The sequence below is a fragment of the Tupaia chinensis genome, unplaced genomic scaffold (genome assembly GCF_000334495.1).
Source record: "Tupaia chinensis unplaced genomic scaffold, TupChi_1.0 Scaffold000085_1, whole genome shotgun sequence".
In the NCBI taxonomy this organism is placed as follows: domain Eukaryota; kingdom Metazoa; phylum Chordata; class Mammalia; order Scandentia; family Tupaiidae; genus Tupaia; species Tupaia belangeri.
The window spans coordinates 864642-936730 of NW_006159547.1; the positions used below are offsets into that span (position 1 = coordinate 864642).

At 35.7% G+C, this 72089-nt stretch overlaps 1 long non-coding RNA gene across 2 annotated transcripts; it reads left to right on the forward strand.

Annotated features, from left to right (window-relative positions):
• Positions 1-1405: 1405 nt before the first annotated feature.
• On the forward strand, positions 1406-48362 carry LOC106734277 (uncharacterized). Of its 2 annotated transcripts, none has more exons than XR_001369957.2 (3): positions 1406-2327; positions 46780-46845; positions 48225-48362. It is a non-coding gene; the product is annotated as an uncharacterized LOC106734277 (long non-coding RNA). The 2 variants fall into 2 exon arrangements; XR_001369958.2 differs by lacking the exon at positions 1406-2327 and adding an exon at positions 15887-16316.
• The last annotated feature ends 23727 nt before the right edge of the window (positions 48363-72089 follow it).

The following is a 72089-nucleotide window of genomic DNA, read 5'->3' on the forward strand; positions in this document are numbered from 1 at the left end:
ACACGACTTACAAGTGAAAACAGAAAATGAGACTGCACTGGAAAAAAGTAGATACCATATGGTGGGTCTGGCAGGTGGTATGGTAGTTAAGGGCACTGGGCTCCTGCAAAGCCAATCATGGTTCAAGTTCCGGATCTGGCAGGTTGCGTGCGCGTGCGCTCGCTCTCTCTCCCCCCTCCACCTGCCCCCCACCCCGTCAAATTAAATAAAGTTAAATAAAATAATTATTTTTAAAAAATATACTATATGGGAATGAGAGGCCTTAATTATCACAAATTAAAATTATAATAAAAAGGGCTGGCAGGTGGCGTAGTGGCTAGGGTCACTGGACTCCCCCATGGCTACCATGATTCAAGTTCCAGACCTGGTGGCTTGCTTTCTCACTCCCAGCCCCCCACCCCCACCCCGCCTCCATCTCTCTCTGGTCAAATTTAAATAAATAAATAAAGGAAGTTAAATTTTTTAAAAATTAAAAGACACTGAAATAGTGTCTGCATCATTGGTGAAAAGATGGGCAGAGTGAAACTAAATTATAGTTAGATAGATAGATAATTGATAAATGAAAGTAAACACAAATAAAAAGGCGGCTTCCTTCAGAGAAAACAGATGAGAAAGTGGGTAAAACTTTGCCAAGGCTTGAGGTGAAATAAATTAGTTAAAATGATAATGTCATCATCACTAACATTTCCTTTGGGAATTTGCTTGCATACATTTGTTTTCACATAGTTTCCTTACCCTATCAGTCAAGAGAAACTTCTGCCTGAGAAATAATGTATTAAAAATACCCTGGGCTACCTAACAGAATTTTAGCCCCTCAATATTTTCACAGAATTTAAGCATGCAATGAAATGTCCATTTCTATAAAGATTATAGTCATCAGACTCAGCAACTAATAATTCTGTTTATTAGAAAGGTATTCTAATTCTGTAGTTTATTCTGCTGACTCTGCAGAATTAGAACACTTCTTGAAAGTAGAATTATTAGATACAGAGTATGAAATCTTTAATAGATGTAATTCTAACCATGAACAAAGAACAGGAAAGAATGATGATGCATTTTTAAAAACTAAAGTAATAGAATTTCTAAAAATGAAAAGTTATGCCAATCAAACTAGAAACTCAGGGTAAAATTTATGTTGAATCAAACTGAAAAAAGTAAAAAGAATCAGAATGAAGTTTGTGTTGCCTCCTTGTCTTCAAAAGGTGAACCTTTTTAAAAATAATAATCTGGACCAGTCGGTGGCATGGTAATTAAGGCAGTTGGATCCCACATGGCCAACAGCATGGTTTGAGTTCCAGACCTGGCAGCTTGAAAAACATGCCATGCATGTATATGTGCGTGCCTAAAATCTTGAAAAGATAAATAGATAAGAGATTGCAGCATGACCATGCCCCATGAGGGGTGTATTCTCTCTTCCCTCTATCTCCAGTGAGCACGCACGTCCTGTAGCAAGATTTAAGAAACAATAATCAAAAAGTGAAAGTACAGCAGAGGAAAAAAAAAAAACGGGTAACACTGGAAGGGCAATTAAATATTAGAAGATGGCAGATCATGGGATAGGGTCACTGTTAACATTCTAGAGGCCTAAGATGTGTAGCATGAGAAACTCAGTCAAAAAGAAATGATCAACCTTAATGAGGAAATTGGCTATTCTGAAAAAAAGGATGAAAATATTTTAGAAAGAATAAAGATGACAATAAATTCGACATTAACAGATATGTCACCGATACTTTAAAATATTGAAAATGTTAATAGTGACAAGTTGTATGTTGGACAGAATTCTAAATATGGTCTCTCAAGAATTGGGTGCTGTGGTTATCCAACTGCATAGTAATCTAAGTACTGCTGGAAAGGAATTTTTCACCTGTAATTGAAGTCTCAATTCATTGATTTTAAGAATTGGAGAATATTTGGCTACTTTTGGAGAAATGTGAGCAGTTATAAAAGAGAGTTTTCTCCTCGTGGTCACAGTAGAAGACATCAGAGTGATTTGAAAGGTGGAAGATTCAATGTGCCATCTCTGGCTTTGAAGATGAAGAGGGCTACATGAGAAAGGATGTAGGTGTATTTAGTACTTGACAGTGACCTTTAGCTGACAGCTCTCAAGGAAATGGAAACTCAGACGTATTGCAATAAATTGAGGACTTAATTCTACAACCTTAATAAGCTTGGAAACAGATTCCTCCCCAGAGTTACCTAATTAAGAGCTTGACCTAACATTTTATTTTCAGCATTGTGGGACCCTGAGCACAAACCTCAGCTAAACATACACTGACTTGTGACCTAGAAAGCTGTGACAAATGGGGTCATTGAAGTAGCAATGTGCGGTAAGTTTTTATACAGCAATAAAAAAATTAATACAATTGTAGCTGATCCAAATTTAGGCATATGACAGTTTAAGACATAGAAAATATGTGTCCTGTGTCATGATTTATATATGAAAATAAGATAAGCATTCTTTAAACTACTTTTGTAAGTTTTGTACATATAAAACATCTATTTGCAATGTTTCTAAGTTTAAAATTACAGTGGATTTAATAAATACTGTTTTTACAACTTAATATTTTTCATTTTTCCTTACGCTGCCTACTAACAATAAGAGAATTTTTTAAGTTTTGGGTTTTTTTTTTTCAGTTGTGCCAGAGGGCGTTGTGTGTGTCTATCAGACAGAGGCAGAGGGGAAGAAGGAGAAAGCATACTCTGATGGGGTGTGGTCATACTGCCATTCCTTCTCCATCTCTCCATCCTGTTGGTATGTTCTTCAAGCTGCTAAGGCAGAATTTGAAACACATAGTCCCATGTGGGACCCAGGTTTTTAACTACCAGCCCACTGGGCCCAAGTTTTGGTCTTGGTTTGCTATAGGGCACATTTTCTAACCAACGGAAGGGGTGAGAAAGCGAGAAACCACCCCTTGGGAAGATGGCCTTGCCACAATTCCTTCACCTCCATTCTCCTCTCAGGACTTTTGGCATGCATACACAGTGCCTCACGTGATTTTCAAGCCACTGTGTAGTTGACCATGTGCAATCAGCCACCTTAAACACCACACCATCTACTAGCCTGCCAAGTTTTTTCATTATTGCTATTTGTTTATTTATTTATTTTAATTTTTACAAAGTAAAAAGTATAGAACATATTTTTTAATAGAAAACTTTACATTTTTTTAAAGAATTGTTTGTTTATTTATTTATTTTCACATGAGTTTTGCCAGAGAAAGACAGAATGAGAGAGAGAGCAAGCCACCAGGTCCAGGACTCAAACTGGTCCGCTGTGTGGGAATTCCAGCACATTAACCACCATGCCACCTGTTGGCCCAGAGAACTTAACATTTTTTGTCTGTTAAATGTTTCTTCCCTTTGCTCCTCCCTGCCGCCCTCTGCCACCCGCTTTCCCTTAAAGTCTTTGGTGTCTACACTTAATTCTCTCTATTATCACATCTTTGGCTGTTTGTTTTGTTTTCTTTTCTTTTTAAGGTTTTGCCATAGGATGGGTGCACTCACCAGAGAGACAAAGACATTGATAGAGAAAGTGAGAAATCATCCCCCCGGGGGGAGTAGCCATGGGCATTTCTTTTTTCTCCATTCTCTTGGGATTTGGAGCATGCTTGCACTCAGGCCCACTGTGAGTTTCAAGCCACTGGATCTGGGATTCAAACCATGATCGGCCATGTGGAAGTCCAGTGCTTTAACCACTATGTCACTGTTGGCCCTTATTTAATATTTTAACAATTTTTTTAAGCAAATAAAAATATTCAGTTACTGAATGGTCCAGCCCGCTGTTATAGTTCATAGCAAACTAAACTGGACTACGGAAAGCCACATAGTTGACTGCAGATTCAAATTCTGGGGTAGGCTGGAAAACACACGGACAGTATATTGATGTATCCAAGATCCTGAGAAGAAGGAGGGCCTGGCAAAGGGGAATCACAGAACAATGACCCTGTTGAAGGTTCTCTGACTCTGTCTGTCTCTCTCAGCACACATGTACTATCATGAATCATATAAATTTTGAACAGTCACTGAATGATCTTAATTCCTTCCATTTATTGTTAAGATTACTTTGCACAATTTCCATTTGTATGGTTATTTTTACATTCCTACAATATACTCCTAGTTCAGAGTTAAATTTAGCTAGCCTGCTTTTGCTCTCACAGCTATATAAATGACTACAGTTCAAGGACTTGCTTGCAGACCAGGACTTTAACAATTCAAAGGAGGATTAGTGTTGCCTTCCTACTAAAGTACTTCCCTTACAGCTAATTTTTCTTTTTGAATTAAACTACTTGCATTACTTCTGCCTGGTATTGGATTCAACAATTGATTTAGACTTTGTGTAATAGGTTGGTAATAACATTAAACTTGGTCTTGATTCTACAACAAATTGTGTGATCTCAGTCAGATTTTCTGCCTCTTTGGGGCACATTTCTTTATTGATAAATTGATAGGTTTGAATGAAATAATTTCTTGGTTCTATTCTATCTGTATTCTTCTGTAATTCTATAAACTAAAAAGATGGAAAATCACCACCAAACCTATTTTATTCCCCACATTAGCTTACAATCTATTATGAAGGATTTGGCACAGTAGATTATGTTGCCACATCAATCTGATTTTCTGTTTTGTAAATTGCTCCAATTCTATAATACGTAAAAAGAATGAAGTTCGACCCTCAATAACCCCACATACAAAAAATTAATTCAAATTGGATCAACAACCTAATTATAAAAACATAAAACTCAGAAGAAAATATAGGGGTAAATCTTCACCTCTGATTAGCAATGGATTTTAGACTTGACTAAAAGTATAAGTAACAAAACAGAAAATAGATTAATTGCACTTAACTAAAATTTAAAACATATACATCAAACGATATTATTAAGAATGTGAAAAGACAATGTTTTAGTCCACTTTCCTGTTGCTAACAACTGAATACATGCTGAGTAATTTATAAAGAATAGAAGTTTATTAGTTCACTGCTTTGGAGGTCCAAGGTAAAGTGGCTACATCTGGAGAAGGTCATTTTCCTGGTATGGATTCTCTGTAGCAGCTGTGTCCATGAATCTGTCTCATTCTCTCTCCTTGTAAATTCACCATATTTCAGTCATGGCCACCCTGATGACTGTAATCAAACCCTAATTACCTCCCAAAGTCTCCACTGTTCAACAGTTTAGTCAGATTAAGCTTTCACCCTCCTAATTCATCCCATCACAATTAAATTCCAATACATTATTTTTTTGGGGTGCATTCAAGCCATAACAAGCAACCCAGTGAATGGGAAAAAATATTTACAAATCTTATATCTGATAAAGGTTTAATATCAAGAACATAAAAAGAACTCTGACAACTGGACAACAAAACAAATATCAAATTAAAATATGGCTAAGGACTTGAAGTCATTTCTCAAAAAGAAAATACAAAAAAAAAAAAAAAGAAAAGCCAATAGCACAAAAAAAAAAAATTTCAACTTTATTGGTTATTAAGGAAATGCAAATTCAAACCCCAATGAGAAACCACTTCATACCCAATAGGATAGTGTTAAGAACAAACCAGTAAACTGGAAAATGACAAATATCGGCAAACTTGTGGTAAATAAAGTTTGTAATACATTGCTGATGGGAAGGTAAAATAATTCAGGCACAATGGAAAATAGTTTTGTAGTTGTTTAGTAAGTTAAATATAGAATTACCCATATGGCCTAGCAATTCTACTTCTAGGTATATATACGAGAGAAATGAAAATATGTCCACACAGAAACTTGTATATAAATGTTCATAGCAACATTACTTACAATATCCAGAAGGTGGAAATAACACAGATGTTCATCACATGGATGAATGGATAAACAAACTGTGATAATCATACAATGGAATATTATTCAGTCACATAAACAATGAAGAGTTGACATATGCTACAACATAGATAAACCATAGGAAAATATGTGAAAGAAACCAGACACAAAAGCCCACATATACTATGATGCTTTTGCTGTGATCTGTCCAGAATAGGCAACTTCATGGAGACAGAAAAAAAAGTAGTTGAGAAGTTCCAGGGGATAGGAAGATGTAAGATGGGAAATGATTAACTAATAGTCTAAAGGCTGAGCACAGTGACATATGTCTGTTGCCCCAGCAACTCAAAAAACTGAAGCAGAGAATTACAACACAGTGAGATGCTGTAAAAATTAGAAATAATTTTTTTAAAGTCCAATATATATACTTGACATTTTCAATGACTATAAAAATCTTACATTAGACTTAACCTCTGTGTCTCAGTAGGTAGCATGCTGGACTGCCAAACTGAAGCCACATGCTGACTATGGTTTGAATCCCCAGACTGTCAGCCTGGAAACACATGGGGCATGTGTATAACCAGGATCCTGCCAGACTGGAGGTCTGGAGAAAGAGGATTGTGGCATAAATGAGCCCCCCGTGGATGGTGCTTTACTCATTCTTTTTTTGTGTACATAAACTCTATCATGAATTAAAAACAAATAAACAAAAACAACTCTTAAATTTCTTTCATGTTTACAGATGTTATATAAATTATAAATAATAAAATCCTGGTGATATTTTCAGTAACATATATGTCTATGTAATGAATAGTTGAAGATTCAATACATTTATTACTTTAATTGAATAAATGTCTTCTATAGGGTGAGTAACTCATTTACTTTTCTCCATTTTTAGGTTTTTATCATAGGACATGTGTACTCACTGGAGAGAGACAGAGATAAAGAGAAGAAAAGTGAGCAATTACCTCCCAGTGATATGGCCATACTATAATCCCTTCCCCTCCATTCTCTTAGGATCCTGGGCATCCACACACATGTGCCCTGAATCAATTTTAAGCAACCTGTTCCTAGACTCAAACAGTGGTTGGCCTTGTAGCAATCCAATGCCTTAATCGCCATGCCACCTGCTGGCCCAACTAGTTTGCTTTTTTTTTTTTTTTTAATATTTTGGTTTAATAAAAATTAGGAAGATAGGGCCAGCCAGTAGTGTTGTGGCTAAGGCAGCTAGATCCCACATGGTCAACTGTGCACTTGTAGTCCTGAACATACTGGATATGTGTGCCCAAAATCCCAGAGGGAATGGAGAAGTGATTGTGGCATGGCGATCCTCTCCAAGAGAATCTCACTAAACCTCTCTCTCTGGGGAGAGGACATGCCTTATTGAAAAAAAAAAAAACATTAGGAAGACCCTAATTAATGGAGCATTAAAATACTAGTTTATTTTGGTGGAAACTTTAAAATCCACAGATAGTCTTGTAATACTACACATTTTTCCATGAACTTTTTGAAAAACCTTTGTATTTCTAGATTTTCCTACAAGATTCCATGTATGCCATGCATTTCTGACATGAAAACTAATGAGTCATTGTTTGTGATTTTCCCTTTTTTTGAAGAATTCTAGCAAAGCAATGGTTTGCCTAAATTAAGAATTTATTGCTTATTCATAATTTATGTGAATATTGTATAGTTTAAAGTTGTTAGGCTTTGGAAATAATTGTGAGGCATTTTAGATTCAGATAATTATTTATATAATAATTCTTTATTTAATTGATAATTAATGATAATTTTAAAATTTAATTCTTAATATAGTGTAAAAACCTGATACATTCTATTAGTTATTTTCCTCATCAATATCATAGATAGTTTACAGAATAAAGATTTCTAGGCCCAGCCATGGTGGTACAGGTGGTAGAGTGCCATTATGTGATGCTGGAGCATATAAAAAAGCTGTGATGGTTAAAGTCTGGACACCCAATCACATTGCTGACTGCAGTTTTAGTCCTGGACCTGGCAGCTTGCTTTCTTACTTTCACTCTCTCTCTCTGTCTTTCTCTGGTCAAATTAAAAAAAAATAATTACAAATAAAGTTTAATAAAATACTTCTTAAAATAAAGAAAGAAAAGCCTTGGTTTCAGTTCCTGGGTTGACCTGCACGCATGGATCTAGCTAACTGAAGGGCTTGGGGCAGGAATGTGGTGAAGGAGAATGCAACATGCCAAGTCCCCCCGTGGGTGTCCCTCTCTCTCTCTCTTTTTGCCTCCCTCTATATATATTGTCAAAAGACTTTTAGGGTTGGCCTGTGGTACAGTGGTTGAGGCAGCTGAACTCCACATGACCAACTGTATTGTTCAAGTCCTGGTCCCTGCAGCTTGGAAAGCAAGCAGGGCTTCAGCAAGTGTGTGCCCAAGGTACTGAGAGTGATGGAGAAAGGACTGAGGTGTGGCCATCCCCTGTGGGGAGTGCTTTGTCACATTCTCTTCTGTCTCTAGATAGCACAATTACCTAATAACAAATTTAAAAACAAAACAAAACAAACAAACAAACAAAACAATCTTTTAAAGATCAAGACACACTAAGCAGCCTAATTTTATCTTTTATCAATTTTAGCTTTGTAGTTTGATTTTATAATAGGTATTTTCTCCATTTAATTATTTGGCACTTTTATGACTATGACTTGTTGCTCAAATCATAGCAAAATTGCAATGTAAACTTGGGTCAGAAATAAGTAGAGTATTTTATCAAATAGTCTTTTTTCTTAATTCAAGTATTCATTGACTAAAATGATAACACAATTTTAAAGAATTTTTTAATTTTTTTATTTATTCATCCATTTATTATTTTAATTTGACCAAAGAGAAACAGAGAGAGAGAGAGAGAGAGAGAGAGAGAGGAAGTGAAAAAGCAAGCCACCAGATCCAGGACTTGAACCATGGTCGGCCATGTGGGAATGTCCAGTGCCTTAACCACCACGCCCCCTGCTGGTCCCTGATAACATGTTTTTAAAATGAGAGTATTTCTTAATCTTGTTATGCTAGTATACCATCTGAACATTTTCAAGATACTTAGAAAAAATAGTAAGCACATAAGTTGACTGTAAACACTTCTCAAACCTATTTTGTATTACAAAATAAGATGCTTAAAATTAAAGTCAATTTTATACAAGAAAACTGAAAGACATAACATATAAGGCACATTGTAATATCTTTACAAACACTGAAATTTTATAATTTTTACTCTCAAAAATTATGATCCAAGCTTTTTCACCTTGGAAGAGAAGATGGCTATGCCACAATCACTTCTCCATTCTCTCTTAGAATTTTGGACAAACATACACATACACCCCAAATGGTTTTTTTTTTGTTGTTTTTTTTTTAAGAAATAATATGACAAATACATGATTACATTACCCAAATATTTAACATTTAACTCCAATTGATATTGGCACCAGTCTCTCTCTGCATTTTGTATGTGTGTGTATGTGTGTGTTTGGCATGTGTGATTGAGAGCATAAGCATGGGCATGGAAGAAAGGAGGAGAAAGCACCCACAACACAGTCTTATTACACCAGGATCCCTCGTTCCCAGCCTTCCAGTTCCTCAGGATCCTAGGTGCCCACGCTTGAACCCAGCATGTTCCCAGGCCTACTCAAGGATCTGAATTTGGGTTAGTGTTGTGGCTTCCCACATCATAGTCCAGCATACTCTGAGCTACACTACTAGGCTGGGCCAACACTAGCTTCTTTTTGTTTGCATATTTTTTAATCAGTGTAAAGGAACCTTTCCTTTGCATTAGAAGTTTAGTGTTCATTTGAAAGGGCTGTATAGCATGAGCAAAAATGCCAATCTGAAATAATATACAGTAGACTCTGCTTATCTGCAAGAATATATTCCAAGGCCCCCAGATGATGCTTAAAATCACAGATGGTACTAAAAACCACAAATACTGTATTTTTTTATACATACATACTTATGATAAAGTTTATTTTGTAAGAGGTGCGGTAAGAGATTAACACAAATAACTGCGATGATATTAGCAACCTCAGCATACTTTTTTTTTCTTTCCTTATTAAGTCAAGACATTACACCTTTTAATTTAAAAGAAATACTTTATGGCCTCTCTTTGGCATTTACAAAATGCCAACATTACTGCTCTTGTGTTTTGATGCCATTAATAAGGAAATCTAAGAGTTCCATGAACATAAGTACTATAATACCACAACAATCAATCTAATAGCCTAGAGGGCTAGTAAGTGACTAATGGGCAGGTGGCATGTACAGCATGGATATTCTGAAAGGAATGACTCATGTCCCAGGAGGAGCAGAGTGGAATGGCTTGAGACTTCATCACACTACTCGGAAAGACACGCAATTTAAAATGTATTACTTCTGTAAATATATTAATTAATTTTTTTCTTCAATATGTTTATATGGCTATTGATTATGGGTAACTGAAAATGCAGAAAGTGAAATCATGGATGGGGGGCTGCTACAGTATGGAAAATATGAAGTAATTCAATTTGTCACATTACCATTTTCAAATTAATGCTCATAATTAATTGTTCAGGTATATTCATAGTTTAGCAATTAATGCATATTTTAACATCTCTCAGATACTCTTTCCTAGTTTGTTTCTGTCTCCTAATACCAATAGTTTTCCCAGTTCCATTCAGCTAAATTTTGGATTCAAGAACTTCACACTTTTGCAACAGACATGATGATTCACTTGCAAGAGACATATTGAATATTCATACATTTTTTTAAAAAATCTTAATTTTTCTCATCATCAACATTAGCAGTGATAATCTTTCTTTTGGGTTATAGCAGCTGGGTACAAGAAAAATAGATTTATAAAATCATCCGTTATGATTTATTTCTAAGTTGGTTTTGAGATCTCTCTCAAAAGAAACTTTAATCCATTCTCTAAAAGATAGCCATTCTCTAGAAGAGTCGTGAAGGGAAAAAAGATTTGTCACGTGTTTTGGGTGAGACACATGAAGAAAAAAAAAAATGAAAGTGCATGACACAGAAGAAATTGATTGTTCACAGGTTTCAGAAGGTCAGGAGGCACTGAAGAGAGGCCAACAGGAAGTCTGGACGTGGCAGGGAGCTCAACCTGTGGAGGGGTAGCAAAAGTGACACAGAAAGAGAGAGAGACAGAAGAAGAAAGAAAATGAACCTGTAGGATCATGCCTTTATTCAGGTCCATAGATATTGCAACTTAGGCTTTCCCAGTTGTAGACTGACTTGCTTAATGAAAACATGCAAGACTTTGGTGTTGACTATTAGGTGTTATCACAGACAGCAGCTGTGGAGTGGGTTGGATTTTCAGTTAAATTAAGAACAAGCAGGCTATATTGCAAATGACCACACTAGAAAGGGAAGTTAACTAGACTAGAGTGACAGGATATGACTGGATTTCAAATAACTCATGTCAGAAAAATGAATGCTGAAGCAGCGACTGCATTTAACAAATTTATGACATCATTTTTATCAGGATAATACTCTATTAGTGAAGAATAAATAAAAGAGTAAACTTTCTGAATGGTTTACCAGTATTACTTATAGACTGTTAATTATTAACAGGAGGGAAAATAATCTATAGTATAATCTAAACTTTTCCCATGAAAGTAATGCTAACTGGTCTGTAACAGGTATTTGTTTCTACTATTGAGAAAGCTACGAAATAGTCCTAATGGACACTAGAGACCTAAAAAATGGTATATTGGGCACATTTATTAGGTTCAGATGGAAAAAGATAATTAAGCTGCTCTATCTTGTGGATGTATGCAAGTATTTATCAGACCTCCTGCCTCAATAAGGCCCAAATGGTTACAACTAGAGCAATCATACATCCTAGTTTTCCTGGAACAGTCTTGGTATACAATTTTTGTGCAGGTATACAATTAGTAGTGCCTTCATTTTCTTATTTTCAGAAAGAAATTTTTTGTTATAGGATGTATGACTAGCCAGAGAGACACAGAGATACAAAAAGCAAGAAATCATCTCCCTGACAAGGAGGATGGCCACATCCATTCTCCGTTCTCCTCTCAGGATTTTGGACATGCACGTACATGCCTGGCATGAGCTTCAAGCTACTGAGGACTCAAACCGCTGTCAGCCATGTGGGAGACCAGTGTTTTAACCACTATGCTGCCTCTTGGCCGCAGTGGTGCTTTCTTGTCTTTATTTTTTTATATGAATTATTTATTCAATTTTATTATTATTATTTTTTCAACTTGCTATAGTATGTGTGCTCACCAGAGAAAGACAGACACAAAGGGAGGGAGAGAGAGAGAGAAAACAAGAAAGCAAGCAGCTATGTTCGGGACTTGAACTGTGGTCAACCATATGTGAGTCCAGCACCTCAACCACCATGCCATCCGCTCACCCCTTTTCTTGTCTTTTTAAAATGTTGTTTTGGATAATAAATCATGAGGTTACTCTAGTCAAAACTCATAGAAAAACTAAGATTTTCTTTTTTAAGGACAGCAAAGACCAAACTATAATGGAAGATATGAAAATCTTCAAAGAAAGTGTTAAATTTACATAAAATATGATCTTTTGTTGATAGTATGTAATTAGTTAGAAGTTAGAAATCAAAGTATGATTTGCACCAGCATACAGTCAAAATGTGTAATAGATTAGCTGATGGAGTAAGTCAAAGTACTTGGGGAAATAGAAACGATGAAGATATTTGAAACTAGAGCTGGCCCCCTAGACCATTCACAACTGGGAGGCCAGATCCCACACAACTGGCCATGGTTCGAATCCCAGCCCCATGGCTTGAAAACATGCTGTGCATGTGTGCATACATGCCCCAAATCCTGAAAGGATAAATAAAGGTGGGAAGATAAGGGGTCTTCTAAAGGCAATAGGAAGTATATATTATGAAAAATTGTGCATGTTTTCAAGTTTTTTGACATAAAAATAAACTTGTATTTTTCGGGGGGAGAGGTTTTCACTATAGGGCATGTGTGCTTGCCAGACAGACAGAGACATTAGAGACAGAAAGCGAGAAGTCACCCCCCAGGGGGGATGGTCACGCCACAATCCCTTCTCCTCCATTCTCCTCTCGGGATCTTGGGCACACGTGCACATGCGCCCGGTGTGAGTTTGGGACGCGAACTGTGACCGACTACGTGGGAGTCCAGCGACATAGCCATTACGCTAACTGCTGGTTCCCATAAACTTGTATTTTAATTCTATTTTCCAGAAACTTTTTAGAAGCCTTAAAGTTATGTGTTATTGATAGACATAAGATACTATAGATTGGTGCTATTCAATATAGTTGTTTGAAGTCATGGGATTGTCTTATATGTGGAAGTATGTATAAATGTGAGAGTGTAGGATACCATAATGATATATCATACAATACAGATGTGGGTGGGCCAGCAGGTGGCGAGGTGGTAAGGTGTTGGACTCTCAAATGGCTGACCACTGTGTGAGTCCTTGACCTGGCAGCTTGATTTCTCATTCTTCCTCTCTCTCTTCTCTCTCTGGTCAACTTTAAAAATAATAAAAATAAAATTAAATAAAGTAATTTTTAAAAACACATAAGTGGGTCTTCTGGAGGAGGTCATTATATCTCTAACCCAAAACAGAGAAGGGGAAAACATCAGACAAAGTGTGTTTAGGTTTTCTGTCTTAAGTAGACTCTGTTATCTCCTTATATACATATGGTGGGATCTGTCCCACTACTTACCCAGCTGCTTTCTCTCTCTCTGGTTCCATTTTATCCTGATTTCCTGTATTGAGAATGGAGAAAAAGAACATTTAACAATGAATGTACTTAATACTAATTTATGCAACTGAATAATCCAGCAACAAATAGAGTCTGGACCCTACAATTTAAGGATTGGTGTGTTGCAGCAATGATAAGCATCTGTGTAAATATCTTAAGCTAGTAATCAGTAACAACGTTGAAAATAAAGTTTTCTCGTGATAGTTATGACCATCATCCTCTGCACAGAGAGGGAAAACCAATGTTCTAACACTATTTTGAATTCTTCACATGTCTGCAAATCCTCTCAGAGTGTTATTCCACTCAGTACCTTTGTTGTACCTGTCTGGAAGTATGTAGAATTAAAAAAAAAAAGAAGATGGTAGACCATTTTTTGTGTGTGAAATTATGAAAAAGGTGGGAAATTTAAAAAATCATATACATCTCTGTGTTACATTATGTCAAGAACATGATTGATATTTAAAATGTCATGTAGTCAATTTTTATATTGAGTGTTAGTGTATTCTCAAGGAGAATAAGTTTTATTCTAATCATGAAAGTGAAGCCACAATATTTCTGTGAGGTAGATACTCTGTCACTTTAAGAATAAGAGAACTGAGGCACAGAGATATTAAGTAATTTAACAAGATCTATAGATTTGATTCATCTATTATCAAGTGTTTCATATTGCTACATAAATCACCACAAACCTGGTAGGTTTAAACATCAAAAATATATATTCTCACAATTTCATTAAGTTAAGAGTCCAGGTATAAGTTAACTGTGTATTCTCTGTGCCAGGCAGCAATCAGTGTGTCACACAGAGCTGCTATCTCATCTGGAGAACTGGATCTTCCCAAGTTCATTGGTTGATGGTAGAACCCGTTTCTTCATTATTGTATGCTTGTGGTCCCTGCTTTCTTGCTAGCTATTAAGTGGGGACTACCTAATCATGGAAGTCCTTAAAAGAGAATGAAGCAGCAGAAATGTTCTCCTTTTCTCTGTAAATTACCATGCTGAGAGAGAATGTGGTTACATGGCAAGGACCTGCAGGTGGTATCTAGAAGTTGAGAGTAGTGCCCAATTTAGTCTCAGCAAAGAAACTAAATTCTCTATTATTTCAATTACTGAATCTTCTTTCTAGATATTGGTATAGGCCAGGTTTTTATTTCATAGAGTGTAAGAATTGTTTCTTTTTATTTTAAAATTGTTTTATTCTAATTTATTTTATACTTTCAATAATTGTACATCACTACAGCTTGTAAAATGAATCATCCAACATGAATACACGTCACACCTTTTTAATACAAATGTAAGCTGCCACTCTTCTAAGCAAATTAAAAGTCACTAGAACTCATGATTTTTTATTTATTTATCACTTTTGTAATAAAAATATAGCCTGCCACTCTTCTAAGCAAATTAAAAGTCACTAGAACTCATGATTTTTTATTTATTTATTTATTTATTTATTTATTTATTTATTTGGAGAGGTTTTCGCTATAGGGCACGTGTGCTCGCCAGACAGACAGAGAGAGACATAGAGACAGAAAGTATATTCATCCCAGGGGGGATGGTCACGCCGCAATTCCTTCTCCATTCTCTTCTCGGGATCTTAGGCACGCACGCACACACGCCCGGCAGAACTCATGATTTTTGAAACAAGAATGGCAAGTGTAGAAGTATAGTTTGCCTAGTGCATTGTGTCTCCAAAGAGTAAAATGTAAAGTGTTACTTGGTGGAGAAATGCAAATCATATGGATTAATATTCATCTCATAACTTCCATTTCCTAGTAAGCACTTCAGCAGTTAAAGTTTGATTAATTTATTTACTCTTTTGCGGGGGACGGCATTAATGAGATCATCAAAGCTTTTGTACAAACCTTAAATGCCTGATTACAAGACTGGACAATTATGTAATAATTATTCCCAAGTTTTACTTTTTAATTTTATGTAGAGGAGCAAACTTGTGATTTGGCAGCTTAATATAGCAAAAGTTTACAATAAAGCACACAATACCACAAAAAAGCATTTAACAAATCTTGGAGATCTACAATTAAATTTAACCACCAGAACAGAGAAAAACCCTAGTTTTAAAGCATTTGTCTGCACTGCTTGTATATTCTATCATTTAATTTTACACTTATACTTGCTAAAACTAATTCTTACTAACATTTTATTAACCCTGGCATGTCTGTCTTTGCCATCATGGACACTGAATAAAAAATTTGAATGTTGATTTATTTCTTTTAGTGACCAAATAATAGTGGTCAAATCTCAAATCTATTTAGAACAGTAGATAATTTAGTGTGCCTGATAATGTCACGTTTCAGTAGATTTTTTTTTTAACAAGTACTTTTTAAGAGTTCACATATTGGAAGCATCATTTTTAGATTTGAGAACAAAGACAGCTCATTTATTAGAAAAATAACAACTAGTTTATAAATCATGTAAGCTATAATTTTAAATGCCAGCTACTTTCTCCCAATGGTTTTGTTATTCATTTTTAATTCTGTGGCTTTGTTACAGGTCAACCAATTATGAACAGTTCAGCTACAGAATTGCTAAAATGACTTCTGAGCATCATTTAATGAAAAGGGCCTTTGATCTATTAATAAAAGAGAATTCAAGTGCACACACAGAGGGATCAAACTAATTTATTAGATTATTTCAAAGTAAACTTTTCAGATTGAGTTAAAGCCCACACTAGGAATGAGGAGACACAGATAGTCCTACCAACATTGCAAGAGTCTTGCAATCATTGGCACATCATCTTTCAAACTCAGATTTTCTCACATCTGAAAAAGAGGTATGTATCTATCATTATACCCTTACAGTGATGTTGTCAGAATAATTAAAGTCACAAATATAACAGGCTTTTAAAACATCAGTATGTTTTATTCTTGTTATTAACTCAGGCCAGTCAATGTGCATGAATATTGTAAGACTAAAAGTTTACTACTGTCTTCAGCAGCGCAATCTTGTGGAACATTCATGAATTACTGGCTAATGTGATGCTGTCTGAGACTGAATTTTACTTTTACTCAAAGTATACACGTCAGTTATATTTCTTACAAAAAAAGATGTTATTTCTCTACCATCTGTTATGTCTTTGTCTTTTTGTTAGCTCAACCACATATCCAAGTACTGAAGTGGTTTCATGGCAAGACTGTCTAACATTCTTTGGGAAAAGTAAAGTATCTTATATTCAAGTGTGTCTGAATTAGCCGTAATTATACTTACACAGTCATAAGCCCCTTTCCAAAAGAACTTAAGGGCAAAATAAATGGTCAACTATTCTCTGAAATTCTCTCAGAATTAAATGAAAATATCAATGAAACATTTCCAGTCAGAAACTTTTCTTTTTCAAGAGTTTATTTTTTTTTTCTTAAGAGACTGTGGGGAGACAGAGAGAGAGAGAAAGGGAGAGAGATGCAAACTCAACAGGGTCTCACATCATGATCCCTCTCCCAGTCTTCCCAGCTGTATAGGATTATGGGCAAAAGTGCATACACCTTGCATGTACATGTTGACTCAGGATCTGAACCCTGTTCTACCACATGGTTTCCAGCATCATGGAGCAGCAAGCTACCACTGAATTGGGCTTATGGTCAGAAACTTTCTAAAGATTCTTTACTCTGTCTCCTTTTCACTGTGTGACATGTGAAGTAGAACAACTTACATCTAAGACAATTTAATCATAGTTTTAATGTGATTTTTCTTAGTTGCAAAGTTGCTCATTCTAAAAGCCTATTCTACTGTTGCCACAAGATTGCCAATATTTGTGCTATTCTCAGTGTCTGAATACAAATACTAATAATACTAAATTCTGGCAAATATAAAGGCTTGATTGCTTTGTTCATCATAATTTTATATTCATGTACATTTTTAAGTGTAAAAATATGTAATTACATGATTTATGTAGCTTCTCTTTTCTCTGTTTCTTTTCTCTATGAATTTGCGTTATATAATGATTCTTTTTACCAATAATATTGTCCATTATCACTTAGATATATGAAGAATGAATGACTAAACTTGTTTGGAAATGAAATACCGCTTTGGTAACAGAATAAATTGAATATCTACAACGAGAAAACTGTTTACTTATTTCTCATGACAAAATATGTTAATGTACATATCTTAAGAGAGCTAAGAAATAATGCTTTCCTACTAATACAGTAAAATCAATACAGTTAAATATTATATAATATTTATTGTAATTTTTTTATAATCATAAATGTTACAGTGATGATATAACCCCAAGAGCAAGTAAAAAATAAGTTTTATTCATAGTATTTTTCACATACTCTTTTGTCTTATATGTCTTCTTCAGTCAGTTAACTCAGTTTACACTTTCATGTTAAGGTTTAATTTAAAACATCCTTTCATTGTAAATATCATGGAGTTCTAACATCTCTTTCAAGATATTAGACTAAATACATATGATATTTTTCTCTATTAAGCCATGAATTGTGTTACTGAGTCATCTATTTACTTGAAAATATTTTCTTACTTCACTTCTTCATATTTAATGACAGAACCCACTTTTTCTGCTTTCTGTGTTAATACACATTTTTTTCAATTAGTAGGATTAATTGTTGTGTGCTGATACAAAATTACTTGTATATAAATATATAAGAAGCTTGAGAAGCCTCGTATTTTATTGGAAACTTTTGGTCTGCCCAATAGAATCAGAATGAGTAGCTATTGTTAAATAGACCACTGATACCTCAATTATTAGATAAGGAATCCAAATAAGGAGCATTTTTAATGTCTTAGTTTGAGTTACCACATCATATTTCTAGGAATATGTCCCAGTGACTATTGACCTGGGGATTCTAGCTAAAATAATAGCAAGCTTTTTATGGTATCTTAATAAATACTGCATGTTTCTTTATATGGATAGTCTTACAGCTTTTGGTTATATATTTAATGCACTATAATTATATCACCCCTTGATAGTTCTCCCGTAAATCCCAACATGAATTTTTTTATGCCAAGTTATTACAAATATACTTTCTAGGTTTGGGGGAAACCATCTGGTCTTTTTGCCAGATGTAATTTACAGCTAACTGGATAAAAATTTAACGTGTAATAGAGAGATTATAAATTGAATGGTTCTAAATTATGCAGCTTCAAGATGCATATGCACCTTATAGCACCATCTGTAGTAAGCACATACATTCTAAGTTGTTCCTGATGGGTGAGATTTTAGGTATTATAACTACTTTTGACTCTCAATCCACTTAATCTGAATTTCTCAATGAGTCATCTTCGTAAATTTAACACAAAGCACTGAATTATTCTCTATAAATATCAAAGAAGAAAATAACATTTTAGTGAGTCTCATTTAGTAATTTTCTCAGGAACTTGGTCAAAATCTAGTCTAGCCTTTAGAGACTCACACTATGCAATATGTGAGTATGTGCTTTATTTTTCCTTTTAAAGTTTAATTCCAGTTTCACCACCTGTAGTCTTGCCATATTTCATGCTAGATAAATTTTCTGAATATTGTTTTTGTGTGGATGTGTATTATTAAAAAAATTTATAAGAGAGTTGTTTTGTTTTGTTTTGCTATGGGATGCATGTGCTCACCAGAGAGACAGAGAGAGACAAAAAGAGACAGAAAGCAAGAAATTACACCCTTCCCCCCAGGGCAGATGGCCTTGCTGCAATCCCTTCTCCTCCATTCTCCCCTCAGGGTTTTGGCATACATGCACATGCGTCAAGCACCAATTTTAAGCCACCAGATCCTGGTCTCTAACCACAGTCAACTGTGTGGAAGTCCAGTGATATAACTATTATGCTATCCGCAGGTCCCTGTATTATGAAATTTTTAAAGCAACTTTATTTATTTAAATTTGCCAGAGAGTGTGTGCACTCACTGGACAGAGACTGAGAGAGAGAGAAGGAAAGTGAGAAAGCACCCCACATGGGGAAGAGTCATGCTGTAAGCCCTCCTATTCCATTTCTCCCTCTTTTCAGGATTTTGAGCCTGCACACACACATGCCCACATATTTTTTGAACTGCTGGGTCTAGGACTCAAATTTCACAGTCATGTTGGATCCAATGACTTTAACCACCATGCCACCAGTTAGAACTAAATGCAATTGTTATGGTGCTTTTTAAAATTAAAACTTGCACATACATATGGACATATACACTTAGTATACAATGGCTTCAGTAAACTTTATCTGCCTAGGCTAGCCCATGGTACAGTGATTAAAGCAGTTGGATCTAATATATCTAACTGTGTTGGGTAAGTCCTAGACCTGGAGGCTTCTGAAACACAGGGTACATGTGCATGCTTGAGAAATACGCCAGGCATATGTGGGTGCATAGTCAGAATCTTAAAAGGACACAGAGATGGTGGAGAAAGAATTATAGCATAACCATTCTCTATGAGGGGTGCTTTCTCACTTTCCCTCTTTCTCTATCTCTCTCCAGGGGGGGAGCATATGTCATCTGACAATTTTTTTAAATAATAATTTCTCTGCTGGTCCTCTGAGGTAGCAAAAGTTTCTACTCATTCTAGATATTCCTACTTTATCTGCCTTTACAGTTGCTAGAGTCATCTGCTGGTAATAGAGGCCCCTATTTGAGTTCGAGGCACCCTCCACATGACTGGACATTTAATACAGCATGACCATCTATATTTTTCAGGGTATAAGTTATGAGACAATACTGTTGTTGAGGGCTTAATTGTGTCCCTCCAATATCTATATGTTGATAGCATTCAATATCTCAGAAGGCAAATGTTTTTGGAGACAATGTCTTAAAAAAGTAATTCAGACTTCAATCTCCAGCCCCCTGCCCTAAAGGGCACTGAAGCAGGGCCAGTCACTGGCCCACAGCCCTAGCTCCAGCTCCCCCAACCCCAGAGACTCCTTGTTAGCAAGGTAGGCTTTTTTTTCTTCTGTTCTTTCTTGTGTTAATTTCCTACTTCTCCTTATCCCATAGGACTGACCCCAGCTCTCCAACAGGACCCACTTTCACCTCCAGTCCCCTGGCAAAATTGTGCACCGCATTAGTATGCAGTGCACAACTTTTTCTTTATTCTCTTTCTTTCATACTCTTTTCTCTTCCCTCTTATATTGTCATTTCCTGCTTATCCTCCACCCATTAAGTGGGGCTAGTCAGATCTAGAATCACAGTTTTCAAATCCCCTAATATTACGAGGCTTCCTGGGATCTTCCCATTTACTTAACCATCTGCAAAAAATGGAGAAACTGCTCTTCAGACACCTGAATAGAAGACTCCTCCTGTGGAGACCACATTGCTAAACACAGCAGAAGAGAGGCTTGGGCAAACAGCAGTCTACAGCAAAAGGGAAGCACACTTGCTCCCAGTCAAGAAACACTCTCCCAAAAAGGTATCCAAAAGTGAATATATCTCCCAATGGCTAGAAATAGAAGAGCCTCAGGTCTGAGTAAACCAGGAAATATGTCTCCATCAGTAGAACACAATAACTCCCCTCCATCTCTTGAAAAAACAAAAGATGTTACCAAAATGTCAGAGAAAGAATTTAGAACATTCATGGTGACAAAACTCAATGAGTTGGAACCAAAAAGAGACAATGAGCTACAGGAGATTGGGAAGTCCTTCCACGATGTGAAAGAAGAAATGTACACTATAAGAGTATCAGGTAGAACTTTAGAGATGAAGTCTGTAATACAGAAAATCAAAAACTCTCTCAAAAGTGTAAGAACATGCTGCCGATCAAATCTCCAATGTAAAATATAAAACCTCTGACCTAGAAAAAAACACCAAAAAGATAGAGAAAATAGCAACAACAAAAAATGAGGATAATATGCAAGAAACAATGGACTCCATTAAATGTCCAAACATCTGAATAATTGGTATCCCAGAAGGTGAACAAACTAATAAGGGTATGGAAAATCTACTCCATGAAATCCTGGAAGAAAACTTCCAAAGTCTAAAGGAGCACTCACACATCCAGACCCAAGAAATGCAAAGGACTCCAAATAGAATCAACCCAAGAAGATTTTCACCAAAGCACATCTTAGCCAGACTAGCCAAGATCACAAAATTGATGCTAAAATTGGCAAGAGAGAAATGATAAGTGACTTACAAAGGTCATCACATCAGGCTAACACTGGACCTTTCAACAAAAACAATGCAAGCAAGGAAAGAATGGGAAGACATTTTGAAAGTGTTAAGAGAGAAACAATTTCAACCAAGATTATTATATCCAGCAAGCTTATCCTTCATATAGGAATAAAAAACTTAAAATCTTCTCAGACAAACAAAACTGGAAAGAATTTTCCAACCCCGGATCAGCTCTTCAAAAAACTCTGAAGAGTCCTGTTCCAGGAAAATTAAAGAAAGAACAGCCAGAAATAAGAGCATAAAAGACAATGGCCAACTTAAAGGTAGGGACAAGTCTGGAAATATTGATAATAACATCAAATGTTAATGGATCAAATTCTCCAAACAAGAAACAAATAATGTCAGAATTGATTAAAACAAACAAACAAACAAAAAACAATAACCCTCTACACAGGGAACTCAAGTGCCTTATGCAAAAAAAAAAAAATTAACGTGATTAAAATATGAGAAAATGAGCTGAACAAAAATCTCTCTTAGGAAGACATAGAAACAGCCAAAAAGCACATGAGGAAATGCTCAACATCCCTCATCATAAGGGAAATGCAGATTAAAACCACAATGAGATACCATCTAACTCCTGTCTGAATGGCAAAGTTTAAAAATATAAAAAGTGGTAAGTGTTTGCAGAGATGTGGCGAAAAGGGAACTCTTCTACACTGTTGATGGGAATGTAAACTGGCTCAGCCACTGTGGAGAACAATATGGAGGTTCCTCAAAGATCTACAAATAGAACTACCATTTGATCCAGCAATCCCATTTCTGGGTATCTACCCAAAGGACAGGAGAACGCTCAGAAAAGCACATACATATCAATGCTTATTAAAGCTTTATTTACAATTGCTAAGACATAGCACCAACCTAAATGCCCACAAACTGATGAATGGATTGAAAAAGTGTGGTGCATATACTCTATGGAATGCTACTCAGCCATAAAAAACAACAAGACCATGGTAATTGATAGAAAGGGCTCAGACATGGAAAATCTATTGTTAAGTGAAGTAAGCCAGGATATGGAAGAATGATATTGTATGTATCCACTTAATATATCCGCATTTTATGGTAAAGACTGAGATATTGGAGGGCATAAAAGCAGTGAAAATAGTTAACAATGATAAGACAGTACGGAACAGGCCAGGAATGAAAAGAGTGTGGAGAAGGATAGCAAGAGAACAAATAGGTATGACTTTAGTGGGATTCAGATATGGTTTATTACTTGTTGATGATGACGTGTATAGTATTCTCAACTAGACAGGTCTGAAAAGTATTTCATGTTGGGTAAAGTCTTTTTACAAGCACAACACACAAAAGTCTGAATAATTACTAGTGCTGACTCTTGATTGAAGACTGTGGAGATATTACAGATACTCCTCAAAGGAAGAAGTGTCAGAAAAACTAAGGTAATAAAAGAGAATAAATAGGCCATTGGATGCAATAAAAACAACATGGGAAGTCTGATTTTCACCCCAGAAAAAGTAAGTTAGGTTTCCACAGCTGGAGGCTAAAAACAGCTGCATTATCTATAGCCCATTGAATGGAGCTCAGTCATTAATATTTTGCTCGTGTACACACTTCATGTTGATGAGATTTTCCTGTATAACCAGCCAGAATCATTTGTAGGATATTTAACAAAAATGATGAAAATACTCAGCTGCATCTGTTCATCATTTGGCTAACCACATTTTTGCATAAATTTAACGTGGGCTTAAGCTACCATCATTATTTCCCTCATCTTTTCCCTTCACTGTTCAAATATGCATGCCAACGTTTATTATTATTCAGGTAGTCAATCACACTACCATCCCAGCAATCAATTCAAAAGCAGCAGAGCAAAATTTAAAATACGTTGTTTTCTAAAACTGCAGGCATGTACAATACTTCCCTAAGACAACAACCATGGTTGTTGCAATGACAAACAGCTTTAATAATGAAAATAGACTCTCAGTTTTACCAAACAGATGCAGTTTAATTTTCTTCTTCCTTATTAGAATCCTCACTAGCTTTTCTACTCCACCCTGCCCCCAGTTGTAAAATGAGTTGGCAAACACAGTGATTCTATTCATTCTCAGTTTAATATACAATTTCTCATATACACAAAGGGGTGAAATGGTTTCTAAAAACATTGGCTGGTAATGATGACAGTAGAATCTAATTCCCTCAGGTGCTCACTTAATACATATCTCTCTGCTGGAGAGTGTAATAAGGTTGTCAGAATTATTGAAGTTGACAGAGCACCAAGCTCAGATTAATTACATCATAGAATTCAGAAGGAATTTAAAAAAGCAACAATACCGCCCCTGGCAAATATATACATATATATATATTTATGGTTCTCTAAGGATTTGCAGTATATAATACAAATGAGTCAAGAGGGCTAATGTGATTGATTTGTAGGCTTTGTGATACAGATTTGAAAGATGAATTATTCTGAGATTAAGAAATCACTATCACAAACTAGAAGAAAAATGTTCAGAATAAAACAGTTAATAAGCAAAGAATTGCTGAAAAGTAAAGGGTACTAACATATGTGGATCTCTTGATATTTTTCAGAAAATTTATATTCCTTACATAATTTAATTTCAAACAAGTGCAAAATAGACATTGTCCTTTAATAAGTGGAAACTGAGGTTGAGATAAAGTAAAAACTTTTCTAAACATTTTATGTCTTGTGAATAGTCAGCAGCATTTGAATTTATCATTTATATTCCATTCTCTTTCACCTTTAACATTGGGGAACACCAAACCATTTGCTCTTGGGAAGTTTCCCCAATGGATGGTGGAAATTTTGCACAGAAAAACACACATGATTCCCATATGACTAATAAACAAATGCATGTTGAGTTCCTTCCTTAAATAATAATGAAGAACTAATACATATTTATTTAATTAATACATAAGAAAGTTTAAGAGTTTGGTAAATTACTAGTAATTAGCCAGGAGAGATATAGTATATAAACCTAAACCATTTTAAAAATATGTTAGCTTACACTACACTTTTCAAAAATTAGAACCAGGCAGTGGAACAGCAGTAACCCACATGGAAACATCCCAGGTTTGCCGAGGCTACCATGATCATTCGAAACACACGTGTTTGTCCCTGTGATGTTGGATGACTGAGACTGGGGTCAAATTATGTCATGAAGATTCTGTTGGGGGGTGCTTCTATCTCTCTGACATGGAAGAAATAAACGAATAAACCTAAAAAGAAAAAAAAAGGCCAGTCCATGTCATGATAGTTGAAACAGATGAAGTTGACAAGGCAATGGTGTAGTCAGAGTCTCAGACCCTATGCTTTGAAAAACATGTCAGACACATCTACATGGGTGCCCATAATCCAGGGAGAAAGTGAGGAGAAGCACCCCCCAAAATGGGGTGATTTTTCAAGACGAATATAATAATTGCACCCCCCAAAGGGTGCTTCTCCTCACTTTCTCATCTCTCTCTGTTGAGCATATGTGCCCTCTGGCAAATTAAAAAATCAAAAACAAAGGGCATATATATATTTTTTTTTTAAGAAAGATTTTTGCTAGAGGGTATGTACATTCACTGGAGACAAAAAGAAGTTTATCAGTTTCATAGGTTTGAAAATTGAAAATATATCAGAAAATGGAATAAAACAAACTAAAAAGGCTCTGGGCAGCTAAAATAGATATTATAAAGCAATTACTCATCAGTTTATGTGAATATACTTGTAAATGGACTATTCCTATTATATGCTCTACATTGACAAGGATTGACTGAAACTGCAAACTCAGGATAAAGGATGAAAAGTTTAGATCTACATTTCTTTTTTAATAAGAATTCACACACACATACTCCCACGGGGGATGGCTATTCCAAAATCCCTTTTCCTCTGTTCTCTCAAAATTTTGGGTACAGACACACACACTAGTCATGATTTTCAAGTCTCTGGGTCTAGAACATGAACCACAGTTGGTCATATAGAAGTCCAACACCTTAACCACTACACCACTTGATGACCCCCAGATTAGCATTTTAAAGTGAGATGACCTGTATATCCTAGAAATCTTATTAGGAGGTGGTCAAGATGATCACTATCAATACCCATTCTCAATTTGCAGGTGATACTGCAATAAAAGACTCTTAAAGATAGGGAGTGTTTCCCTTCCTAGGAAGGCAGAAAGAAAGCTCTTTCCTCTATATTTCCAAAGAGTGAAGGGATCCCAAGAAGTCTATTTGTAGAGTTTAGAGTTATCTGCAGTAGAAGAACTAAAGTCAGACACACAGAAATAAGAATTCTATAATAACTTAGAAAATGGCCAAGTTAATGGTAGGGGCAAGTTACCTTCAAGAATTTAAACAGAAAGATCGGACCACAACAGAAGATAAATTAAGAGACTGAACTGGTGCAATAGAATTTTATGAATTTTTTTTTCTTTTTGAAGAGATTTTTCACTTTAAGGCGCGTGCGCTCGCCTGACAGACAGAGAGAGACAGAAAGACAGAAAGCGAGAAATCACCCCCCAGGGAGGATGGCCATGCTGCAATCCCTTCTCCTCCATTCTCCTCTTGGGATCTTGGGCACACATGCACACGCGCCCAGCGTGAGTTTTAAGCCTCCAGGTCCGGGACGTGAACCGTGGTCGACTACGTGGAAGTCCAGTGACATAGCCATTACGCTAACTGTGTTCCCGAATTTTATGAATTTTGACTAAAACATTACTGATATTCTTCTGCGCTTTGTTTTCCAGAGTTAAGGATTTTTGTCTTCTCTTGAGTTGTCCACAGGTTCATGTACCTACTATTTGAACAGAATCCTAATCAGTTTCCTGGCTTTAAGTCTTAAGCAGAGTTCTCTTGACATTTTTTTTATTTTGATTTATTAAAGCTAAAGCTGCCTTTCTTGAAATTAAAAAAATATATTTAAAAATACCAATTTAATGACCACAGTAAGCAATATAGCCTCAGCTAGGTGCTACTTTATAGTATATTCATTCTATTCACAGTGTTTCATGCCTAGAGTCAAACATGTGTTCACAGATATGTATATATCAGCTGAATTTGCTATTGAAAGAAGTTAGATTAATTAAGATATTTTGTGAATCAATAAAATGTATGTGTGGGGGGAAAGATTTCATTTTGATTGGATTGGACTTTTTTTATATCTTGAAGTGACCCCTATGATAGTGCATCCCTCGAATACCATCAAGGGAAATAAAAGACCTTCAAGAGAATGTGGCTAAGGCAACAGGGAGAAAAATTTAAGTTGTTTCTATAGTTCAACCCATTATATAAATTGGTCATACTACGTAAGAGAGACCTTTGAGCCTATACTTACGAGACATTTACTCTCATTTTGCAAAGAAATTGATTGTTCTGCCATTATATATCATGTATGTAGACCATGACTACTTTAGGCATCAATGAAATGGCTATTACTAGCTAGCACACTGGCAGCAATGAACAATGACAGCTGCCAGCCTAGAAAAAGGGAGAAATAGAAACGCTGCACAAAATAATTTTAAGATTGTGAAATCAGACCAGTACTTACCATTTTGCATGGGAACAAAGCTTCCTATCCTTCCACTCCCATGCACACATGGTCAACTGGTTTCTGAAAAATTTTTAATTAATAAGTTTATAGTAAACCCCAGGAATCTTAATTTCAGTTACTTTCATAGTGATTTTACCCGTATTTTGACAATTTTGAAGAAAAACGGTGTTAGAACCTTCTTTATAATGATTTTAGCAATGATGTTCTTATACTCCAAACTGTCTCCAATTTTAGCATCTTCTAATCAGTCAAGCATAAAAGATGCATAATACATTTTTGATGTCCATTCAAAATTAATTTGAAGAGTCTGCTGCTCAGGATACATATCTTCAGCTTTTCAGGAAACTCACTTAACCAGAATGATGTGTTTCCTACATGTGTTAAGTAGGCAAGATTTTTCAAGACGAATATAATAATTGCTATATAAGAATTCATGAAATTGGAATTACAGAGATTCAAGGAAAGTAATAGGGATAAAAATTAAAGCTGTTTCTATAGTCTACCCACTGCATAAATTGGTTATGCATGTTAAGAGAAGTTCTTGGGTTTACAGAATATTTACTCCTACATTCAAAGAAATTGATTCAAGGAATGGCCAGGTAGAAAGATTTAAGGGAAGGCCAAGTTACCTGGGATGGTGTGACTTCCTTAGGAGCATGGACTTAAGTCCTAGATTTTAAAACTAGGTAAATGAAAACATTAGGTAAATACATATATATACACATACACACACACACACACACACACACACACACACAGATATATATGATAATTTTTTAAAAAAAGGTTTAATGTCTTTCTTTTGAGAGAGGGAGCCAGAGAGAGATTAAAAGGCAGACACCCCCCAATGTGGTCTTCACATTATGATCCACGTTCTGTCTTAGCCAGCCTGGATTGTGAACACTATCGTGTGTGTGTGTGTGTGTGTGTGTGTGTGTGTACCCAGAGTGCTCGGGGAGGTTCTGAGATACAATCCTGGTATCTTTCCTGGGTCCAGATGCATTATCCCCACACTACCACATGGCCTAAAAAGTTGGTAAGTATTAACCAGCTCAGAACAGAGCACAAAATAAATCCAAAGGCAGAAGTAATTGCCCATCTAGTCCCCAGGGTAGGATAATCTTGTTGTGAAACAGAAATTTGCACGGTTTGCTATCAGTGTGTATCTATAAAGGGAGGAAAAGCAGGAGGACTGGTAGCTTTATTTATGAGATTGCTTAAAGGATACATTACACAGAAGATAAACTAGAGAAATTGTGTGGTCAGGTTTGCCCATATACAATCAAATGCTCTGCACAATTGATGTATCCAATAAAATCATGAGATGCTACATAGACTGTACGAAATAGCAGAATGAGGGCATTTTGCTTGGAAGATGTCCAGGAGAGAATGTAAGAAATAATTTATTGCATTGCTCAGGCCCTGAAATCACAGATGTCTGAATAAGAAAAAAAAAAAAAGTAGTAGAAGCATATATATATTAAAAAAAAAACAACACCCACACTGATAGCAAATCATAGAAGCTAAAGTTCTTGTCCACAGAGAAGGTTGCAACTTTTGTTCACTGAGGATCCCTGCTTTATGGAGGGCTCAGTGCACAGTGATTATTAGACAACTTGAGCAAGGCTGGATGTTAGAAAAATCTTCCCTAAGCTTAGTAAATTCAATTCACTTCATGAAAAAGGGTAACCAGAGGAGCACTTAAAAAATACAAAAGGTCTCAAAAATCTCATGAAAAATATGCATTATGAAGAAATTATGCATGATTTAAAAAAAATTTGTACCAAAATAAAATCATTATTTATTTCCATTTTTCTGTGAGCTTTTTGAATTCCCCTTGGATGTATCTGTTGAAGTGAGTGCTTGCTTCATTTTAGGATTCCTGCACATAATATAGGAAATTAAGGTTGTTAAATCTTGCTAGGCCTCAATATTTTTACAAGTCAATATTACACATATATGTAAAACTAAAGAGAAGATGAAATTTATTATTATGCCTTATACGAACGTTTACTGGTCCTCTTTTTTTTTTTTTTTCCTAATTTCCAACTTAACTTAGCAAATAAATGACCTTAAATGACTTGCCTTGTTGGTTCTATTTGCCACTTTTGAGTAATTTTCCCCAAAATTAAAATATCCTGAAAGTCTTTGTTTTTTAAATATTCCCATATTCCTGTGAATGAGATCTCTTCTACCTTTTTCTTCATATTATATTTTAGCTTCCATTCACAAATACATATTACATATTTGTATATGTAAGCACTTTTATAGATCACAGACAAACAAGGCAAACGTCAAAAAGAGGCAAGAGAACTCCTGTCTTTTTGGAACTCACAAACTACTAGGTAGAGCATATATATAGCTGTGGTTGCCTATGGGCTAAGGTAAATAAGAATAGAAAACAAAAAAATAAATAAAAACCAGAAATTTCTCTATCCCTTGTTTTATTTCTTACTTTTCTGACCAGAAAAGAGAAGACATTTGTATAAATCATTTCTGTCTGTGACTGGGGTGCCATTCCAGGTTTCACACTGTTTTGGGTTTTAGTCTTAAAGTTAATGTGCGGAGGACCCAGCAGGTGGCGTGGTGGTTGAGGCGTTGGACACTCCCACATGGCCGACTATGGTTCAAGTCTTGGACCTGGTGGCTTGCTTTCTCAATTTCCTCTCTCTCTCTCTCTCTCTCTCTTTCTCTCTCTCTCTTTCTCTCTCTCTCTCTGGTCAAATTAAAAATAAATGAATGAATGAATAAAAAAAAGTTAATGTGGGGAGAGGGGAAAACAACCAAACAAAAACTTGCCCCAGGACATGGGCACTTCGAGCTCCCAGTCCACCTGGCATAGTTCTCCCAAAACTACTTCATGCATATGGGTGAGGATTTTTAGTTTTATTCAGTGAAAATTCAGCATTGCATGCCCTGATTCAACTTAATGGGAACGCAAACCCCAGTGAGTAAAACTTTTATGGTTGCACATCAAATCTCTGTATGAGTTTCTCTAACCAGTGTCAAAAACATTCTTATTCTTACCAGAGATACTTATGGTGACATCTCTGTACTTCACTGATCCCTGAAAACAGACCACAGTTTCAGAAATGGAAGAACTGATTAGTCCTCCTTTGGTTTCTTCATGGGAGAAATTCATCTGCAGCCTTGAGCTATTTCTATTTCTAGTGCACAATATACATTCATTCTTAGTGCCCAAAGATCTCCCTGACACACAATGGTGATGGTGATTTTCTTCTTCCTCATATGGGGCCCTTCCACCACATGAAGCTCAACCCTGAGGAAATCCCAAGTCATTTAGTTGGAAAGTACATAATATTATTTTTGATGGCTACCACGTACTTTATTTGTTATTTTCCAGGCCCAAACAGATGAGCAAGTCATGGTCTCCAGTGCTTCCTGCCATCTATTTAAGACTAGCAAAACTGCACAGCCACATTTAACAATTCTGTATACATTATTGCATGTCTTTTCTAACAACATTTGTTTAATGATGTACTAAAAGTGGCATCTGATCTTACATACTGTAAAAAATTAAAGTGTGTGGGCAAGCAAGTGAGGTGGCGGTTAAGGCACTGAACTTCCACATGGATAACCATGGTCTGAGTCCTGAATCTGGTGCTTTCTCACTTTCTCTCTCTCTCTCACTGTCTCTCTCTTGTGAGCACATATTCCCTATAGCAAAATACAAAAATAATAATAATAAATACATAAAGTAATAAACTTTAAACAAGTGAAGGGTGATGTGTTACTTCTTTCTGTTTTTCTCAAAATTCCCTAGAAATAACATGTTTGAGAATTTATATTTTCCTTACTATTTTTCTTCAATATTCTGTACATACAACTCTATTACCACTTACAAACATGTACTGAAAGCCTAAGTCCTTCTTTATTCATTCTCTTAGACCAATTGTATCCAAAAATACTATTTGAAAGCGGAACTACTCATAGATCATCCAACATGAGAGCTGCTAGAAACACATAGCTATTAGATACTTGAGATATGGCTAGTGTACCCAAGTACCTGCATGTCCCACTTTATTTAACAGTAACTAATTCAAATTAAAATATATTTGGTAGCTACCATGTTATTCAGTCAGGTTTTCTCCTATGTATCCTTGAGTAATTTTGTCTTTTATTTCTTTATCTCTCGCACCTAAAACAGTTGGAAAAGCTTAGATCCTGCTATGGTAATAAATCAATCCCAATGCATCTGTGTTTTAACCTTACAAAGTTTATATTTTATTCAGATACATGTCTAGCATGGGTTGGTGGAAGCTTTGTTTTTCACCATTACTTCAGATTAAGGCTAATGGAAATTCCAGCAGGTTGTAGCTGCTTCATTTGAAAGACAAATCTTCTATGGTTCCCATAGTGATAAAAGTACATGGAAATTCCAACCAGTTCTGCTACATTTCACTGAAGATCCATTAGTTAGGACAAGCCACAGTGTCTAGCAGAATGGAAAGGGCTGGAAAGCATGGAGGAATACATTGTTATGAATGATTAGTAATTATCTCTGCCACACAATACTTGAATGTTGGGTAAGGGGTGATTGTGTATGATGAATGAGAGAAGATAATTTAAGAGAAACTTAAAAAATTCAATCATAATGAGAAGAAAGTGGAAAAACAAAAAATAATCCATTTTGGAGGATTAATTAATAAGTAAAATTTAATAAGATAGATTAAAATGCTAGATGCTAAGTTAAGTAATTTAAAATATATATGGAAAATCATCACCTCTGAGAGGTTTGTTCTGTACCATTGAAATCATCAGTTTCTTTTTCTTTTTTAAGACATCAAAATAGAAAGAGAATATAGAAGAAAATGTGGAGACATTTTTGAGATGGCCAAGAAATGTGGGAGAAAAGGTTTAAAAACAAAAAACACAAAAAGCAATGACGCATGATACTATGACATACTGGCCCTTACTATGTCCCAGAGATCTCTTTTAAAACTTCACATCTATTTGTTAAATCTCCCAAATAAACAAATGTGGTAAGTACTATAACTTGTCCCCGATTTAGAAATAAAGAAGTTAAAATATTAGCAAAGTAGTTAAGGACTTGAGGAAAAAATTAAAACAAATATTTACAGTAGTCTAAGGAACAAGGAGGTCTGCTAAACTTATCTGGCCCAGGGAAATAAGTACATGGAGCTCCAGTCATCTCCCCTGCACACCTCCTGAAGTAATTACTTGAGGACACATCTTTCTTTCTAAAGAATTTTTTTAATTGCTAGAGAGTTCTTGTGCTCACAAAAGAGAGAGAGAGAGAGAGATAAAGCACATCAATTGGTCATGTGCCATCTCACATCATTTCTTCATCCTATCTGGATATTGAGTACACATGCACATGCACCCAACATGCAGAAAGAGACATAGAGACAGAAAGCGAAAAATAACCCCTGAGGGGGGATGGTCACACCGCAATCCCTTCTCCTCCATTCTCCTCTCAGGATCCTGGGCATGCACGCACACGAGCCTTGTGTGTGTTTTAAGCCACCAGGTCTGGGAAGCGAACCGTGGTCGACTACGTGGGAGTCCAGCGACATAGCCATTACGCTAACTGCTAGTTCCCTGAAATGAATATTTTTAAATAATTTTTAAAATTTTATTTATTATTGTTATTAATTTGACCAGAGAGAAAGAGAGGGGGAAAGTAAAAAAACAAGCCACCAGGTCCACAATTCTGAACTGCAGTGAGTGTGTCCAGAGGTTTACCCACCATTCCACTTGCTGGCCCCAGCACTGAAACAGTTTATTCTAGGTTACAGCAATCTGTATGTTATCATCATGACTCCACCTTCTGCCTGTTGCAATATTCTAGGAATGCATGATGCAGGAAATAATAGAAAGTCAATCAGAAGCTTGTGCTAGTCTTGTAAACCAATGTAAATTCTTAAGGAAAAAAATATCTGTGAGGGACTAGCAGATGGCATAATGGTTATGTCTCTGGCCTCACACGTAATCAACTTCAGTTCGCATTCTGGACCCTTTGGCTTAAACTCACGCCAGGCTCGTGAGTGTGCATGCCCAGGATCCTGAGAGGAGAATGAAGGAGAAGGGATTGCGGCGTGGCCATCCCCCCGGGGGGTGATTTCTCACTTTCTGTCTCTCTATCTCTCTCTGCCTGTCTGGCGAGAGTATGTGCCCTACAGCAAAAATCTTTCAAAAAAAAAAAATCTGTTATCCTCTCCATCTTCTCCATTTTTCTTATATTATCTAGCTACTTTGGAAGCCATTTTGATGTACATATCCCAGGCAACTGGAATCTATGTTCACCTGGGTGGCAGCCCAGTGCTTTGGCTCAGAAAACTATTTGCTGATGCATTTTTCTTCAACTCCTCTCTTTCTCTTTTAGCTTAACAGAATTTATCCCAAATCCTCCAGCTTATAAATGGTAATTTCTCTGGTCTACAAAGCTAGAGTTATGTATCTTTTGTGGAAATAAATAAATATTAATATAAATAAGCAAAAGTGTAGAGAAGTCCCTGAGTAACGGTGGAAAATTCCTGAATAGTTACTTGTAAGGAATATAATAAGGCCGTAAGCCCTCCTGAGCTTAGTAAAAGCTGTTCTGTCACTCCAATTCTCCACTGAAAAATCAATAATCGGGTGGAGAATTTTCAACACAGATAAAAGAGGTTTCTAAACACAGATGTAGCTGAGGTAACTCCTGTTTTGTTCTGTCAGTGCTGATGGTTCTTTGAGGCAACTCCAGTGTCCTTTGCCTCTTTGTTACTGTTATTTTTTGCTCACATCTTAGGTAATAACCAACTCAGCAAGAAAGTGAGTCAGAAGTAACAATATGTCTAGAAATGACTTAAGTTTTTGACTAGTTGCTCAAATTGGCTACTTTCAGCAATACCAATCAAAAATTTTAAGTAAAAAGGAACCAGCAGTTAGCATAATGGCTAGGTTGCTGGATTCCCACGTAGTCGACCTTGGTTTGCGTCCTGGACCCCGGGGGCTTAAAACTCACGCCGGGCGCGTGTGCGTTCGTGCCCAAGATCCCGAGAGGAGAATGGAGGAGAAGGGATTGCGGCGTGACCATCCCCCTTGGGGGGTGATTTCTCGCTTTCTGTCTCTCTCCAAAAAAAAAATTTTAAGTAAAAAGAAAGTGGGTAATTTATATGTAAAGCCATCTGTATCTTATTTGTTGATATGTGGATTCATGCCATCTCTATCTGTTCTCCATTGCCCTATAAAATGGGAAATTGAAGATATTTTCTGCATGTGAAATTATGTAACTCTTGCTCCTTTTTTTCCCCCAATTATCTCTATTTCTTCATATTATCATCTATAAAAACCTTTTTGGTGCAAATAGAAATGTTAGTCAATGAAAAGGTAGAGGCCTAGCTTATGCCATTTTGGTATTTTACAAAACTGGAGAATAGTCGGGAAAAAAAATGGCCGTGCAAATTCACACAGTGGCACATCTGTTATTTGCAGGGTGGCAATATAGGTTGCTGAGAACAGATGACATTTGTAGAGAATCAAATATGGCAAGACAACATAGAAAACGCCATTCGAGTTTTCATCCATTTCCTACTGTCATGTTTCTTAAATCACCTCATGTTCTCATTCCTGTACTGTTTATGTTGCTATTTTAGAAACAGAAACCCACAATTAAACTACATTTTAAAATGTTACCTCAAGTGAGAAAGGAAATTGTCATTATTTTCATCATAAGCATTGTTCATTAATATATTTGATTCTGTGATGAACTGTCTAAACAAAAATATTTTCAAGGGCACAAGAGTGTATTTTCAGCTACCTTAGTAAAAGAGTTCTTTCCCATTTTTTATAATTTTTTTCTTTTGGTTTGCCATAGGAGAGAGACAGCAAAAAAATGAGAAATCACTGTCTAGGGGAGAAGGCCACACTGCAATCTTTTCTCCTTCACTCTCCTCTCAGGATTTTGAGCATGTACATGCGTGTAATTTTTAGGCTGCTGAGTCTGGGACTCAAAATGCGGTCAATCATGTGAGAATCCAGGCGCTGGACCACGGCACCACTTTATTGTCCATGAGCCCCTAAGTATGTATATAAATAAAATTGTAGATGTGCGTTTTCCTCCCTGAGAGAAGACTTATCACAGTAAGATATTGTTTGTAAAATTGACTAAGATTACCTGCTATCTCTAAACAAAATTGTTCACCCTTTCATCTCTTTATCCCTTTTTGTAAGCAGTTTGAAATCAAGAGAAATTGTTAGTGACTATGCAATAGCTCTTCTGACATGAACCAGTAGAAATCCCATATTCACTAGGCAAAAATTTAAGATAGATTCTTTTTTTTTAATTTAAAGTTTATTTCATTTCTTTCATTAGAGGGCAAAAGAACATCCAAAACCATGCACGGTTCAATCTGCTTCCCCTAGCTCTCCAGCTAGTCAGTATCTTGTGCATGTATGTGCTCTGCATGTTTCAGGCTGATTCAGGATTCAAACCTGCAGTTGGCCGTGTGGCCCCTAGCAGTGGCGATCAGTATGCAACCACCTGCTCCCCTGTAGCTGAACCAGACAACTAATTTCTAAATGACAACACTGGATGTAAGAAGACCTTCAGCATTCTGAAAATATAATTAGTCATTAAAATTCTATACCCAAACTGTCTACTGTGTGCTGAGGTAGAATAAAATAATATTTTGACATGAAAGAACTCAGCATGCATTTCTCATGTTATTCTCTCTATCCACTAGTATCCCACTGGGGAGAAAAGAAAAAAGAAATGATTGCTTATGTGGTAATTTTGAGGTTTTGGTAGGTAATACTGATGTATATTTGTTAGATCTGAGGAAATGTTAAAAAAGTTGAGATAGATACTTGGAAAATAAGCAAACAAAACCCAGGAAATTGCTATATCCTTTATCTTTTTTTCCTAGTTGATTATGAGCTCTTGGAAAGAAATGACCCTGAACCCTTTACATCAATCTCCCTGGTGCCTTACCCATTGGTGGTGACATAATAAATATGTATGAAGGGAGAACATCAGACCTAGCTGGTATTTAAAAATGTGAGAAATCTCCCACAAGAAAGACACTGATTTTCATCAGGAATTCACTGGGAATTTCATGAGGACTGGACTGAAGTTCACGAATCATATATTCTTGTTGAGTATTGTGAAGTGGCAAATGTAGGAGGTGGAAAGGAAAGAAAATTGGAATAAAAAAGTGTGTATGTGTATTTCACTTGTAGTTTAGTAGGAGAAGAAATAAAGTAAGAGAATTTTTTTCTAAGAATAAGTAATTTGAAGATACTTCAGAAAGTTTATGGGAAAACAAAATTAAAGTACAAGTTTACTTTGGTGCCAAAATATCTGAAATACATGCATGATTTTTTTCAGAATACAAATTTCCACGAACTTTTGGAATATACCTCATGTCTATTTACTATCATGTGTATTAAGATATAATTTATATACAGAATAGATATTCTTTTCAAGAGCACAGTTTGATGACTTTTGACAAATGTGTGAGGTAGTGTAACAATAAAAATATATACATGTATTTCCATCACCTAAAACGTTCCCTCACACCCGTTTTCCTCCCCATACCTAGGCTCTGGCAAATTATAATTTACTTCCTGGTTTATAATTTTGCCTTTTAAAAATGTCATACAAGGGAAATCGAATAGTTTCTAGTCCTAGCTTCTAAATGGCTTTTGTTACTGTTAAAATAAAGTCTCGAAAATTCATTCATATGAATGAATCATGTATCAATAGTCCATTTTTGTTACTCAGTACTATTCTATTGCACAAATACATCATAATGTGTTCATTCACTTAGTTGACAGATGCTTGAGTTGTTTCCAATTTGGAGCTATTATAACTAAAACTGCTGTGAACCCCTGAGCATGAGTTTTGGTATAGACATTTGCTGTTATTTCTCTTAGGTACATGAACACAAGAAGCGGAATTCCCAGTTCTTCATATGTTTAGCTTTATAATAAGAAAATATCAAACTCTTTTTAAAAATAGTTTTACCATTTTGTATTCCCTATAGTGATGCATGAGGCTTCTAGTAGTTCCACATGATCTCTTGTACATGCCATTTTTAAGAGAGGGGCCAGGCGGGGTGCTGTAGTAATGCAACTGGACCCACATGGAAGGAGTCCCGGTTTTACATCCCAGGACTTCCCTGAGAATGCTGGGCATGGGAGAACTCCCAGGATCAGAGTTGTCTCAGACTAGGAATGGATCCTAATGTCAACACCCTGTTGAGAGTGCCTGTCTTTCCAACTGTCTGGTTCTCTCTCAAGGAAGAAATTTTTTTAAAAAAGAACATATAAAAAACTAATTATATTGAGCATCTTTACATCATTAATTGGTCATTCAATTTTTGTGTGTGTGTGTGAGAAGCCTGCTCAAGCATATTGTCTACTATTGTTTTCTTTTTTTAAATTTTGTTGTAAGAGTTACTAATATATTCTTTTTTTTATAAACACTTACATAATACAATTTTTATTCTGAACACAAATTAGACAATAAATACAAGATTTCTTTGTTGGGCCAGTTACCTGGCTTGTAAATTGTAGTCATTCTCAAGTAACAACTTTTACCTTACCAAGACTCTAGCATCTTCCTATGCATATTGATTTTCATTGAATAGGGGGCAGGAAAACTAGCTTTCCCAGAAGTTTAAACTCATAGAATGGGAAATTCTAATATCTTTGCTGTTGAATGAGGGATTTTTCATTTTTCATTTTATTTATTTTATCATAATCTTGAACACATATATCTTTACAGTGTATTACATTTCTTTTTCCAGCATGATTACCATGCATGTCAGTGTGGACAGACAGACATTACTATCCACATCATCATCATCAAATAGCTTTTTATCATTTTTTGCAGATTATTATTATTTATTCTCTTTTTATTTAAACATTCAATTACTATATATCATTTGGCTTGTCAAGAGCATTGTAAAGAGAATTTATCCAATATGAAATACTTCTCAGGCCAGTCAAGTTGAGAATACTATACACGTTATCATCCAACAGGAAATAAACCATTTCTGTGTCCCACTAACGTCATGCCTCTCTGTTGTTCTTTTGCTATCCTTCTCTATACTCTTCCCTTTTCCCTCATCCCAATATATTCTTGATTAAAAAAAAAAAAACCTTGTCAAATAATTGTCTGATAGCTATTTCTCTCCATGTTTTCAGAAACATTTTTTTTTCTCTAAGAAGACCCCCCCCCAAAAAAAAAAGAAACACACAACTGAAGAACTCAGGAAAGCAGGTAGCACAGAGGTTAAGACAGCTGGATCCCACATGGTTCCCACAAAGCCAATTTCATGGTTAGAGTTCTGGACTTAGTGGGCTGAAAAATATGCAAGTGTGTATGTGTGTGTATGAGAATGGAGGAGAAGAGATTGTGGCATGGCCATCCCCCAGTGGAAGGGGGATGATTTCTTGCTTTCTCTCTCTTTCTCTTTCTCTCCCTCTATCTCTCTCTGGTGAGCACATGCACCCTATAGCAAAATCTATCCTCCCCAAAACCCCAGGAACTCAAGGTACTGAATTCCAGACTTGCTATATGTCGGCATTTTTTGGCAAGCTTAACATCTCTCTGGATGGTAATCTGTTGGTGTCTACCCTCAAGGTTTGGTCCTATGTAGGAAAAAGTTAGAGAAAGGAAAGACGGTGCAGAAGCAAAGATGCAGGTGAACACAGACAAGCTGCGATGCTCAATTGAACTTCTTTATGCATTTTACTAGGCACAGTAAACTGACTGCAAACTTTCAAGGATGCAATTCAAGTTCTACAGTTAGAGATAAAGAGTTTAGACGATTTTTGACTTTTTTTTTTGAAAGATTTTTGCTATAGGGTGCTTGTGCTTGCCAGAAAGACAGAGAGAGACAGAGAGACAGAAAGCAAGAAATCATCCCCCCGGGGGGATGGCCACACCACAGTCCCTTCTCCTCCATTCTCCTCTGGGGATATTGGCACACATGCACATGCACCTGGTGTGAGTTTACGCCACTGGGTCCGGGACTCAAATTGCTGTGGAATACATGGGAGTCCAGTGACATAGCCATTACGCCAACTACTGGTTCCCGTTGTCTGTCTTAAGGATAAGAGTGATGGGGGCTTCATACAATGAATTTGAGAGTGTTTTATCCTTTTGGATCTTTAGAAATAACTTGAGTAGAATGGTGTTAACTCTTCTTTAAAGGTTTTGTAGAATTCAGAAGTGAACTCATTAAGACCAGGGCTTTTCTTTGTTGGGAGGTTATTTATTACTGAATCCATATCATTGCTTGTTATGGGTCTGTTCAGGCTTTCTAAGTCCTCCTGACTCAATCTTGGTAGATTATATGTGTCTAGGAATTTGTCCATATCTTCCAGATTTTCTTGTTTATTGGCATATAGTTATTCATAGTATCCTCTAATGCTGTTTTATACTTCTATTATGTCTGTTGTTATATTGCCTGTTTTATTGTGAATTTGATTTATCTGATTCCTTTCTCTCATCTTCTTAATTAGTCGAGCTAGTTGTGTGTCAATTTTGTTTATCTTTTCAAAGAACCAGCTTTTGCTTTCATTTATTTTCTGTATAGTTTGTTTATTTTCTATTTCATTTATTTCTTCTTGAATCTTTATTACTTCTTTTCTCCTAGAATTTGTTGTTGTTTTTCCAATTCTCTAAGGCATGATGTTAGGTTGTTCATTTGCAAACTTTCCATCTTTTTCTTATGAGCGTGCAGTAATTGCTATTAACTTCCCTCTTATGACTGTTTTTGTGTTGTCCCAAAGATTATGGAAACTCATATATTCGTTGGTTTCAATGAATCTGTTGATTTCAGTATTAAAATCTTCAGTAGTTATGAAGTCATTCAGGAGTAGATTATTTAGTTTCCATGAATTTGTGTATTTTTCAGGGTTTTTCCTGAAATTCATATCAAGTTTAATTCCATCATGGTCAGGGAAGATGTTGGATATAGTTTTCATATCTTTGAATCCGTAAAGGATTGTTTTGTGCCCTATCATGTCTTCAGTTTTTGAAAGGGTTCCATGTGGGGGTGAGAAAAAAGTGTATTTCATGGTTTTTGGGTGGAAGGTTCTATATATATCTGTTAAGTCCATTTGATTTGTGATATCATTTAGATCCTGTAATTCTTTGCTTTTTTTTGTCTAGATGATCTGTCCAAAGGAGATAGTTGGGTGTTGAGATCCCCAGCAATTAGTTGTTATAGTCTATATCTTCTTTTAGATCTAACAGTATTTCCTTCATATATTTGGGTACTTCTGAGTTGGGTGGATAGATATTTATAAGTGTCATTTCTTCTTGATGAGTTAGCACTTTTACTGCTATATAATGCCCTTCTTTGCCTCTTTTTACAGTTTTTGTTTAAAGCCTACTTTTGTCTGAAATTACTATGTGACTCTAGCTCTTTTATTGGTTCCATTTGCATAAAATACCTTTTTATGTAAATAATCCAGAAATATACTAAGACATTTATAGTATTGTTTTGGGAAATGGATGGTCTTTATTAATAAATAGTACTGGGAAACTTGATATCCAAACAGAAAAAAAAAACCCTCATTCCAGATACAAATATCAACCTTAAAGAAATAAGCAAAACCAATAAATCTTCTAGAATAAAACAAAGGAGAAAACATTGTGACCTTTATTTCAGCAACATTTTCTTAGAGAAGACACAAATGGCACATACAATAAATAATTACAACAGCTTAATAACTCTGAACCGTTTATCAATACTTTCTCAAAGGTGAGTGAAAAAGATAGTGTTATGAAGATTAAATAAAATCAAATAATGTGTATTAAACATTGGATAAAATACAACTGCATTATGATTTGGATAATGTTTTTGTCCCAAAGAAGTTCACGTATTTAAATTGTTCCCCAATGTGACGGTGTTACAAGGTGGCGAGGTCTAAAAGCTTGTGATTGGATTGTGGTGATTGGATTCTGAAAGTAGCAGCTTTATTAATGGATTTATGGTGTTTTACGAGAGACTGAATGAGTTCCAGCTCTTATGACAAGGAATTGTTACAAGGGTTGTTACAAAAGAACATTGCTTTTTTCCAAGCTGCTTTCTCTGCACATACTCCCCATCTTCTCTGCTCCATTGACCATCATATAGCTGGCCTAATGCCAGCTCCACACCTTTGGCTTGTCCATTTGCTAAAATCATGAGTCAAATAAACCTCTATTCTGTATAAATCATAGATATTTCTGCAAGCAACACAATAGCAGACTAATACAATTGAATATCTATTATTTGAGAGCCATCACCTCAAAGGTAAAGAAACTGATGATCCTGGATTAAAGCGATTTGGTATCCATAGAGAAAAAAAAGCAAGTGTACCCTCATTCCACATACTAAAGTCTACTTGAAACGTACAAGCAAAATCAATAAGGCTGCAAGAAGAAAACAAAAGAGAACATCATTGTGACCTTTATTTCAGTATTGATTTCATTGATATAATAAGGTAGAGACACAGTAGTTGCCATTTTCTCTCTACTTCTATTCTAACAAAAATGTGTCATGAAGTACTTATATATAATGGAAAAATAGCAGAAGCTTATTATTTACAAATGATGATTCACTTAATTATTCAATGTTCCATCTATGTGTAAGTCACTGCAAATAAATGAAGGAAGAAGACACAATTACACCTATGGAGACATTCACGTAATATTTTAGTAATAAAATAACTAACATTATAAATTTCTTGTTATCTAATTTAAACTTAATTTTCTGAGTTTTTTTTTTGTTTATTTATTTTTTCTTTTTTTGAGAGATTTTGCTATAGGTTGCATGCGCTTGCCAGAGGAACAAATAGAAACAGAGAGACAGAAAGTGAGAAACCAATCCCCCAAAGGGGATGGCCACACTGCAATCCCTTCTCCTCCATTCTCCTCTCGGGATCTTGGGCACCCTCAACCAGTGTGATTTTAAGGCACCAGGTCCGGGATTCAAACTGCAGTCAACTCTGTGGGAGTCCAGCAATGTAACTATTACAGTATTTGCTGGTCCCTAAAACTTTTCTTGTTTAAAAGGGAGTACAGTATATTATATTTGTATAGTTAATCAGCCAGCAATACCAACAACAGTGTCTCATTAAGGCAAATGCTCTTGAATCTTATTTTTTTCCCTTTATTGTTACATTTCCATTTTTGACATGGCATGATGAAATTATCCTCTGACTTACTCCACAGCCAAGCCGCAACGTGTGGTTAGGTTTCTGTAAATTTCTGATTCTGACTCTATACTGAGAAACACAGTGGGCAGAGACTTCACTGCACTGAGGTAATCATAAGGAAATAGCTGTTATTTTCTTATGGCTAATGTGGTCAAAGAGATAAGGCTGACAATGTAGAGAATGTAGACAATGTAAATTTCAGGTTTAAATTTGTCTTTTCCTAATTTATCCTACTTGGTACAAGATCTTTTGATGTACCTCTGGAAATGTCTAGAATCTAAGTTAGGGAAAGTGCTCTGGTGTTCAGAGTCTCCTGCCTTGAGCAAAGGCAAATGTTCCCACATAGTTGTTTTTTTTGCTGATAGAGCTCAGCAATAAGATATGAGACTGAAACCTTATTATGTTCTAGTATTAGTTTTGGGGACCTGGTGGGGTAAGGTCTTCCCCATGGGACCTGCTCTGTGGACTGGTGGTTAAGGTGACTGGGTCCCACATGTCCAATGGCATGGTTCAGTCTCAGACCCAGTGCCTTGAAAAACATGCTGGGCATGTGTGTATGCATGCCCAGAATCCCAAAAGGAGAGAGAAATGGAAGAAAAGGGGTTGTGGCATGGCCGTTCTTCATGAGGGGTACTTTCTCCTTTCCTTCTCCCCATCTTTCTGTCTCTAGTGAGTGCATGCCCCCTCTAGAAATAAATAAATAAATAAATAAATAAATAAATAAACAGAAACAGTAGAAGAAAGATGATGTCATCCTGTGTCTCTAGCTAAAATATCATTAATTTTTTTTTTTTTTTATTTCTTGAGAGAGAGAGAGAGAGAAAGGGAAGGAGGGAGGGAGATATTCTCAAAAGGGTTTCACCTTTTTTGTCCTTACTGGAGAACCTCCCTCAAGCTCTACAGCCAGCCAGGATCACAGGGAGCAAGTTGGGGCAGACCTGAGACATGAACCCAGAGCCCTCCCATATGGTCTCCAACATCACATAGCAGCAGCCATTTGGCCCACACCATGTCAGCTAGGTTGCAAAAACCATTTTAATCTCCCCACACCACATTTACTCCCAATGTAATCTTATTTATGTGATTTCATGTCACTTTTGACTCACATACTTCAAAAGGGCAAGCACTGTCTTAATTTTCCTTAAAACTTCACTAGAAATATACTCCTGTGTTCACGAATGCCACATACCCTCTAGCACTGTCTTATACCTGTATGTACTATAACCCTAAGAAATTACCATAATGTTTGAAGAGGAACCTTTAGGTTTTTGAGTGCACAGAGGTCCTGGAGAATGATGAGTTTTTTACACATGAGGGAGGGCTGAAGCGGCAACTGAAAGGGCATGCACAGAAGCTATTTATGACTTCTCCTCACTGCCCACCTCTAGCCACAGGCAATACAGCTGTAGCACAGATTTTGTAGAAAAATTCAATGAAGCAGTGGCATACGATGGAGGAAATATTGTTTCAGCAATCAAATTCTTCACTAACTAATAAAGTTGTCTCTGGCTTTTCTGTGAATCTCAGTGAAACCGAGGTGTGTTGAAAAATTCATTACTCCCAGCTTTATTGACCCTACTTTTCTCTTCTACTTGCTTTTCAAACAGGCAATCATCTCACTCATCCATTCACCACATGCTTACTCAATTCCAGGTATTATATTTAGCCTCTGGATTTTTAAAATTAAAATAAGGGGCCAGCCCGTGGTATAGCAGTAAAAGCACCAGACTCCCACGTGGGTGAATAAGGTTCCAGTCTCAGACTAAATGACTTGAAAAATCATGCCCAGCATGAATGCATGGGAGCCCAAAATCCAGAGAGGAGAATGGAGAAGCAGAGATTGCAGTGTGGCCATTCTCCCATGGGGGGTGATTTCTCACTTTCCCTCTCTCTGTCTCTCTCTGGTGGCTGCACATGCCCTATGGAAAAAAAAAAACTTTAAAAATTAAATTAAAATAGGCCCCATGAAGTTATCTCCATTTATTCAAACAGTTTTGGAGACAAGTGGAGAGACAGACTGATGCTAGTATGAAAATAGACATCACAGAATGATTGGGAGGGCAGAGGAGAGACACCTAACCTAGAGACATTGAGTTATAGACACAAAAGCCTGCATTTAATAATGCAGAGTCTTATGCTAGATTTCAAGACAAATCTTCTCAGGACAGTCTTTGTTCAAAACTACTCTTTTTTTTTTTTTTTGAGAGCTTTTTGCTATAGGATGTGTACACTCGCCAGAAAGACAGAGAGAGACAGAGAGACAGAAAGCGAGAAATCAGCCCCCAGGGGGGATGGTCATGCCTCAATCCCTTCCCCTTAATTATCCTCTTGGAATCTTGGGCATGCACACATATGCACCCAGCGTGAGTTTAAGCCACCGGTCTGGGACTTAAACCACAGTCAACTACATGGGAGTCCAGCGACCTAGCCATTATGCCAACTGCTGGTCCCAATACTACATTGTAAAAGAGACATTGGTAGAGTATTTGATAAACTCAGCTTTCGTAGACTTTAAATTCAGAAGGTGTTGATAGGGTAGAAAGAACTTTCATGGCTACTAGTTGAAAATTTTGGAAATATTCTTATAAAAAGATTTACATTTACCGAATTATACTGCCTGTTTTACCCTGTTGGGGGTGCCATCTCTCTGTCTCTCTTCTTTTCTTTGTCTTTTACTCATGGAAGAAATTTAACAAGAAAATTATTAATAAAATTTTTTTAAAATTAAATAAATTTTTTCTTATTGGATATATCAGAATAAAATTTTTTTAAAATTAAATAAATTTTTCCTATTGGATATATCCTTATAGATTCACAGGGATATCATTTTTAATGTGATTTCCATGAAGTATGAAAAGACACTAGATATTCTAGACATTAATGAAAATTATTATATTTTCTGATCAATTATTGTAATACATATCCTAATGTATTTTCTACCTTAAAAATTCTAAGACACTTTTAATTTGCAGGTTTAAAAATGTTTAGAAAATGTTTAGAATGTTTTAAAAAGTTCTATACAACCAAATTTCTATTTTTCAAAACCTGAAGTTATCAGACAATACTGTCTGCATTATTTTTTATATGTTTTCATTTCATCATTAAAAGATTGAAATTAAATTATGCTATCTTCTTAACGTAAAGCTCTCCTCCACATGGGAATTTATTCCAGATGTCACCAAATAATATTTACAAGTCACACATTTAATCTATGCTTATGTCAGTCTTTTTCTCAAAGGAAGCAAGTGCCAGTTTTTGTTGTTGTTGTTGTTTTCTGGTTTTTTTTTTTTGTTGTTGTTGTTGTTTTCTGGGTTTTTTTTTTTTTTTTTTTGATTTGAGAGATTTTTTGCTATAGGGCATGTGTGCTCGCTAGACAGAGAGAAAGTGAGAAATCCCCCCTCTCCCCTGGGAGGAGGGTCACAGCACAATCCCTTCTCCTACATTCTCCTTGAGATTTTGGCACACACGCACACATGCCATTGTGAGTTCCAAGCCTCAGGGTCCAGGACTAGAATCGCGGTCAAGCACCAATTTCTTAAACCTGTTTCCAGTTCATGATTTCAACCAAGGCCCTTTAAGAGCTTAATTTCATGTCAGTACCCAGCATACGGTCTACTCCCCAGAAATGCTCAACATCTTGCTTTTCCCAGTTATACTCTACACTTCCTGCAGTATTTTTTTGCTTTTTTTTTTTTTTTTCTGAAGTAGCCTCTTCGTTAGTCTCTGTTAAAATTCAGTGAGGCGCGAGAGGGGTGGGAGAGACTGCATCACCCACAAAATCTTTTATTTTTTTTTTTGGAGAGATTTTCGCTATAGGGCGCATGCGCTCGCCAGACAGACAGAGAGGACAGACAGAGACATTAGAGACAGAAAGTGAGAAATCACCCCCCAGGGGGGATGGTCATGCCGCAATCCCTTCTCTTCCATTCTACTCTCAGGACCTTGGGCATGCATGTACACGCGCCCGGCATGAGCTTTAAGCCACCGGGTCTGGGACACGAACCACGGTCGACTTCATGGGAGTCCAGCGACATAGCCATTATGCTAACTGCTGGTTCCCATCACCCACAAAATCTTGAGGCCATGATCTAACCCCCAGTTTCAGCTAGCTCTAAATCTGGTATCAAGCATTCCAGGCACACTCGGGGAGATCTCTGAATGAGAACCTGGTGTCTTCCCTGTAGGTCAGCCTCACAGATCTTCATGCTTTACCACAGCAGCAGTGTCCCACCCCCAAGCCATTTTTTTATCTTAAAAAATAAAATAGATTTTTACTCTTTAATGTTTGCATGACTATCTTCAGGCAGAAATCATCTTATAAAAGTATTTTATTATGTTCATTTTTATACATGATTTAATATCCTCAAAAGTTCGTAGTTCAATGAAAGAAGAAAATGTTTTTTCAAACACAGAGAATCGATTAAATTTTGTGCTATAATTTAATAGATGAATGAAGAATGCACTTTGCAGTCAAGTCAAATGGGTTTGTATACTGGCTTCATAACTTTCCAGGTATGTGTTTCCTTGGGTAAGTTGCTTAACTTTTTTGGCTCTAGCTATCCAACTTGAAATTGGTCTAATATCAATCCATGTTTAAATGTTAAATTAATACATACAAGTAGCATGTTTAGTGCAGTGTTGGTATGTAATAAATAATGAAGAAAACTTGCAGAATGACTAACCAGAAGGCAAAATGATTCCAAACGAGCTCTCCCGAGGCATATCTTACTTTTAGGTATAGATGGGAGCTTTATCTAAATTATTTTTCTCAGTCAATAACATTTATCATCATCAAAATAATTTCATTACAGTCAATTTTTTAAAAAGCATCCCTTGCAAACTGTTTTTAAAATAATTACTTGAACTATAAATTGTGTATCCATCTTAGCAGAATGAGTCTAAATAATTATTCTAAAATAAGCTCTGTATAGGGTCCTGTATTAATTACACATTTCCCACTCTCGTTTTATTTCCACCTTCCCAACACTGTATAAAAATATCATCTTAGCATTTAGGGTGAACATTTGTGGAATTTCTGCTACTGTAATGCAGTAGTAATTACTTGGATCCTTTAGGAAATCTATGAAGGGGCCAGCAGGTGACATGGTGGTTAAGGCACTGGACTCTCACACGGTCAACTGCAGTTTGATTTCCAAACCTGGTCACTTGCATTTTCACTTTCCTTCTCTCTTTCTCCCTTCCCCTCTCTGGTGGGTCCACGTGCCTTGTAGCAAATAAGAAAACGGTAATAACAGAAATAGTAAATAAACTTAAATAAATAATCTTTTAAAAATAAATCTGTGATGTCAGATTGTGTCTAATTGATCAGACTTTGGTATCAACCTAAGCAAGATAAAGGTTACCAAGGAAACAAATAGCAAGAAAAAAAGAGACTATTCAGGAAATGTTGAATATTAATTCCTAATAGAAATTAATAATGTACAAACTTGGCATAAGAGTAAATTATAGCCTTCTTAGATAAGATAGAAATTAGTTATTCTGAGTGTCTTCACTTTCTTCCACTTACTCATTTTCTTAAATGTTGTGATCATGTAACTTATACCTGTTTTTGTTGTTGTTAATAGTCCATTTGTCTTTTAGTAAGGTTTCATTCATACGTCATGCCTATGTACCTGATGAAGATCATACTATCCACAGAAATACTAGTTTACTTACTCATGCCAAATTACAAAGACATATACTTGAAATAAACTTTAAAAGTGAGTTAATCAGAAATTCGTGACCTATGTAAATTGAACACAAACAATAGTATGCTGAAAGTGAAAGGATATTACAAGTTCACAGCAACATGACTAATCAATATTTTTGATTTATTATAGTAAATTTCTTCTCAATTAATATTAATGTTAAAACATACTTTTCATTTTTAGAATAAGATGGTACTTCAGATAAGGACTAAAGAACTGGACTCCCACATGACTGACCACAGTTCAAGTCTCGGACCAGGCTGCTTGAAACTCGCTGGGCCAGTGTGCATGTGCACCCAAAATCCTGAGGAGGATGGAGGAGAAGGGATTGCAGCATGGCCATGCCTCCCTGAGAGGGTCATTTATCACTTTCTCTCTCTCTGTGTGTCCCTAGTGAGTAAACATGCCTAATAGCAAAAACTTCTCTAAAATAAAACAAAAATTAAAAACAAAAAACTACCTATTTGGGCCAATAAGTCTTTTTCTAAGAAGAGCATGATGATCATGGATATGGTATTATCTCTGACTTCATCAATATGTACTACATTTATGCTGGAAAACGTTTTGTATATTGAAAAACTGTACAGTGATTAAATGTAATTTTTAAATATTTATTTTTTTACTTGTTATAGTTATTTATTTTTAAAATTTTACCAGCGAGAGAGAGAAAGGGAAAGTGAGAAAGCAAGTTGCCAGGTATGGGACTCGAACTGTAGTCAGTCACATGGGAGCCACCTGCCAGCCCTCCAAATGTAAATTTTAAAAATGCAAATAAATAAATAAAAGCTTTATAAGCTTTCAGACCAGAGTCAAAAAAAAAAAAAAAAAAAAAAGGAGAGTGCTGCCTATATAATAAGCCAGGTCAATGGAAGGAAGGGTGTAATACACGTAACTAGTGACTAGCTTTTCAAATAATAAAATGAGAAGTATTTGGGACAGAAAATTATACTTTTTAATTTAGTGGCTTTCTAAATATCATAGTTTTGTATGACCATAAGTAAATGTACTTAGCCCGTACTTGGGGCCTGGATTTTGGTTACTTACATATTCAGTTAAATGACAGATTATTCTTCATTAAATTATACTCTTCAAGATAGATAACACATCTCTGCAAACATGCATTTGGAAATGCTGTAGTGTTAATGATTTCTTTTGAGAATGAGTAATTACATGTCACCATTTTGGTCAGAAAGATAATTTTGCTTTCCACTTCTAGGTACAATGCTAAGATACTGATTCATATCAGCTTATTAAATTCCACAGAAGAAAACGTACCTTGCATTTTCACAGGAAGGAAGTTTTCTGTCTTCAAAGGTGACTTCACACTTCCTTTTAAAATCAATTTTTAACTTAATGATGTCACAGTTTTCCTAATAAAAGTCACTTATTTTTTCATTTTTTCCATTTTCTCAATTATTTTTCTTTATATATATATATATATATATATATATACACATATATATTATTTTAATTTCTTTTAGACATTTAATCACATACATCACTTAGCCTGTAAAGTGAATGTTCCAGTATGAATACATTTCTCACCAGTCCAATTGGGGATACTATACGTTATCATCAACAGATAATAATCTTTTTCTGTGTCCCATAAATCTTTCATTCAGTTTCACTGAGACTTCCTTTTCTTTATTTCATTTCATACATTTAATCACTGTATATCAACACAGCTTGTAAAATGAATTTTCCCAGCATGAACACACTGCACACAAGTCCAGTTAAAGATATCATACACACTATCATCAACTGACAGTCCTCCACCTTGGAATGGGAGAATATATTTGCAAACTATGCCTCAGACAAAGGATTGATAACCAGAATATACAGGGAATTCATTGAGACTTTTTGAACAGCATCAAAAGATTGAACACAGGACAGCATATATTAACAGGTTCAGCTTACTTTTATGGTGTGAGGTTGTCTGGTAAATCTTGGACTGTATACAGTGATGCTTGTGTATGTGTCTGTGTCTATGTATCTTTTTCAAGTGAATGACATTTGCCAAAAGTTATATAAATGTTTATGTGCAAGTCACAACTCAAATACAAATTACCCTTATTCTAATTGTTGGATATCTTTAAAGAATGAAGAAAAACATCAAACTTTTCCTGAAAACATAAATATAGCAAATCAGCAGACGTTAATACACCTTAAATGAATAGCATACAAGTTAAAATATCAGTATATTAATATATATGCTAATATCATGCTTGAAATTAAGGAACCACTTTTGAAAAATACCAATCTTACTAAAAATATAAGAGCTAAACTAGGTAACAAAGAGACCAAAGAGACCAAAAAACAGCGATCTAATGTACCTTGAACGCCCAAGGGTGGGTGATGATCAGCTTACGCACTACAGATATTTGGAATGGTCTAGTGATTGCTATGAGGCTACTCGCTTTGATCATTTCCAACAAAAAATAAATTCAACAGACAGTGACATCAATATCACTACTAAAAACTTCCCCTATCAGCAGATTGATCTTGTTGCTATTGCTGCTGCAATTTACCTTTTATGCCTCATTACTTTATTTAGAAAATGAACACATACTATTTAACCTTTGGAGAAAGAGACTGTCATTTTCAAATGTGTGGTAGCTAGGAGAAATGCTGGGAATGTAATAAATGTAGCTCAAATTTAATGAAGAAGGACGATAAACATTGAAAATAAAGATGGGTATAGACTGAGTTTAAGGAAGACGAAGCATTAAGATTAAAGTACTGGAGAATGTTTTTATTATTATTATTATTATTATTTTAAAAGATAGGACAAGGACAAATAAACAAACTGGAAAGTAAATATTTCAATAAAAGGAAAACTGAATGAAAGAATGATCTGAAGTACTAAAACTCTGCTTAAAATGATCCAGATAAGTCTAAGGGTAAAATGCTTGAGTTCTGGAGTTAACTTCTAGGATTGGCAACTCAGCATTGCCTCTTGCAAAGCTGACATACCTATCTGAGACTAGTTTGCTGATCTGCGTATCAGAGGCAATACTAGAACACCTCCTCCGATATTGTTATGAAAATAATATTAGAAGTAAACGAATCTAGCGTCTGGTCAATAGTGCACAGTAAGTGTTACTAACACTTAGGAGAAGTACTTTAACATTTTATTTTCAAAAAGAAGGGGGAGAAGTTGTTTCCTGGTTAATGATATAAAGAAATTGCACCACACAAATTACATATAAAAGTAATATGTTATTGAAGACCATTACTATAAGCGCAGGAGATTCAATTCAACTCCAACTCTTCTAAATAGAATCAGAGAGCGCATTCATGTGGAAGAGTCCTGGAGGAATTTAACAGGGAGTCTGGATAATGTAATTAGGCCATCTATGCTTGCTAATTGGCATTTATTGAAGTTAGATCCCTACTCCCCTCACAGAAACTGAAAGATAGAAGTCAGTCATATCTTTCTTTATGATTTTAAAAGGGAATGATTACAAGGCTTTTGAGAAAGACACTCCTGGTTGGTAGATACTGAGGTAGATACTCTAGAAAAAGGAAGGTTAGGGACATTTATCAGGAAGAGCCATCCCTCAAGTTTAGTTAGGAAAACTTAAGGCCATTTTGGTTCATGTGAACTAATGATAACTAAAACGTCCCTTCTCAACTCCTATTTCTGTCTTTTTCTCTCTTAGAAAAATGACATGCTGCTATTTTCAGTCTGATGAAAAGTTCAGTGGAAAAATAAATCCCAAAATAAATGTAGGACTTTAGTCTTTTTTCCCAAATGTTCTAATGAAGTTAGAGTTTTCACATTCAGAGAAATTAAGTCCCAAGGCTTTGAAAAACATTACATAGAAACTTATTACCATTACTTACAATGATTTATAATTGTGAAAAATGTGAATACTGGAGAAGAAAAGGTGGATCCACACATTTCAGAAAGAAAGAAGCTAGCTTTCAGACTGGTGAGTTTAACATTGAAACAGGGAAAATTTCAAGAAGTAATTTCCTAACAATATTTTGTGTGTATTTAGAATGGGGATAATATGTAAACCTAATCATGAGCTCATAAATTGCTGAGATTTATATGAATTAAAAAGTTGGTAGATCAGGGTAATGATGTAGTCCTGAATTCAAATGGCTTTAGGGTTCGGTCCAAGAGAATCAACCTATGAAGCAAAAATCATAAATCAGTAAGGAGTGCAAAATCCTGTGGAAAGGAGAGAAGGCTTGACTCCTAAAATCACTACATTTCAATTTTTGGAAAACCTTTGAAGTCCAAGCAGTAATGTGTGCTATGAATTCCAGCTGAGTCTGTGAGTCTGGTATTCCCAATAATAACTTGAATTTCATCAAGAATTTTGCCATTGTCTACCAGAATATTATGTCAGTATAATGAAGAAATTTAGATTTCAATTCAAGTTAGGAGAATTCAAAAGTGGCGAAAATTCTCCATCAAAAGGATTACTAAATAATGTAACCATATGATGTGAACCATACCTGATTGCATGCCTAAAATGCCTTTCCAAAAATCTAAATCATTTAGAAGGCACAGTTTATGGAGGAATAGGAAACAATTTGGATGGGGTAAAATGATCATATCAAGTTTGAATGATAGAGTAAGCCTAAGAAGAAGTTTTATACAGACAAATATGGACTCCTGAAATAATTCTTTCTTAAAGGAACTGACAAGTACAATATTAGGCTATGGAGCTTGCCTGTATGGAAAATAAACAGAATTTACAGTATTTGGTAAGACAGATATTTCAAAATGCAGAAAAACTTTTTAACATAGTAGCAAAGAACATCATTTTTAATAACAAAAACTTTTTATAAATCAAGTTATCTGTACGGATAAAAACAACTTCCTAACTGTGGATAGGTTCATAATTTAGAGAGTCCATTATCTCATGTTTTGAAGAAGGTAGTATGGTATCATATTAAAGTCAGATTATTCATCTTTTCTGCTTGTGACATTCTAGAATGTTATGGTCTTCTGTGCAATCCTATAAAAATCAATGGATAAATTCCTTGTACAAATTAAAATTTCTATGAGACTCTCTTCAGCAGATTTTTCTATAGGAAACCAGCTTAATTTTGACTTGGGTAATTTTATCAAAAAAAAAAAAAAGAAAGAAAAATCAACTTAGTAGTTTCTTGTGAACCAAGAGCATTGACTCTCAGACAAGACCATTTATGGATATCCATTTGGCTACTTGCAGTTATTTATATAAGTTATTTAGGGTTGTTTTTTTTTTTTGGTGCTCAACTTAGTCAAATATGAAATGAGAATAAAATGTATTACACAATGCTTTTTTATTATTATAAAATGACCTAAAGCTATATCACGTTACTGTGTCCTTGACGTATCATTGATTTTCAGTAAATTAAGCAAACAATGTGCATAGATAAATCATGCTTTACTATTTCCACCTTACATAATTGAGGCTCAAAGAGGCACTCCAATTTCTGTTTTTCAGTTTGCTATGGAGTGCAAAGTGCTCACCAGAGAAAGAGAGAGAAAATGGAAAAGCATTCCCCCAGAAAAGATGACCATGCCACAATCCCCTTTCTTCCATCCTCCTCTCAGGATTTTGTACTTGACACATGGGTGTCTCTTAAGCTGCCTGGTCTGGACCTCAACTACTGGTAGGCCTTTGTGGGGAATTCATATTAACTGAAGCCATTGTTCAAAGGAATATTGTCTTCTGAAAAAGGAAAATTATGAAAATCATGATTTCTCCTCTGTCAATTCTCTTTTTCTTCATATATTTTTACTCTTTATAAGTAGAACATGTTGTTAGATTGAACATTAAGCTAGAAAATCCCTTTAATCCTTGGTTCCTTGCTACTTCATTCATTTAAAAAATCTTGAATACAATCTTCAAGGAGGGAGGAAGGAAGGAAGGAAGGAAGGAAAGAAGGAAGGAAGGAAAGAAGGAAGGAAGGAAGGCAGGCAGGCAGAGAAAGAAAACAGAGTACCAAAATTCCTCTTAAGAATAATATCAAGAGATCTATTGTACAACACGATGACTGTAGCTTTTGCTATAGGGTGTGTGTGCTCACCAGAGACAGAGAATAGGGGGAAGAAGTGAGAAATCATCCCATGGGAGGGTATGGCCACACCCAAATTCCTTCTTCTCCATCTCCTCTTGAGATTTTAGGCATACAAGAACATGTGCTGGGCATCATTTTCAAGCTTGTCTGAAAGTTGAAACACAGTCAGCCATGTGGGATCCAGTGCCTTTACCTCCATGCCTTCTGCTGGTCCCAACATACTATATTCTTAAAATTTGCTAAGAAAGTAGATTTTAAGTGTTCTTACTACACACACACACACACACACACACACACACACACAAAGACAAGTATGTGAGGTAATACATACATGAATTAGCTCCTTCCATTCCACAATACATACATATTTCAAAACCACATGCTGCACAATGATAAATAATTTTAAAAAAGAAAATAGGGGGTAATTAAAGCTATTGGGCTTACTAAGAAAATTATCATAAATTATGTCCCAAACTGTACCACTAATACCATAGCAAGGACAGTACTTTTATCTCATTACATGGACCACAGAATGATAATCTGTTTTAGAGTATTTGTAGCTCAAAAGCGGGCTTGTGTCATCAATAGAGTATTAACATTATACAAGATAGAATCAGGTGTCTTACAAGAGAGTATACTTCAAAGAAACATAAAGTTCCAATGGGTATACTCCTAGATATGAATCCCGGTTTATGGTACTCCTGAGCCATGACAACTAGAGAAAAGTATATAATCGCTAATCTACATTGCCTTCATCTACAAAATAGATATTATATGTGTGGTACCAGTTTTTGTGAGTATTAAACGAGATATTTATTATGTACTATGCCTGGCATAAAGATACATATGCTTTATTTTCCTGATCCATAGTTTTTATTTTATTAGTGACTGTCATTCTTGGAGACTATGTTAAATTAAAATTTTACAATATGGCAAGTTATTAAAATGTAATTAACGGACCAGCACTTGGTGTAATGGCTATGTCGCTGGACTCCCACGTAGTCGATTTCGGTTCAAGTCCCAGACCCAGTGGCTTAAACTCAGGCCGGGTATGTGTGCATGTGTGCCCAAGATCTCGAGAGGAGAATGCAGGAGAGAAGGGATTACAGCGTGGTTGTCCCCCCGGGGGGGGGGTGATTTCTCGCTCTACCAGTTTTTGTGAGTATTAAACGAGATATTTATTATGTACTATGCCTGGCATAAAGATACATATGCTTTATTTTCCTGATCCATAGTTTTTATTTTATTAGTGACTGTCATTCTTGGAGACTATGTTAAATTAAAATTTTACAATATGGCAAGTTATTAAAATGTAATTAACGGACCAGCACTTGGTGTAATGGCTATGTCGCTGGACTCCCACGTAGTCGATTTCGGTTCAAGTCCCAGACCCAGTGGCTTAAACTCAGGCCGGGTATGTGTGCATGTGTGCCCAAGATCTCGAGAGGAGAATGCAGGAGAGAAGGGATTACAGCGTGGTTGTCCCCCCCGGGGGGGGGGTGATTTCTCGCTCTCTCTCTCTGTGTCTCTGTCTGTCTTTCTGGCAAGTGCATGCACCCTGTAGCAAAAGCCTCTTAAAAAAATTAATATGGAAATTTCTTTTTAAATTAACGACCGCATGTATTAATGGTCATAGAAGAACTCTTTTGTGTGGGTTATATTTAATTCATTAGTATACAGAGTCTTTTCACAGATTCCACCTTATAATAAATGATCTCTTTATGACTGCTTGTACTACTATATCTATAAAGGCCCATATTGAATTTCAGCTAATATATCCTAGAATTTCACTTGAGCCCATCTTTAGAAATGAACATGTACATTTGTGGAACTATTGTGCTATTACTTATACTGATACCTTAGTTCTAAGATTTATATGAAAGTTACACAGAATTCTTCCACTAGTTGATATAATTTTTCAATTTTCAATTTTTTAATATCATAAAAGTCTTTACAAAACGGAAGCATTTCTTAAAATAGAAAATAAAAGTAGTTGTGCTCATACCCTTCACATCCAAGTTGAGTTATTGCCTTTAGAAGTTATGTCTCAGTGGCGTTTAAGGACAGAAGCTTTCAATATTCATGATATTCATTTGACAAAACGAATTAAAGACAAGATAAAATGAGGTATGTTATAGGCCTGGAGGTTTTCTGAGAGGTAGAATCTGCAATCAACTAAATGACTAGTCAAAAGGAAGACAAAAGAGAAAGGGAATGCCTAGTTTACAGCTTGTACTCCGTGTTTCTTCTAAGTCTGGCAATAAAGTGAGAATACTGCTTCTGTGTTCATTAATTATTTATTACCAACTCGCTGAACCTCTGAACAATTTCTGTTGAAGGGACTACAATACACATGAAGTTATTCATCAAACGCAGATGTTAGCACTTTCCCTTTAAGGCCATAAACACGAACGCCAGCTGTCCACAGAGAATCAGCAGAGTTCTGATTTATTAAAAGTAGAAAATTCCTCCGTGTATTGAAAAGAACAAAACTCTAAGATTCTAGTATATTAATGGGGATAAAGTATATGTATTACCACTTGTAGGAAATGGTTTAAAGATATTATATGCAGAGTGGATAATGTAAAAAATATATCTGTCTGTTGGAGAAATGAAATAAAGACAGGTAAAGGAACATAAAGTCTGGCATTTGCATGGCAATGTAACTCAAACTATACCTCCTTTTATTTATTACATCATTTCACCAATTACACAAAATCAGTTTTGCTTTTTTTTTTTTTGGGGGGGGGAGAGATTTTCACTGTAGGGCGCGTGCGCTCGCCAGACAGAGAGAGAGACATAGAGACAGAAAGCGAGAAATCACCCCCCAGGGGGGATGGTCACGCCGCAATCCCTTCTCCTCCATTCTCCTCTCGGGATCTTGGGCATGCACGCACACACGCCCAGCGTGAGTTTTAAGCCACCGGGTCCGGGACACGAACCGCGGTTGACTACATGGGAGTCCAGCGACATAGCCATTACGCTAACTGCTGGTTCCCAAAATCAGTTTTGTTTTAAAGTCATGTATATCCATATTAAAAGTTATGGTTCTTCAATACATTTTGATGTTTTAATTTCATTTTTTCCTTTCTTTTTTCTTTTCTTTTTTTTTTTTTTGAGAGATTTTTGCTATAGGGTGTGTGCACTGGCTAGAGAGACAGAGAGACAGATAATGAGATGTCAGTCTCTGGGGAGGTTATGGCCACAGCACAATCCTTTCTCTTCCATTCTCCTCCCAGGATTTGGGGCATGCACACACACGCTCCTGGTATGAGTTTCAAGTCGCTGGGTCTGGGACTCAAATCATGTTCACCCATGTGAGAGTCCAGTGCCCCAACCATTATGCCACCTACTGGCCTCAGATTTGTTAATTTCTTAATGAAAGATACCTGGATGTGATTTACGGTTAATAATGATTCTCTACCTTTCCCCCTTCCCTTCAGTATTTCTCTATGTAGTCCTTTTACTTTCTGCCTCAGTTTGATTTTTTGCTCTTAGATTAGTAAAACTACTCTCTAAAATAGTGTTTTTCTAATTCAGTGGAAATAAAAAAAAAATAGAGAAAGTTTTTTAAAATACAGATCTTTGTGGTCCATCCTGCTAGATTCAGATTAAGAAGATGGGAATTATGGGGCAGAGATGGTGAAGCAGAATTAAAATTCAGCATTTTAAATCTAGGTTACCAATGTTCCGTATAAAATGAAACTTTTCCCAAAATATATTTTCACTTTAAATTTTTAAAGTAAAATAAGAGACCTTTCATTTCTAAAAATTCAAGCAGGATGGAAGTATAAAGATAAACTAAAAACTCTCTTTGCAAAGGGAAGAGAAGAGAAGTAACTTACATAAAGGTAAGCCATGTTAACATTTGGATGAGTGCCCTTATATATATTTTATTTGAATGAGCAAATATGCATAATATGCTTTCCTTTACATAAAACAAGAGGAAGGAATATAATCAGCCAAATTTTTAACCTTGCTGATTAACTTTTATGTAAATTATCATTTCAACTGTTTTAGATAAAAATTTTCTGCAATTAATTTAAATTTGTATACACTTCCTAAAAGCAATAATAGCACGGGAAAAAATAGCCTGTTTTATCACTCATTGAAAGTATTTCTATTTAGAGCTTTTATAAGGAAGGTTCTTATGTGGAGAAGATCCTCCAAACCATAATGCCTTTCTTGACTTAGTCCTAAGGTTCAGAATTTTCACCTTCCTGCTTGACATCTGCATATGTATGTTGTGTCAATAGGATAATCTATGTTAAGCCTGAAATGGAACTTGCTTGCTTTGGGAAGACTGAAAATGATGAGAATTAAGTCTTCATTTGTTCTCATGAAATCCAATCCTACCTTTCCTATTTCTTTACAAATTCTATCAATTTCTTATATTAATTAAACTTTGATTTTTTTTCCTCTCATCCATTATTCTTGGAGATCTATAAATCATGAGGGACCTAGAAAGTGAGTCCATGTGGGCTATATGCTGCTTCTGTAATGAATTGGAACACTAAAATCTTTTTTGAGTTTGAATCCTCTATATGGAAGATCTTGCCACCCTAGGTATACCTATTATCTAGGTGGAAATTTTTTTTCTTTTAACAAGTTTTTGCCTTAGAGAGTATATACTCGCTGGAGAGAGAAAGAGACAGAGACAGTGAGACGGAAAGTGAGAAATCACCCCCTAGGAGAATGGCCATGCCACCATTCCTTCTCCTCTATTTTCCTCCTGCGATCTTGGGTGTGCACACACACTTCTGGCATGATTTTCAAGCCACTGGGTCTGGTACTCAAACTCTGTTGGATCTGGGACTCAAGCTGTGGTGGGCCATGTGGGAGTCCAGTGATGTAACCATTACACCATCTGTTGGTTCCCAGTTGAAATCTGATAAGCGACTTCATCTTCCATCGTTTTCTGTCCAGACTGGTAAACAATTTTGTAACATTAGAGAATGTATATTGGTTATGACTAAGGGACTGGAAATAGTGCGAGTTCAAACCATGGCTTAACCACTTATAAATTTTGAACTAATTACAAAGTTTGAATTTGTGCAAGTTATTTAACCTCAATTTTCTCATCTTTAAAAGGATTTAATAGTGCTGACCTATTAACTGATTAGAACAAAAGGACGAATGGATATGACACACTTAGAACTGTGCCAGGTATAAGGTTGAACACATTTGTGTTTAGTGTCTCCTGTCTTAGACACTGAGCATATTCATTTAAACCCTACAGAAAGCAAGGAAGAACCAATAACCTCAAATGACTTTTTTTCTATTTTAATAATTTGTATTTACATTCAATCATTGTACATCTGTATAGAGCACAACCTCCTGTCCCCACCACCTTTCCACCCACTGTGCAGTCTCTGGTATCTGCAATTGTCCTCTCTACCACTATGTCTTCTAATCTTTCCATTTCTGCTATATGCTACAGACATTCATTATATATTGAGCAGGGACATACAGTGTTTATCTTTCAGTGCCTGGGATTTACTGTTACATCTTGTAAATTTGACCACTATGTGTCAAATGACAAGATCTTATTCTTTATGACTGAAAAGTATTCCATTGTATATATGTGCCACATTTTTAAAAAAATCCAGTCATTAGTTGTTGGACACTAAGGTTGATTCCATGTCTTAGCTATTGTAAATTGAACTCATATGATCCAGTAATCCCACTCCTGTGTATTTACCCAATGAACAGGAAATCAGTCAGTCATAAAGACTTGCAGCTCCAGCTTGATTTTAGTATTTTTTTACAATACACAAATAGTTCTTAATCTCTAAGATGCTTCGACGAAGGCAAGGCAGGTCAAGGGAGAAGTTCCAGCTTAAGGTAAACTATAACATTTAGAAAAATAATACAAATTATGTTTTTTTAAAAAACTATTCTTAGACACTGGGCTCATGAATAAAGGTAGTACTAGAACTGTCAAGTCCAAATTATATGATTTGTTTACCTATGGGAAGAGGATAGCTAAGCACAAGGATGTGTATAATAGTCTCTACTGGGCTGGACTGAGGTGTAAATCATGCTGGGTAATGTCTCTTCACGATGTAAATGATGCATAGTGATTTAATGTACAAATAAAAAAAAAGGTGCAAGACTCCCACATGGCCAATTGTGGTTTGAGTCCTGGACCTGGTGGCTTGCTTTCTCACTTTCCTTCTCTCTCTCTCTTTCTCTCTCTCTCTGATCAAGTTAAAAAATAACAACAAATAAAAATAAATAAATACTTTTTAAAAAAAATTACACAAAACAACATTCTAAACATTTAGCAGCAATTTTTTCGTTAGGCAATGAAAGTATCTTAACTCTCAATATAATAGCATTCAGTATGTTTGATTCTAAGTGCAATATAGATGAAATACAACTACATCTATATTGATATTTTTAATTCCTTTATTCCTTCCCAAAGTAATAAAATAGTTTAAATTAGACCTCTCTATTGGTACATATTAATTCAAGACACAAACTAAAAAGATGATTTCTAAAATAATTCCTTCTGCCTCCATGAATAATTGCTTGAGCTTGGTGGAAAATGTAAATTATCTAAGTAAAGGTTCTAATGTAAATACTGCACCATTAATCAGATTTTTAATAGTTAATTTTACAAGGTCATTGTGACCATTTTAATGCATAATAATTTTGGAATTAATACAAATTTAAATTTGACTTTTTAAGAAGTTGTAGCTAGTAAAATATGAACTCTTATCTCAGATTTAGAGTTAGAATTAGTTCTTTAAAGCTTCAATAAAAATCAAACATTTTCTATTTTTAAGTGATTCACTTTTTTTAAGAGAGATTTTTGCTATAGGGTGTGTGCGCTCACCAGAGAGACAGAGACACACAAAAGGACAGAAAGTGAGAAATCACTCCCTGAGGATGGCCACTGCAGTCCCTTCTCCTCCATGCTCTTCTTTGTATTTTGTCCATGCACACGTGCCCAGGGTGAGTTTCAAGCTGCCGAGTCTGGCATTTGAACTGCAGTTGACTATGTGACAGTCCAGCAACTGAACCATTATGCCATCTGCTGGTCCTAATAATTAGCACTGATTTATTTTAAAAAGAAAAAGATAAAAGGGTGTAAAATGATTATTATTTTCTAGTAGTTGTGTCTGATTAATCTGTGGCCCACCAAGAGTTCTAGAATATGGAGAATTTAGTCAAGGAAAATGTCTTTGAAAACTACAATAAAATATTGAATGAAGCATAGAAAGTTAGATATGTTAATGAAATGAGACAGCAAGCAACAACAAAAAAATCCCCTAATCTGGGGTGGAAAAGAGAGAGAGAGAGACAGAGAGAGAGTACAAAACTATTGGTTTATGAAATCAAGTTGGGAGTACTATGCATTAGGATCATATGGCTTAACTTCCAAGCTATTAAGTAAAACTACAATTATGATTATATTATATTGGTGTACAATTTCTGAAAAGAAGATTCCTGAACATTCTGAATGTTGTTACTTACTATCATAAGAGGGAATAAGTGACAGGGATTCAGAGAAGTTCTAGTCTAAATAAGTAAAGCCTTCAAACTTTTGATTGATTTCCTTTTTTCTCTTCAAGAAGTCACCAGTTTGGGACCAGCAGTTAATGTAATGGCTATGTCGCTGAACTCCCATGTAGTCGACTGTGGTTCGAGTCCCTGACCTGGTGGCTTAAACTCACGCCAGGCACGTGTGCATGCGTGCCCAAGATCCCGAGAGGAGAATGGAGGAGAAAAAAAAGAAGTCACCAGCTTTGCAAGCCAATCCATGATTAGTCAAAATAGGTTATTTTATTACTTTTTTTTTTTGGAGAGGTTTTTGCTATAGGGAGCGTGCGCTCGCCAGACAGACAGAGAGAGACATAGAGACAGAAAACGAGAAATCACGCCCCAGGGGGGATGGTCTTGCCACAATCCTTTCTCTATTCTTCTCTCGGGATCTTGGGCACACACGCACACGCGCCCGGCATGAGTTTTAAGCCACCGGGTCCAGGACGCGAACCGCGGTTGACTATGTGGGAGTCGAGCGACATAGCCATTACGCTAACTGCTGGTTCCCAAAGTAAGTTATTTTAATCTAAATAAAAATTTAATATAAATTAAATAAAGGTAAATAAATGGAAAAATATTTTTATTTATTTATTTTTAACATTTTGACCAGAGAGACATACACAGAGAGAGAGAGGGAAAATGAGAAAGCAAGCCACCAGGTCCGGGACTTGAACTGTAGTTGGCCATGTGGGAGTGTCCCACACCTTAACCACCACACCACCCGCTAGTCCCCCAAATTATTTTTTATTTATAATGGCTTTATATAGTTTGATTATTCAGGTGCTAGGACTCTATTTCCTGATCAGTAAACTTAAAGTTGTTATTAGAGGACTTAATCATTCCATTGGAGGTGCTATGTCATTTTTGTACACTAGGGTGACATTATATCCTCTGGATTCAATTCTTCTATAACTTAGTAGCTCCAGTGTTTCCCACAATTTTGCGTAATTTTTTTCCAAGTCTTTTTCTGTAGGTAATACTGATCTCCTTAGAAACATAAGCCCTAAGATGCTTCTCATTGCTTTTGAACCATGAAGTGATTCTCTCTTAGCTAATTATATGTTCTGCATTCTTCAAACCATGCTATGCTAGGCAGAGTTTCTTTCCAGACTTTCTTTCTTTCTTTTTTTAAGTTTATTTATTCATTTTTGAGCTGAAGTGACAGAGAAAGAAACAGACAGATATAGCACCCCCAGAAGGGTCCTGACTCTGCAATCTACACCTGGCCTCAGCCAACCAGACCCCTCTCATGTTTTGGTAATTTTCATTTAAATGTGTATAGGTAATAGGATGAGCAGATGGCATTGCAGTTAGGTCGCTGGACTCCCCTATGGCTGACCACGGTTCAAGTCCTGGACCTGGTGGCTTCAAAATCACGCTGGGTGAGTGCATGTGTGTCCAAAATCCCATGAGGAGAATGGAGGAGAAGGGATTACAGTGTGGCCATCCCCCAAGGGAGGTGATTTCTCACTTTCCCTCTCACTGTCTTTATCTCTCTCTATGGTGAGTGCATGCACCCTAAGACTAAAAAGTCTAAAAAAAAAAAAAGTGTCTAGTTAATTAAATTACATTTGCCGTAATATTAAAGAAAAATTGAAAAAAAAAGAAAATTTAAACAATTTACTCTCCTAAAGAAGATTGAAACTTAAAATGAGTGAATTTCCTGGTGGGTCAGCCACCCAGTTTATGTTTTACCTCTTTCCAAACTTTTTATTTGTATAATCCCTTCTTTTAAGTCTTTCCAGATTTTTTATATTTATTTCATTTTCTATGTTTTATACATTTTTATATTTATATTTTACATTACAATGTTTACAGTTTATATTTTCTTTGCTTCATTCTCTTAATATAACATCATTTTAAAGTCTATATTTACATTTAAATTTTTTGCTTGAAATATTAGTATAAAATAGACCCATATGTATTTAGGAAATGAATTTTCTCCATAGGTCAAAAAATTAGCTTGATGTATATGGCATAAAACACAAGAGTTACCTCACGAATTTGTTTTCTGTTCCCTTTCTTGTAATTTGCAGGCCAGAAGATATGTAGTGGAACAGTATACTGGTCATATGTAGCTTATGTAGACAAACCCTGAACTATATTTTAAATATCTTAAAACAATATCTTTGGCAATATTTTATACCATACACAATATTTTAAAGCATAACACTATAATTACTTGATTTTAATGAAAACATAGTCATAAATATTTTGTACCAACTTTACATAGGAACAATGCCCATGCAATGAGTAACAGGTGTGGGACTAGTTCCAGCTTCACATTTATACCCTAGTGCTCCTTTTCCCAAAGTGCACAACTTGGTGAATGAAACTTTTTCATTTAAATTGACTCATATACAAATAAAATGAACTTAAGAAAGTTAAGATGTGTTTGTAACTTTCATTTAAATGTGTATAGTTAATTGAATTCTATTTATAGTAGCCTTAAACAGGATTTGTAAAAATAAAAATATAAAACTCTTCTGGGACCAGCAGTTAGCATAATGTCTATGTTGCTGGACTTCCACGTAGTTGACTGCGGTTCGAGTCCTGGACCCGGTGGCTTAAGCTCACACCCGGCACATGTGTGTGCATGCCCAAGATCCCAAGAGGAGAATGGAGGAGAAGGGATTAAGTCATGGCCATCCCCCGGGGGGTGATTTCTCGCTTTCTGTTTCTCTGTCTCTCTGTCTGGCGAGCGCACATGCCCTATAGCAAAAACCTCTCCAAAAACATTTTTTTTTACTCTTCTAAGAGAAAGTGAAACTTAAAGTGATTGAATTTTCATCGTTTCCAATGGAAGCAGGGACTGAGAAATAGTAATATTCATAATCTGTCTATGTTTTCTTTATCTTTGCTGCCACATGTTCTATAATAAAGGAGGAAGGTGGGGAATGGGGGAAGACAAGAGAGAGGGAATCAAGGGGAAAAGATATTTAGCTACCTACTGGCCCTAACACTCCCTATTTTAAATTTCAGTCATCTGTGTTTATATAGATTGATAAAATATATTTAAAAACTATTGGATCACCAGGAAAGTCATGACACATTTTTGCATAGTAAACCATAGAAAAATATGTCTTGACTTTTCTGATGACCCTATGTAGGTGCATGAACTAGAATTGACAAAGCAATGAAATTAGAATGTTGGAGGCCTGACTGTATATTGGATAAGAGAATGCCTATCCTGTTTCTTTTACTGTATTATGCTTTTTGTAAGTATTGTTAATATAATATGTGCTCCTTGAGGAAAGGGCCTATGTAAGTCTTAATCACGTGTGTCCCTTAAGACAATCACAAATGTTTTCAAAAAATGTCTGAGATGGTTAAAAGAAAAAAAAAAAAAAGGTGAATTAAGAACTAGAAGAGGGCATGCTGGTTATGTTGTTGGACTCCCACATGGCTGACAGTGGTTTAAGTTCTAGACCTGACAGCTTGAAACTCATGCTTGGCATGTGTGCATGTGTTCAAAATCCTGAGAGAAGAATGGAGGTGAAGGGATCATGGCACGGTTATCGCCCTAGGGGGTGATTTCTTGCTTTCTGACTCTCTCTCTCTCTCTTTCTCTCTTTCTCTCACTCTCGGGCAAGTGCATGTACCCTACAGCTAAGATCTCTCAAAAAAATTAAAAATACATACATATTCAAATACATAAACTAAAATAAGGAAATAAGTAAATATTTTATTTATGTTTACATCTTTTTTAGTTATTTTCAAATTTCCATATAATATTATATAATCAATTTAGTCTTTTTTTAATTCTGTTTAAAGAGATTTTTACTATACAGCATGTGCAGTTGCCAGAAAGAGACAGAAAATGAGAAATCATCTCCCTAGGGGGGATGGGCATACCAAACCCGTTCTCCTCCATTCTCCTCTTGGGATTTTGGGGATGCACACACACGCATTTGGCATGAGTTTCAAGCTGTCAGGTCTGGGACTTGCACCGCTGTGAATTCATTGAAGTCCAAACATAACTATTATGCCATCTGCTGGTCCTACCAAATTTTTTTCCTGACAAATTTAGTCTTTATCAACCAGAAGAAAATAGTCCTCAACAAAAACATCAAAACTTAATAAAGCAATGCAAAACAAAGCTAGTGGCTATTGATAATTGTATCTGATCAAATTATCTGAAGGAAGGGAGACATGTAGATTTTATATGGAATTCAATTCTAGAGGACTTTAAGGGGACACAGGAAATTATTTCAAAAGATCACATAATATTCCAAAATAACTTATTTAATCAGGCACTTTGCAAAAAACATTAAATTTTAGAATTGAAATGGGGGAAGGAAAATACTTTGAAGATCGTCTTACCATACATGAAAATATGCAGAACCCAGAAAATCCAGTAGATACAAATGGGACTAGACTCAAACTCATGACTCCTGATTTTCAGTCCTTTTATGTTTCTTTTTTATTTTTTCAATTAACTGCTACAGTTCAAGAAAGATAAGCTATTTTGAACATTGTCCTAAGTGTATGATATTGCAGTTAGAAATAATATTAAACCATCTGATTTATTTAACTAGACTATTCCTTAAATTATAAAGAAAAAAAATTGATGAAGTAGCAGTTATGTTATTGTGTTGGAATAAAACATTTTCATGAAAATCCATTAAAATACATTATGTAATATACAAACAATGGCTTTGAACATACAAGAGAAATGTCAGTAAAATTCTCATCCACTTTTAGAGAAATATATTTTTTAAAAACCTGCTTTTCACAATTTAACATTATAAACGGAGCAGCTGTGATATTTACTCCATTTAACAGAACATTTATTTGGTCATGTAGTACGAGGAGTAGAAATGGATGAGCAAGTACCCTTTCATTTCACTAGCCTTCAGATTTAATTGAAGAAGAGTGCTCTGCTAATCTCCTTTTCAGAGACTTTGTGAAATTGCTTATTAGGTTATCTTTCCATTTTAATCACTTTTCAGAGTAAAAAGGCTCAAGCACCTTGCACAAGGATCAAGAAAATGCATTATCACTAACTTGGAGTGTGTCCCAATGAATGTCTATATAAGAACAAAATAAAACAAAACACTTAGAATGAAGTAAAAAAAAAAAAAGAAAGAAAGAAAAGAAAAGAAAAGAAACTATGATAAAATCGGTTGCCAGTTTTGCTAAATATCTATTAAGAAGAAAAACACAGATTTGCTTCCCTGGTATGGCAAAATACATTTTCAAGTGATGCTCTGCCTGCCAGAATTTTGTGTAACTTGCTGTTAACAAATGTATTGGTTAACTTCTAGACTCTGATCACACGTACTTGTTTCTTCATCTTAGGTCATTGGATACAGAGTACTAGACAACTATATATTTTTAAAGTTTATTTACTAATTTCTTCCATGAGACAGAAAGACAGAGAGAGAGAGAGAGAGGAGAGTGGGAGACAGCACCCTAACTGGATTTTCATGCTGTGGTTCTCCCCTAGCCTAACTCAGCGCAGGTTATGGGGCCATGCAGGTATAGAGTGTACAGAAAAATTTTAGGACACAAACTTTAAGACCTTCCCATATTGGTTCAGTCATGTTACCACTGCACTGCTATCAAGACCCAGGAAACCTATATTTTGTGAAAAGATTTTTTTATAACACATCAATACATACATATACCATTTTACTACCTGACATACAAAGAAGAGCAAAAGATTTCCAGTTGAGGAAAACAAAGACAACTTGTACATAACATAATATAAATAATGCAATATAGGCGCCAGATGTGGCGTGGTAGTTAAGGTATTGGATTCCTACATGGTTGACTGTGGCTCAAGTCCTGGACATGGTGGCTTGAAAATCATGTCAGGTGCATGTGCAAGAGTATCCAAAATTCCATGAGGAGAATGGAGCAGAAGGGATTGCAGTATGGCCATCCCCCTGGAGAGTGATTTCTCATTTTCTGTTTATCTCTTTCTCTCTGGCAAGTGTAAACTCCCTATGGTAAAACTAAATAATAATAATAGTGACAGTAATACTATATAATATATGGACATTTTCTTCATAATTCTTTGATTTCCATATTTTTTTTCTGCCAGAAGGCATGAATGCTTGCCAGAAAGAGAGAGAGAGAGAGAAAGGGCAGAGAAAGGACTCTTCATTGGGAATGGTCAAACTACAATCCTTTTACTTCTTTTGCAATTTTTGGACACAGACACACGTGCATTTGGCATGTTTCTCAAGCTGCCAGGTCCAGAACTCAAACTGCACAGTCAACTATGGAATACAATTGTCTTAAGCACAAGGTCATGGAGATGGTTTCCCTCCATAATTTAATCTTCTTATATTACAGTGCAAATAATCTTTCTCAAAGTTACTGGGTATAAATTATATTTTTTCTACTTTAGTAAAAGCAAAATAAGCTTTGACTGCCACTCCTAATACATACCACTAGGCCAAACATTATGATAGCTCTGTAAGTTAAGAGTCTTCATAGTTTCTTTCCTTTATGTGTATACAAATCAGAGCCAATGGCTTTCCAAGAAAAAGAAAAATTCCATAGAATAATAATAAAAAAGTGGGTATCACTTAGCCAATTTCAACAAAATTGACCAAATACATAGGAATTATTCAACAACTCTCTTCACTTTAAACAACATTCTCTGGTATTATCTTCATAATACAAATAATAAGATTGAAAAATAGAAAAGTTATATAACTTTTCTGATTAAATACTTGGCCCATGATAGACCTAAGAGTCCAGATCACATGCGTCTAATGGTAAAGCCTGAGTTCTTTACCCTGACTCATACTGCTATGTACTACTGGGGTCAAATTTAGTGACAAACTAACTCCAGATAATCTGATCAAAATTTGAGAATTAGCCACCTATCCTGTCTCCCATCTTTAGAAGCAACTTTACAGTATGTTCTAGAGAAGCATCTTTAAATAGAGAGATATCAATTTTATGGGTTTGTAGGGTTTGCATTATGATTTGGAACAGAGCCATGTCGAAAATAAACCAACTATTGGTCTACTTGTGTGATCAGTTTGAAGATAACTTAAAGCATGCAAATCATTAAAGTTAATGAATACTCCCCTGTAATTAAAAAGTAACATTAGTTGTCAGTGGCAATTTGGAAAACACAGAAAAATAAAGAGCAGGAAAAAGTTATAAGTCATAATTCCATAATTCACGAGCTATTGATATAATTATTCTGCTAGATTTCATACATATTAACATATAAAATATCAACATATTGTAATATTGTGATATACATTATATATCATGTAATATAGCATATTACAAGTGATATAGCTTAGTTATAGTTATGCAGATTTATCTATTTATAAACAGAAAAGAAGACTGCAGAAATTACAGGCAAACCTGTCATATATTGATTATCTTATTAGAAAAAATTCTAAGCTAATTAATGGTAATAATTTTATTTACCTAAATTTCTTTGTGAGAAATTTATACTAATTTACAGTCCCAATGCACTATAGAGGAGTAATGAGCATTTTCGCATATAGTGGATGTGAGGGTCTGATTACCCAAGCTGTCGGGAATACAGGTTGTTAATCATTTACACCTGGGTCTCCCTATTACCCAATGCCCGATGTTAAGCTTCTCCCCAGGGCACCTATTTGCCTGGCTAATGTGAAGGAAGAGAAATAAAGGACATCATCCCAGCATCAGCAGTCCCCCTGGTATTGGTTTGGACCTTAATTGCAGCTGAGTCAGAATTCAAATTCTATTTAATCCTTCCTGCTTTATATTTCCTTGCAGGTGTTGTTTTCAAAAGCACATCTCAAGAAATTGTCTTCAAATAAATTTTCAAGTTTTTACTAGTGGGACCCAGCCTAAGACAATTATAGATACCATTACTCATAAACATAGTATCCCTCTCTTCAAGACCATGGTTTTCCATGCCTCCTGGAAACATCTTTTGACTTTTCTTCCTAATAGCCTCAGTGTATAAATCATACATATAGATAGGTAGGCATAGATAGATAGATAGATAGATAGATAGAGAAATGAGTGAAATGAATTAATATATTTACTACCTAAAAATAACAATTTCTTGTCATTTCAAGCCATCAAACACAAATTAAAATAAGCCAAGTATTACTATTTTCTTTTTTTCTTTTATTTTTTGTGAGGTTTTTGTTATAGAGTGTGCACACTTGCCAGAGAGACAGAGAAAGCTAGAAATCACTCCCCTTCAGGGGGGATGGTCATGCTGCAATTCCTTCTCCTCCATTTTCAGGATCTTGGGCACGCACGCACATGCACCTGGCATGAGTTTAAGCCACCGGGTCTGGGACTCAAACCATGGTCAACTACATAAGAGTCCAGTAACAGAGCCATTATGCAACTGCTGGTCCCACTATTTTCTTAACTATATATTTTATTTTATTTTAATTTCTGTATACACCCAGTCAGATACATCACTTAGCTTGTAAAGTGAATGATCCAACATGAATACATTTCTCACCAGTCCAGTTGAGGATACTATACACGTTATCAACAGATAATGTCCCATTTCTTTGTCCCATAAATGTCTTGCCTCTCTATTTTTCTCCTTAATGCCTTTCCTTAGACTCTCCTCCGAATCTTATTCTTTTTTTTTAGAGAGGTTTTCGCTATAGGGCGCATGCACTCGCCAGACAGACAGAGAGAGACAGAGAGACAGGAAGAGAGAAATCACCCCCCAGGGGGGATGGAAGCGAGAAATCACCCCCCAGGGGGGATGGCCACGCCACAATCCCTTCTCCTCTATTCTCCTCTTGAGATCTTGGGCACGCACGCACGCACATGCACCAAGCGTGAGTTTTAAGCCACCGGTTCCAGGACGTGAACCATGGTCGACTACATGGAAATCCAGCAACATAGCCAGTATGCTAACTGCTGGTCCCCCGAGTCTTATTCTTAAAGAATACAAGCGTTAGTATATTTAACATGTATAACACTTACAATCAGTAATCAGCTACTATCATCAAACTACAATGATGGCCAATATCATCTTCTCTACACTTTAGACAAAGCCCCAATCATAAAAATAGATAGAAGCTGGCCTGCTAAGGTCCAGATCTGATGTCTGGACACCTTCCAAGCTCTTCCAGCCTCTTTTCCTCTAACTTCCCTTGCTTCCCAGGTACATTCCCTGGGTCCCTACATCTCCATAAAGCATCTTCTGGAAATAAATACTCTAAAATATAAATTGATTTTAAATATCAATTATTTGTTGATTCTAACATGTATGTTAATATCTTTAACAGGACTAATATAGAGTGTACTCATACTAAGAATATTTATTTTGCATGTTGTAGTGATTCAATATAGTGATTGAATGTATAATATATATATCTATATATATATCAATAGGAAAATAAAATATAAACCAATTAATTATATACAACTGGCCTTATTAATAGCAAAGAGATTACATTAAAGAAGTTGTGTCTTTCCTATAATTTTATAAATTGAAATATAAAGTAATTTCCATAGAGAATAGTAGGACATGTATTATAAACTTTCAATATTGAAAACTTAAATAGGTCATATCCAGAGCTAAATGCTAGCAGTAAATCATGATGTCCTGTAAGGCAGACTCACACAGGAAGGTTACCAGTTACATCTAAAGATTTTCCTGAGGGCCCAGGCATGTGTATGCACCTGTGATTGGGGGCTCGCTGGGACTGGGGTTGGATTGTGGCATCAAGAACCTGTCAGGAGTGTGCTCTCTCTCACTTCTGCTCTCTCTCTCTTTTGCTCTCTCTCTCTTTTTTCCCAGACAAATTAATAAATTTTACAAAATAGGTTGCACCTAGAACACTTTTTTCTAAGAAATTATATCAAAGAGTTAGACGTTCTGGTAAATATTAATATTTATGATTTAATCAAACTACTATTTATAATAGCAGATAATTTTGAACAATCAAAACTTTCATGGAAAAACTAAATAAATAATTCATTTTTTTTCTTAATTGGGAATTGATTCATAATTACCTTGAATCCACCAGTTTTTCTCCTTCTTTCTTTCTTTAAATATATTGACATTTAATCACATGTCTTTACAATATACGTTTCTTTTTCCAATACAAATACTATACATGTCAGTCAAGACAAAGATATTACTATATACATTATCATTAGCAAATACCTTCTCATTTTTTGTCAATTAAGCATACTTTTACCAGCTTTTCCTTCCTTTTCCCCCTCCCTCCCTTCCATATTAAACTTTTCTTTCACATTTTATTGATTCATAAAAGATCTTAAACTGAAAGTATGGACAAAGCTAGAATCTAGTGACTAGTATACTGTAATTTTCTTCTGAAACATTTTTTTCTCTCTCCATCCTCCATTTTACTCAATAGAGGCATAAATTTATCTGCAAAAAAAAATTTAGGTTAATCTCAATTTGTTCTATTATTTGCCCAAAGTCCCATAAGAATTCAATTTCTCGTACAAGACAACAGACACTATTGTGTTACTGAACTTATGCAAATAACCATT